At 31.3% G+C, this 72089-nt stretch overlaps 5 protein-coding genes across 5 annotated transcripts in view; 4 read left to right on the top strand and 1 right to left on the bottom strand.

The window, feature by feature from the left end:
* Positions 1-1371, top strand: part of LOC127253989 (gibberellin 3-beta-dioxygenase 1) — a 1802-nt gene extending 431 nt beyond the window's left edge. Inside the window, exons 1-2 of the mRNA XM_051278823.1 lie at positions 1-175; positions 505-1371. The exon at positions 1-175 is cut by the window's left edge and continues 431 nt beyond it. Of these exons, the coding sequence (XP_051134780.1) occupies positions 1-175; positions 505-1135 (806 nt within the window). The 3' untranslated portion in view covers positions 1136-1371. The remainder of the gene's footprint in view (positions 176-504) is intronic.
* Positions 1372-31303: 29932 nt separating this feature from the next.
* On the top strand, positions 31304-33814 carry LOC127254708 (probable 2-oxoglutarate-dependent dioxygenase AOP1). The gene is made up of 3 exons (XM_051279958.1): positions 31304-31823; positions 32485-32809; positions 33447-33814. Exons 1-3 carry the CDS (start codon positions 31450-31452, stop codon positions 33696-33698), a joined length of 951 nt encoding a protein of 316 aa, XP_051135915.1. The 5' UTR covers positions 31304-31449; the 3' UTR covers positions 33699-33814.
* An 8866-nt stretch (positions 33815-42680) lies between these two features.
* LOC127254736 (probable 2-oxoglutarate-dependent dioxygenase AOP1) lies at positions 42681-44609 on the top strand. The gene is made up of 3 exons (XM_051279992.1): positions 42681-43251; positions 43446-43770; positions 44179-44609. The coding sequence occupies exons 1-3, from the start codon at positions 42878-42880 to the stop codon at positions 44422-44424; spliced, it is 945 nt and encodes a 314-aa protein (XP_051135949.1). The 5' UTR covers positions 42681-42877; the 3' UTR covers positions 44425-44609.
* A 3626-nt stretch (positions 44610-48235) lies between these two features.
* LOC127254407 (uncharacterized mitochondrial protein AtMg00810-like) lies at positions 48236-48886 on the top strand. Its single transcript, XM_051279499.1, has one exon. It carries the CDS (start codon positions 48236-48238, stop codon positions 48884-48886), a length of 651 nt encoding a protein of 216 aa, XP_051135456.1.
* A 2280-nt stretch (positions 48887-51166) lies between these two features.
* Positions 51167-60817, bottom strand: LOC127254895 (pleiotropic drug resistance protein 1-like). The gene is made up of 21 exons (XM_051280233.1): positions 60492-60817; positions 59735-59855; positions 58703-58791; positions 58502-58586; positions 58039-58198; positions 57887-57963; positions 56971-57024; positions 56474-56866; positions 55644-56239; positions 55389-55549; positions 55194-55297; positions 54930-55086; positions 54659-54837; positions 54243-54575; positions 53853-54143; positions 53682-53765; positions 53408-53541; positions 53096-53323; positions 52817-52988; positions 52035-52289; positions 51167-51525 (listed from the first exon to the last, which is right to left on the bottom strand). Exons 1-21 carry the CDS (start codon positions 60800-60802, stop codon positions 51268-51270), a joined length of 4242 nt encoding a protein of 1413 aa, XP_051136190.1. The 5' UTR covers positions 60803-60817; the 3' UTR covers positions 51167-51267.
* Positions 60818-72089: the final 11272 nt, after the last annotated feature.

Below are 72089 nucleotides of genomic sequence, written 5' to 3'. Positions count from 1 at the left end.
TCCCATTGCACCAAAAACTCCGCGCCGCTCGCCCCCCTAACGGCGTCGCCGGATATGGGGTCGCCCGTATCTCCTCCTTCTTCCCTAAACTCATGTGGTCCGAAGGGTTCACCATCGATGACTCCCTTGTCGACTATGCCCGCCTCCTTTGGCCCGACGACTACCAACATTTCTGGTACTTCAACTTTTAGCTGAACTGATCATTTTAACAGAGGACGTTAATTAATCACCGATTGTAATACGATCGCGATTATTGCTTGATAATTTAAAATTTTAAGTTGTATATTTTAGATATTTAATTTAGATTTAGTCTTATACATAGATTAGATTACTTAAATTTGAATGTTTGAGTCTGTTTTGTATTGCCTTGATTATAAATCAAATCTAATATAAATCTATTAAATTTATAATTAAATATCTAAAATATCTCAATATAAGTGAAATAATAATTTAACAATAGTAAAAACTTGCATTATCTTACCATTTTTTTTTTCTTTTTTTTAGTGATACTATCGAGGCTTACAAGAAAGAAATGAAGGAGCTGGCGGGAAAGCTGATGTGGCTAATGTTGGGATCGCTGGGAATAACTTCCGACGACATAAAATGGGGCGGCGCCGGCGCCGGCGCCGCCGTGCAGATGAATTCGTATCCGGCGTGTCCGGAGCCGGAGAGAGCGATGGGGCTGGCGGCGCACACGGACTCGACGATCCTGACGATTCTCCACCAGAGCAACACCAGCGGGCTGCAGGTCCTTCGGGAGGGGTCGGGGCGGTGGACGACGGTGGCACCGGCGGCGGGGGCGCTAGTGGTGCACGTGGGGGACCTGATGCACATCCTGTCGAACGGGGTGTTCCCGAGCGTGGTCCACCGGGCGGTGGTGAACCGGGCCCGCCACCGCCTGTCGGTGGCGTACCTGTACGGACCGCCGGCGCACGTTAAGATAAGCCCGGCGGCGAAGGTGGTGGACGAGCGGCGGCCGGCGCTGTACAGGGCGATAAGCTGGAGCGAGTATCTGGGGACGAAGGCCAAGCATTTCGACAAAGCGCTGACGGCGCTGCGCCTCTGTGAGTGTGAATGTGACGATGGATTTGTCGATACCAACCATCCTCATAATACCGTCAAACTTCAGGGATGAAATAATAATAATAATAATAATAATAATAATAATAATAATGATAATGATAATAATAATAGTTTAATGTAATAATAATATATGTACTGGCGACTTTGTTTTTTCTTTTGTCCGAATAAAAAGGGCGGAGTTTGAGAGAGATAATGATCTGAAGACTAATCGGCCGTGGTGTTGTCGTCGTATTAGACGCTGTTTAATTACATACGGGTGTTTGTTTCTTTGTTTTAATCCGGTTTGATATATATCAAATAATAATTTCTAGAATTATAAAAAAGTTAAAAAACGTTTATCTAACTTCAGTCTTAATTTTTTTTTTCTTTAAATAAAGTAATTATTTTATATAGAAAGTAGGTTTATTTATTTATTTAATTTACAATGGTATAGTAATTTTTAATTTTTCTTAAAAAAAAAATCTACAACATGACCTTATCTTTTAGTACTTCTCTGTTCTGTTACAATAGTTATATTTTCTATTTTTGAATAATGTTCACTTATACGGATTATATTTCATTTTTAATAACTATCTACCTCACTGTTTATTATAAATACTTTTTAAAATATATTTATTTACACAAATATCATTCAGTTATAAATAAAGCCAAAAGATAAATTTGTCTTTAAAAATCGATCAACTATCCTTATAATACAATATTTTTTAATCTTCGTGCCAAAAATAATTTTTCATTTTTGTAACGAATGGTTTTAGGATTTGACATTTTTTAAATATTTTATTTTATTTTTTATTTATTAGAGAAAAAAATACTCTTTGAATTTATTTTTAACCAGAATATAAAAATAATTTATGGTCTACAAAAGTAAGTACATATACAGGTATGTTTATCTTTTTTAAAACAAACTATTTATTCCATTATTATCAAATTATACATTTCATCGAATATTTCATCAAATATTTCAACCTTCTTGACAGAGAATAAACTGCCACAAATTCACTATTTTCTTTTTCCAGAAGAACTCTAGCAAGCCACAAAATACAACAAAGCACATACATCTTTTCTATTACCATGCTAAAAGTTCAGTATTCCGACCGGAGTTTCTCTTAGCCAAACCATCAGCCAGACAATTGCACGATATGAGAGATTTTTGTCCAATTCGAGTGACTGATGAAGCTACGAATGTCTTGCACCTTGCGATCAAGATGCCGAGGAAAGCCTTCATTGTTGGAGAGCGAAGTGACCACCTTAGTAGGATTGCCCTCGATAATTGATTTCGGAATGGGAAAGCCCACAACTAACCTAATAACCATCTACGTTAATTTTCCACATCCCGGTTGCCGGAGGGATCCACTCCACGTCTCGTTGTAACAATTCACCCATAGTTTTTGGTTGTATAGAAATCTTTGACAGGTTATCATCAATTAGTGGAACACTTGCAGTTTCTTGAGGATATCTAGCATGAATTCATTTCCGGATATTCCATCTTACTCTATAGATTAACTTGTTCTAGAGATTGATTTTCCTTGGAAGATAAGTTCATTATGAGAAGACCACAGACACCAAATACCTGTAAGCATCAATAAATCTAATTAAACTTTCTCATTGTTGTTGAGAAAGGGATCTCAAGCCAATATTATCTAGTTCTGGCCATATCTCTGGTTGCTCCTCAAAATACTTAGCTGTCAATTTGATCTTATCTGAACCTTTCTATTTTTTTCGTGATTAATCAAAATTTATTATTCATCAAACTTTTATACCTAAACGTATAAAATCAAATATCTAATTTGCATATATTATATTATGCTAAAAATAAAATATTACATCAACTCATATTTATATAACATCGTACAACTATTCAATTGAATATTTTTTTTTTTTTAATTTAAATTTCAAACAAAATTCAAACCCCCAAAAAAAAAATACTTATTTTGAATGTTTTGAATTTTATTTATTTATTTATTTTCTCAGTTTTACAGTATCATTATTTTTTTCTTTAAAAAATCATTTTAAACAAAAATAAAGGGAAAATGGATAGAAAACTATAAACAATTATACACGCCACCTAAAAAAATTTGTAAAAATATACTTTTTATTTGCCTCATTGAAAGTATTTTTTCTTTTTTTTTTTTTTTTTATCATTTTCTTCTATTCCATTCAAAAATATTTATTTTGGTAAATTAATTATATATTAATACCAACATATTTTTAATATTTACTTAAATTACAAATATACTATTATTCATCCAATTAATCCATACATAAAATTAAAAAATAAAAATATCAAAAATTTTTACACACTTTTACTAATCAATAAAATACTATTATTTATTAATTTACTATATATATATATAAATAAGAGCATTTTGGAGTGAGCCTAAGGTAGTATTTAGCAAGAATATTAGAATTGAAAAGTAGCACGATTAAAATTTCATCATATTTTAATATAAAATTAAAGTAGGTGAAAGATAGAATATGCTATTATAAGAAATTTATTAAAGAGTTAATACAAAAAGGTTGAATAAATAAAAAGAAAATGTCAAATTGGTTATTATTATTTTGGATAAATTATATAATATAATAAATAAAATGTGTGAAACTCTTTATATTAAAATATGAACAAAATATTCTTTTTGTCTAAAGTTGATGTTTATTTATAAATACAAATTTAATTAACAAATTTTATACTTATATAAAATTTCTGAAATAATTTTTTTTTAAAAAAATTCATAAATAGATAATTGTTCAATCCTTCATTTTATAGTGTTTTTTTTTGTTTTTTTTGTTTTTTTTTTTTTTTTTGTTTTTAATGTAAACATAGATAACAAATTGTTTTTAAAAAGTTATAGAATAAATGATTGATTAATTATTAAGTTATTTATTTCATTCAAAAAATATTTAATATAATTTTATATGGATAAAACTTGCATAATTATATTGTATTTTTTTTTAAAAAAAAAGTCAATTTTGGGGAAAAATAATATTTTGTACATATTTTAATTTAACATAAAATTTTTACAGAATAAATAAAATACAAAGTATTTTATATATGTTTATTAAAACACAAAAAAATATTATATAATTTACTCTATTATGTTTTTAAAATATAGATAATCAAAATATGAAAACTTGACATAATTATCGCGAAAGAAAAGATTATTTATTTTATTTAATATATAATACCTAAACTCTCAAAATTTATACATATTTTTATGAAAAGTATTAATTTAACATGATTGTTTGGCTTTTGGGCGACGATGGCGACAATGATATGGACATCGAGTTAGTCGTTGAGACTAGTTAGGGAGTGCTTGTTTCGGATTTGAATTTTAAGTTGTCGAATTTTAAATTCAAATAATTATTTGGTGTGATATAAATATATTTATATATATTGATATAGTTTGAATATAAATTTATTTTTAATTTAATATAAAAAATAAAAAAAAATGTAACCAAATAGGGGCTTGACCCACGGGACGAAGCTGGGATGCCTTCTTACTTAAATTGACCTATAGGGGCTTGGCTTCAAGGCCTTTCATTTTAATTAATGAAAAGTACTTTTGGTTGTATTCTAATTCATGTTTGATTGGATAAGTTTGGATTAATAAGTGTATTTTGAATAAATAGATTTAAATTACTTCGAATTCGAAATATATTATTATTAAAATTTATGATTTGGTTGCATAAAGTATTTGGAATCATATAGTTAGGGGTGGAGTCCGGTGAGTCCCCAAAATTTTGGATAATATTTTATGCTACTCGAATTTGACCTGAACTTTTCTAGTATTCTAAATATCGGGTATCTGAATATTTCGGGTACCCAGTATTTTTTTAATTCGAGTACCCTAATTTTTTTACTTTTATTTTATTTTTGTTTTTAGAAGATAATTAGTTTTTTTTTTACAAATTTTAATATAAACACATTTTCATTCATGTAAAATTACTAGTGCTAAATTTTTAACCATGAATAACTCAAAATTTATTTATAAATAAAAGAACATATAGTGATGTGGATCTACAATTATAACTTTATAATCTCTAATGTTCAATCGATTGAGTTAAGTCCAATCTTACACTTTTAGCTTTCTGGTATTAGAATTTTAAAATATAAGAGAAAGTTTTATGTTTTGATCATTTTAAACTAAAAAGTGGTAAATTTTTAATCTAATAATATTATTAATACCATATTCAATTCTTATGTATATATATTATAAAAATATAAGAATATATATTGTAGTATTAAAAATTTAAAATCAAACATCAAATATCTATCCTACAAATTATCATTATTATTAGCAATTTAGATTAAAATACATTTCTTATTATTAAATATAAAATTCAAAAATAAAAAATAAAATTCGGTTACCCGAACGGATTTCGGATATGAATTTGCGTACTCAATACCCAACCTAACTTTTTGATTAAGTATCCAAAACCTTGAAATTTTACATATTTTTGTAAAAAATACCAATCCGATTAACTAGAACCCGAACGGCTCAGGTCGGATAGAACTACTCGACCCGAACGCCCACCCTTAGATATAGTAATAAAAACTACTGATGTGTTCACCCAATAATATTTTCAGTACTTCTTTATTAATATTACCAAAAATACAATGTATAAATAGAATATTTTTTTTTTTTACCGATAAAAAGTTTAAAAAAAAATAAAAAAAATATTATATTTTATATTATTGATTTTTTTTTTTCATATTTAATATAAAAAACACATTTAAATAAAAACACTAAACAAATAAAATAATGAGATATTAAATAAAATGGATTTGAAATTCGCGACTAATTTTGTAAATTTGAAATTTATCCTACTGTCAAATAAAATAATAAATTTGACAAGTTATTAAAAATTCCTTTAATTCAAATTCCTCCAATAAAATGGAGTTACTCAGAGTTTTAGGAATGCGCACTGGTTACCTTGCTGAGTCTGCAAAAGAATTTTAGAAAATATTAGAAGAAATTTATATGAAAAAGTGTTTCCCAAATAAATTATTTTTACTTGAAAATTTTTGCATATTTTAGCTTGATTTAAATCAAACAGTAAGTAAATGAGAATTATAATTTTTACTAATTTTGCTTAAGATACTAAACAAACAAAGACAAAAATATTGATGAATATACTCCTATTGTATTATTAAAAGACAAGAATATTGTTGCTTAAGATACTAAACAAACAAAAACAAGCATATTAACAAGTATGATAGAAATGTCAAAAGAACGAGGACAAATGAAAAACTAAATCTAAGTCTAAGACTTAGAATATGAAGTAATATAATTGGGGATCGAAATCATTTTATTAATCATTCTCCACATTCTAAAAAGAACTTTAGAAATCAATAATACGATAAAACGAATATGACTATACAGAATGAGGTTATGAGTAATGTATTTACGATGAAAGATAATTGTGCTACTATTATGTCTACAAATGACTAGCTATTTGATATTGATCTTGAATTTTTTATTTATTTATTTTTGAATTATAATTGTATATTGCATTTTTTTTGTTGGTATTTATTATGTATGTTAGTCTAAAATTTGAATTTTGGCTATGTGTTAACTTTAAAAAATAAATCTATAGAATTTACAACTTTGTGTTGTATATTGTGTTTGCATATGTTTACATTGTGTTTATATATGTTTTAATGAAATAATTATGTGGTAAATTATCTTTATAAAAAGGATGATACTAACATGTTTCTTACTCTTATTTATGTCATTTAATGTAATAATGATGATTGACTAGAAATATAGGGGATATTGATGAGATTGTATTTCAGTCCGACGTGATTAAGATCTGACTTAACCCGAACTTGAATCAATTTTGTCTAACCCAATCCAATTCAATCTTAAACTCATCCATTTCGTGATTTATATCTAATTTTCTAAGCTTCTCACTTCCAATCTGAAACCAACATGATAAAGGTGACCATTTTTTTTTTCTCTTTGGTCTTGTTCAAATTGATTCCTTTCGGGTATTTCGTTCTTCACTTGATACGATATGTTTGTTCTTGATCTAGTAGTTTTTATCTGATTTCTTGATTTCCTATATAAGTGTGTGTTGGACAATGGGTTTGAAGTAAGATTTAGGGGGATGAGAAGAGAAAAATGGTTTTATTTATGTGCTTCGTAAGAGATTACTTAGTGCTTATCTAGTTTGACCATGTTCTATCTCGGTCTTCATCGTATTAGTTTCGATCAACTATGTGTTTGCTTGAATTCATCCCAACTCGGTCCCAACAATTTTTTCCTTTGTGGGTGTTGCCTCTTAGGAAGATTTGAAGGTGGCGCGGAGTGAATTGTGATTTGAACCGACTAATTTTTCTATATATTTTGTTTATTATAGTATCGTTCCTTATTTTATTTTCAAACTATTATTCTTATTCTATTTATTAATTTATTCACTAACTTGTTAATAAATTTTTTTTGTGAGAAATATTTGATTGCATAAACAACTCCTAACAATCATAATTTCCAGCACTATTAACACTATAAATCAGTAGAATGTTGTATGAACATTAGAGGGGTTTATATTTATATTTTCTCAAAATCCTCTTATGTGTTTAATAGGTGATTTTTTGAGATTTTAATTTTAATTTTTTATTTAAATATTAATTTATATATTATACTCCATTCGTACCTTAACAAGGTATCCATTTATCTTTTCCGTCATTGTACTTAATATTAAAAACATTCTTACGGTTGTATAGTATTTTATACATAAAATACTAATAAAGGTATTTTTATTTTTTATTTTTTAATTTGTATTACGTATGAATATAATAGTAATATTTAAAATTGAACACTCAAAAGTAAATGAATACATAATTACGGAACATAGGGAGTATATAGTGCTGAAATAGAATATATTTTATAAGAAATGGTTAGATATGAATAATAAAAATGTAGAATTTTTTGTTAAATAAATTGGAAATTATATAATATGATGAAAGAGAAGTGTTATTTATTTTTTTATTTGAATGGCGTGATGAGATAAAAATGTAGTTAATTATTTTAGATTTTGAAGATATTACGGGGTATGTAATATATACCAAATATATATATATATATTGAAATTTATAGAACGGAAGGAGTACTATTTATTTTTTATTATGCAATTTTATACTTTTAAATTTAAATATACTCTTCCGTTCGACTCTAAGGGTTTCATTTACCTTTTTGCGTTATTGTACTTAATATTCAAATATCTTTATATTTGTATAATATTTTGCACAAATGTCATTTTAAGAGTATTATAAGACACTAGAAATATTTATCTTCTTTTTTCTTAATTTATATTATATTTTTATATAATAATTAATATTAAAAAATTAACATGCAAAAAATAAATAATTTCTTTAAAGGCCGACAAAGGTAATATTTATTTTAGTTTACAATTGTATCAAACTTACTATTTAACAAAACAAACAGAAATAATAATAGTAAAAAATAGACACACACTATACATATTGATTTTTTATTTCATTTTAAAAAACGTGGGAACCGCAACGCTACCCTCCGGATATGCTCCGGATAAACCTTCGTCTGAACTTAATAGCCTACAAATTCAATCTGATTAGACAAATTATATTACAAGACCCGTATATGCCGGACAACACACCATATAAATATTAGATAAATGAATTGAGGATAGATGATAAAGAAAAAAAAAAAAAAAAAAAAAAAAAAAAAGAAAAAAAAAAGGGGTGAATAATCATTATTATTTGTAGATAAAGAAGGGGATAAATAGATAAATAAATAAAAGTGAGAATAAAATCACAAAAAGAGCTTTGGAGGATGGAAGCAAATTACTATAAAGACATGGAGGAATTAGGGATTTGAATATGCAAAGGACAAGTTAAAGAAACTGACAGACATGTTTTCATTCTTTGATATAAAGGTTGTCTTCTTTTTCTTCATTATTATTATTATTATTATTTTTTTTTACTATTTGATTTTTACACTGGTAAATAAAATTATATATATTTTTAAAAAATATTATACTAAATTATTATTTAAATTAAATTTCAAAATTTCAAATCGATTTCTCTTTTTTTTTTAAATAATATCAAATTAATTTTTTTTTTTTTTTTTATATTATAGTAAAAATTAAGTTTTACATTTAAAATATAGTATCAATATTTATATATTAAAATTTAAATTCTTCATTTATTTAAAACTCAAATACATAATCAAAACTCTAAAGAAACACTTCTTCTCCTTGTAATAATAATAATAATAATAATAATAATAATAATAATAATAAAGGTGCGGATAACGCTTGTAAAATCATTGGCTGAACGAGTCAAAAAAAGTAGAAAAAATAAAAAAATCATAGTTGAATATATTAAAAGATAAAGAGACACTAGGGTGTTGATATTATTAAATATTAGCACTGTATTGATTAAAATTTTTTATTTTCTTATATTAGTTTTTAAAGTATAACTTTTTCATTTTTTTTTAATATATATATATTCTTATTTTTATTTTCATATAAATAGTGTTTAACTATAGATAAATAAATTGCAATCTTGAAAATTAAATTGTTTCTTTTATAATGTTTAAATTATTCTGAGCTTCAAATTCTGTTGAATTTAAAGTTTTGCTTCATTCAGTGTTTAAATCTTCCTTTTTTAATATTTAAATTGTATTTTCTCCATGTTAATTAAATTGTTATGAACTTCAAAATGTATTGAATTCATATTTTGTTTTTCTTGGTATTTAAATTTTAGTTTTTGTGTTTACAATTCATTTTCTTGCAGCTTAATATTTGATAATTTGACCATAAAATTAAAAATTGATCGAATGAATTATAGCCAATCAACATAGTACTGGTTAACTCTAATTAATCAGCAACTATGACTAACATGATCCCTAAAAGATACTCTTCTTACAAACTTATAACAAGTAAAACAAAACTTATAACAAGTAAAACAATTCGTTCACCAATATTAAAATATAAATATGTAAAATATATATATTTTTTTGATGACGTGGGAATCAGTAGACGCTACTCGAAAGCGCGCATCGGTAAACCTCCAACCGAACCTAATACCGAAGTATCAAGAGTTTGAATCCATAACTTCACGATCACAGATTCAACCCCTACATTACCGGCTCATCCATTACGGAACAATATATATATTATTATATATAGAGAGAGATCAGGTCTCCCATCAAAGTTGAGCAATAACTAAGGAAAGATGTGGTATCAATTTATATTTTGTCAATAGTACTGTCACTTTATATATATATATATAAACGTTTGTTGGTCCAAGAAAATTATCTCTATTCGAAATATATAATTTTTATTTTTTTAAACAAATTTAATATTCAATATAGAATAATTTTCTTTTTTATTTATATTACTAATATGATTCTCTATATTCTAGATAAAACAAATTTCAAATCAAAACAATAAACAAAAAACTCATATATTATATACAATTACAATATAAGTTATAAATTTTTGTTTAAGTATTATGATTCTATTATTTATTTATTTACTTTTATAAATGTTATTTATTGGGGTTTTTGGCGTAGAAATAGGGTAGAAAAGTAACATCGCATATTTTTCTTAATCTTTGAGTCCAAGGAAATCAAATTCAAGAATTGTTTTTTATTTTTTATTTTTTCCTATATATAGTGAAATAAAAATAAATACTCCGGTCTATTTCAAAGGGGTTTTTTAGAATTTTGTAATCAGTAGAAGTGTATACGAGATTTTAATATTTCTGGTCTTACAAAGTAACTATATATATAATGTTATATCGGTAATTTGAAGTAAAAATTAAAGATATTTTAGTATTAGTGTATTATAATTTTTTCTAAAATAGAAAAAAAATGATACTTTGAAATGGGATGGATGAAAATATAAAAATGATACTTTGAAATGGGATGAAATGAGTAAATTTTTTTAAAAAAATGCGTTATTTGTGTTTATTTGTCAATTTCTATTTTTTTATTTTTGTAATATCTACATTTCATGATTTTTTTAAGAAAAATACTTTCTTTCGTCCCACCTTTTTTGTTCATTATTTCTATTTTTGTCTATCCCTTTCATTTTCAGTAAATATAATTATACACTTTAATCATATTTTAAATATCATAATTTATAATTTTTTAAATTTTAATTATATTATTTAGTTATCTTAATTTTAATTTTTAATTAATTTATAGTACAACAATGATTTTTTACTAATACGCTTCTTTATTACTTACTAATTATACTTTAATTTATCTAAATTCTCGTATTTACAGTAAACCGAATGTATTACGTGGGACGGAAGGAGTAGATAATTTCAATATTATAAAATATTGCATTCAAATTTAAAAAGTCACTAACTAAATATGATTTTTTTTTTTTTTTGAATTCCCACTTACCTGAAATTCTCTTTTACTTGTTTCATTGTTTCTTCCTAATCGATTCATTTTCTCTTTTTCCACTCATAATATATTGTCTCTTTTAGATCCATTCATTTAGATCAATTTTATTTTTTATTTTTAATTTTTTTGCATTTCAAAATTGAATTATCTGTTTACAATTCAATTCTCTCTACCAAATACACCCTTAAGAAATGATCCTTATGAATTGTTTTGAATTTGTAATGTGCTTAGATATTTTTTAAGATGTTTGGATTATAATGATTATAATGTTAATTGATGATGTAAAATGAATTTTTGATTTAATATATTTGATGAAAAATAAATTAAATGTGTATGTTGTAGTATTAAAACTTATATTTTAATGAAATATAATTAATATGTATTATTTTGTTAAAAACAGAATTTTATATAATAAAAAAATTAAAACTCTTCCATCACATAAAAATAAAACTTCTTCATGCAAAAATATGTTCAATTTGTTTGGGCACAAGTTTTAATGTAGTTTATATCTTTTTATCTTTTTATTAAAGAAAATGGTTAAAAATGATTAAAAAAAAGTATTATTTTATTGCTAAAAAAAATAACAATATATTTTTTTATGATGGCAGATAAAAAATAAATAAATAAATATATTTTTTTATGACGAATATCATTTTTATATATTTTTATTATAAATGCCAAAAAAAGTACATCGACATTTAAGTTTGTATATTTCATTCAATGACTAGAGCTTACTCCTTGTAAATGAAAGAAATTTGTGATATATATTATGATCGACAATGAAAGTATCATTTTATTATTTTTTTTAATATTTGTAAATTCCTTTTTTACCCCTCCCCACATGCACATCTATCATTGTAGCTAGATCAAATGGTGAGATAGCATCCGTTTGAAAATTTAAGTTCGATCTTGGGTAGATGGATGCGTGGGGTGAAAAATATATATGACGGTCGATTTCAACCCAATATTTAAGAGATCATACCACACCACATGACTTTATACTAGAATAATAAAGTTCTGTATCATCGATACGTTTAACAACGCATAAACGACACGTTAAAATCACTCATTTCCAAATGCGTGCGAGACAAAAGCTTATTTACTTTTTTCTTAATTGTCAAATTTCCTAGTGTCTCTAACATCAATGTCCCAAAAGAGTTCCCTTTAATTTTGGAATGTTGTCTTTTTTAAAATCCCTTTTGGCATCGTGAGGTAACTTTATGATCAAAAAATGTTTTGTCGGGTTCTTTTAACTCTAGTAAAGAATTCATGACATTTAGACAAATAATTAGTTGCACATATATCATCGATCAAACCCTAAAATTTAAAAGTGGGGTAAGAAAATTATATATGTAGCCTCCTCCCTTATTTCTTGTGTATTTGTCTCGTCTTCTTTTGGCAAAATAATTCATTTCTTGTGGGTTGTTTGTTATCTCCATTTGCCATATTCTTGGGGTTGAACTTCCCAAAAATGAAAATTTGTAATAACCCTACGTCTAGCTATGTTTGTCCATGGCATTTGATGATTCCACATCAAATTCCAAGTTTTGTTTTGTGTATATATAGGTTCGATTATTGTTTTTTCTTATGCAATTTTGCATAATAGTCATATGTTGTTTTTTAGGTTGCCATTTTTTTTTGTTTGCCTTTTTCTTTTTCTTTTTTTTCATTCTTGAAACTTTATGTGATATATATAAGGGAAAAATAGTGCTCTCTTCCTCCTAGTTTACAAATATTATTTCCATCATTTTCTTCTATTCTATTTAAAAATATTTATTATTTTTACTATATTAAAAGTAATTACACTCATTTTTCCCCCATCCCACATATTGTGCCCACATTGTTGTTTTTGTTTGAACTACGTTTTCTGTCAATTTTTTTGGAAAATAATTACACACTTTAATCTCATTTTAAATTTTTATAATTTACAATTTTTTAATTTTAATTAAACTAATTAGTTATTTTAATCTATAATTATTTATATTATAAAAAAATTATTTACTAATTTCACTTATAATAAATTTTTGTGTCTACAGTAATTGGGACACGATAGCCGAGACAGATGGAATATCTCTTAATTTTTATATAAATTACATACATATAATTACACATATACATAAAGTACAAAGGGTAAAAATATCAAAATTATCTTACAATCTTTCATTGATTAATAAAATCCTATTATTTTTCAAAATACTACAAAACCTTAGAAGCGTATATTCGTTTGGGATGGAGTTAGTAACATATAAAACTAAAATATGGCTATACAAAGATAGAATAATGTGTTTGATAATTACCTATTAGCTATTGGCTTTGAGTTATTTTAATTAATTAATTTGATTAGCTGATTTGATAAGCTAGTTGTATTAATTTGGTGTTTGTCCTAAAATGTTTGATAAAAAACTATTTGATATTAATTTTTTTTTTTTATAAATGAAATAACAATTAAAAATATTTTATTTGATTTTAGTTTGAAATTGTATGTTTAGTTTGAGTTTTGATTTAAATAATATCTTAATATAATACTCCCTCCGTCCCACACACCGTGTCTGCTACACTAGACACGATATTTTAGGAGGGGTGTAATTAGTAGATAATTAAGAATGTATTAGTGAAAATAATTATCCTATAATATAAATAATTATAAATTAAGATTAAGATAACTAATTTGTTTAATTAAAATTAAAAAAAATTAAAAAGTTTAAAATGAGATTAAATTGTATAATCATTTTTCAAAAAAAGAAAGTGACATAGAATATGGGACGGACAGAAACGGCAACGTGGACATGGTATGTGGGACGGAGGGAGTAGTTTATTAGAAAGAATAATGTATTTTTTTTATCGAAAATTATTTACTAAATATTATTGATTTGTATTTGAAATACAAAACAAATACACAAATTGTATTTTTACATCTTTATATATATTATGTGTAATAGTGATTGATTTATTAATTTGCTATTTTATAATTTGAAATAATTATATTATATTATGTTGTGTATATATATATATTAACATAAAATTTATGTGATAAATATATATAGATTAATTGCCTAAATTTTACTCTTTCCGTTTTCAATACAATAGTCTTGTTTACCATTTTTGTCAGTTTTAAAACAATAGTCTTATTTTCATAAATACTCATATCACCATAAAATTATCCCTATATTTTCATTATTATTACACAAATGTCACTATTTTTTAGACTAATACACTCACAAGAGTAAATAAGATTTTTACTTATACTTTTACCGACTATCAATATAAGACTATAATTTTGGGACAGATGGAGTAATAAATTTATACATTTACATATAAAATATTTTTTTATATAAAAAAATTAATAAGTTGATTTATTTTAAATTTATAAAATTTAAATTATAACTTAAGTACAAAAATATATTTAAATAATTATTAAGTAATGCAATAAAAAAGGCAAATAAGAAATAATAAATTACAACTAACAAAAAGTATTTTGAAATGCTGCATCATAGTGTTTTTTTTTTTTTTTAATTTTTTAATTAAACTTTTAGGATCCAATTAATTACTTATTTGAATAAGCTAGTTTATCAAATATTAAAATTAATTGTTTGATTGGTCAAATAAATAAAATTTATTAATCAAGTAAAATTGTTGAATAAACTATTGTCCAATTTTTGCATGTATTATTTATTTCTCATATGCAAAAAACAAATTTAAAAAAGGTAAAATTAAAAGAAAAAGAAAAGTAAAATTCAACATTGTAAACTTCAGCCTTCCACCACTTTACAACTTCATAATACACTTCAATCGTCACTCACTTTACTTTGCTTTCCTCGTTTATCTTCTTAAGTATAATTTTACTTTCAATGCAACTCAATTCAGCAACGGAACTAGCTTCTGGACTTGGGGGAGGGGTTGTCAAAATTATTATTTTTTTTTTATTTTTTTATTATTCGATTTCAATTTTATATTTTGAACCGTTAATTTCCAATATTTTATTTGAATCGGTAGTTTGACTTATTTATATGTGAAAATTATAAGAATCTACCCGTCAGTTTACGTTATCATTAATTCGACATCACTTTATCTTTTTTTTTAGGCTTCTAGATTCTTATTGGCTCGGTCCCTGACTCAATTCCTAATTCATGATCTCATAAATTCGCATGTACTTTTACTTGAATTTTCTTTCAACATTGAATATCATGAGTTCAACTCGATATTTGTCGATAAAATATATATATATATTAATTGATAATACTTTCCGGCTGCAGGACGGAATATATATATATTTTTTGAACGCTATAAAAAACCCTCATATTCTAAAATTCATACCAAAGTAACAAACTATCACTTATATATATATGTATATATATATACAAACACTTATACTTAGCGTCAACATACAATGTTTTCAACATAGTTGGGAGAAAATAAGTGCTGCATTAATAAATTCTCGTACACTTATTCAAAGGGCCAACTCTCGAAACGTAGTTATATCACAGTTATAACGGCGACTTGTCAATGAAATAAATGCAGAGACCAAAATAATAAATGACAAGTTATTTGTTTACCCGGTTCGGATATAAATAATTCTACATCTGGGGAATACCAATCCAAGAGACGTTCATTAATCAGTGCTGATTGAGAACAGAACATCCAAAACTCCTTCAACCCAAACTACAATGCTGATTACTTAGGAAAATCCCTCCACAGGCATATGTTGTCACAAGCGCATACTGACAACTAACACATAGTTGGGCAGCTTAGATTTCGAATGTTCCCCTGATCGGAACTCCAATTTTCCTTCGACCGACGAACTCTCCGGCGAGATAGTAGTGTATATCACTCACTCAATGCATGGAGATATGAAGGGTTGAGGTTGAGAGAATTGATACAATATTTCTCTCAATACACAATCTCTCAAAACTACTTCTACCACATTCTCACCATCTTGAGCTGTGTAAGGCAACCACAACAAGCATGTTGCAGACATACAATAGATTCCCTTGATACAAAAAAGGAATGTGTGTTTCTATACACTTCTGACCATAAGAGGACAAACCCAAAATGTCTATTTTGTCTTGAGAAACCACCATCCTAGGAAAGACAAATAAATACAACTTGATGGGACTGCACAAGTTGTGTTAGATGTTGTTGTTTGTGGGTTCTGACGATAACAACAGCACAAAGAAGTTTTGTCAATATGCCAAAAATAGGTGATGGGGTTTTTCAATTTAACATTCTCCCTCTTTTTAGCATATGTGACCACGCACACTGTGCAGGAGAAGATCTTCCACACTCAACAAAGCAATCCAATAATTCAAAAGTCAAGTTTAGTAGTTGATTACAGACCGACAAGCAAAATAAGGCTACAGGCAGCCTATTCAAATCAGATAGTTGTGATAACAGCAATCTCACAACTACGAATCCAAAAACAACAACAAACATAAATAAAGAACACTACCAACAAAAGTAGCAGACAACCAAAACATTCGGCAACAGATAAACAGCAGCAGCAGCTCCCCCTCTTTCCTGCACCTAACTCCCCATCTTTCCTGCACCTCTTTCCCTTGCGCAGAGCAGATGCCAAAAAAGGTTGGAATGCTAGAAAGGATCAGGGGCGTCGTCCTCATCAGGACCCGACGCAAACTTGGGATGTAAGTGGAGAGCACGGATGATCTTCTTCTTGTGTTCGCCTAAAGTCATGCGGATGGTCAATTGTTCCTGTAGAGCCTCCACAAGTAGACGACGGGCTTCCAGAAGTTGACCTGAAGGGTCGGATGGAATGGGCTCTTTGAAATCATTGTGGAGTTTCTGCAAGTTCGACCGGGGCTTGAAGAAGCCTATTTTAACGAGGTCTTCAGACGGTTCTGGTAAGATGCCATTCTTCTTCAAGAGCAGAGTGATAAGGGCAAGATACGGTAGATTGGTCCCTTCACACTTTTGGCCTCGTGCAAACTCTTGGAGAGAACAACAAAGCCGAAGTTGATGTCAGAACAAAATTTATCAATGGAGAGGAGCAGTTTACCTATTTTGGAACCGATGTTCGTGCCATTGCTTGTGGGAAAGACATTCATGGCACAAAATCGAAAGAGGCATTGAAACTTCATCGTGAGCTCGGTGGCAGCTAAGTCTGTTCGTCCAAAATCATCGGACTTCCGGGCAGAAAGTTGGAGAGCAACTTCTCATTTGATTCATGCAACAAGGCGGATGGTAATTCCTTAGAGTTGTCAGACGGCAGCTTCAACAATTTGTTGATCACCAGCGGACTGAGTTCAAATACTTTTCCACGAACATACGCCCTGTGAAACCAAGGGCTTCCATCATCCATTACTTTTTAAGACAGATTGGCGTAGAACTCCTTGACCAACTTCGGGCAGTATTGCTTGAGGGATACAACTCAATGAAGTAATCATTTCTCCCGTAAGAACTCGGAGAATCCAACTTCAGTGTGCAAAGGGTTAGTGAAATGGGCTTCTGGAACAAACTTTCGGTTTGCCAGAACATCATATTCAAATGATTCGGCATCATCATCAAAGTGAGTCGAGTCCATTGCTTTCTCAACACAAATCGGTGGGGGAGTGACTTTGTGCTTGCGGGACTTGGACTTTTTCGATTTCTGTCGCTTCTTGGAAATGAGACGCTTGATTCTTTTCCCAGAAGAACCAGGAGTGTCAATGGCAGCTTTCCTTTTTTTACTCAGTCTCTTGGCTGGACTGAGCTTCTTCAAACGAGCGAGAGGAACATTATCTGAGTCTCATACTCCTTTTCCTCAGGTTGTGACGCAGGTGTGATGGCAGCTTCCTCACGTTCCATACCTCCGGAGAAAAGACGTTCAACAGTTTTTTCGATAATGGTGTTAAGGCTCTCATCAGAGGTAGACTTATTAGGGTCAGCATCATGACCTTCTTCTTCAACAGCCTGAACATCAACTTGGATGGGAGTTTCCTGTGCGGTAAACTCTTCAGACTGAGGGGCAACAACTTCAATCCTCTGTTCTTCATTTGCAGGGGGCTTCTACAGATCGCTCCACTGTCGCCTTAGCAGCATCACGAGGCTCAGGTTCTGCATCATCTTGTTCTTTTGCAGTGGCTTCTTCCTCATCACGATTAACTGAAGTAGTAGCTTCTGGTTCACCAGAAATGCCAACATCCTGTACACCAACTTGCGTTTCCTCTAAGGTTTGTTGAGCATACTCCACTCCTTCTTCAGATGTTACTGGAACCTCAGGAAGTGGTTTAGCAACTACCACGGGAGCAGAAGATTCACTGGGAAGATGAGGTGAACTGATTCTTCCACGATGGCCTCCACGTCCTCTGCTACGCCCACGTCCACGACCACGAACAATTTCGCTGCCCATCATTCGGTCTCCTCCAAATCGGGTTGTAGCCATTGTTTTCTCATAAACAAATTGCAAGAGTGAAGAGTTGAGAGAAATTGAGAGGGAGTGGTTATTTCCACCACAACACACATCGATTTATGTAACCACAAGAGAAGAGGGATGCGAAAAGACTGTTTACATTTCAAATTCAATTCCCCTCTGAACCATCATTTCCCATAAGGTTGTGATGACAGCCAAAACTGCAAGGCAGAGCCGTCAAATCAACCTTTTTGGGGTTTTAAAAACCCTTAATAATTTCCTTTTTCAGATAATCTCAATTTACCAATAAGTTCTCATTCTTTTTGATATTTTCTAAAAACCATTTTCTCACACAATCTAATCTTCAATTTCCAGCAAAAATATCAAGTAATAAAATAAATTGGAGATTTTTATTTGTACTCATGCAAGGAGCCTCAAGGAGGGCTTGAGCACATACCCAAATTTCTTCGTAGCTTCTCAAATCGATCTGCATCTAGAGCTTTCGTGAGAATATCAGCCTTTTGATCATGTGTTCCAATATGCTTCAATTCATATATTCCATTTTCCACCAAGTCTCGAATAAAATGGTACCGTATGTCGATGTGCTTTGTCCTACCATGTTGAACAGGGTTCTTGGAGATGTTAATGGCACTTGTATTGTCACAAAACAAAGTGAATGAATATTGACCAATTCCATGATCATGCAGCATCTGTCGAATCCACAACAACTGAGCAGAACAACTTCCAGCAGCTATGTATTCGGCCTCTGCAGTGGACAATGCTATAGAATTCTGTTTCTTTGAACTCCAGCTCACAATGTTATCTCCAATATAAATGCATCCACCGGTTGTGCTCTTCCTATCATCACAGCAACCAGCCCAATCAGAATCTGTGAACCCAATAAGATCAAGGCCAGACCTATTCGAATACCATAATCCAAGTTCTGTAGTTCCTTTGACATATCTGAGAATTCTCTTTGCAGCCTTCAAGTGAGATTTCTTAGGTGTGGATTGGAATCTTGCACATACACCAACACTAAAAGAAATGTCTGGACGACTAGCAGTCAAGTAAAAAAGACTCCCAATTATGCTTCTGTACAGTTTTTGATCAACAGTCTTCCCATCATCATCTTTTGACACTTTATCCTGTTGTCCTATGGGTATTCTAACGACCTTTGAATCTCGAAGTCCAAACTTCTCAACCATATTATGGGCATACTTTGTCTGACTCAGAAAAACACCATCAGCTAGTTGTTTAACCTGCAATCCCAGAAAGTAATTAAGCTGACGAATCATGCTCATTTCGAATTCAGCTTCCATGAATTTGACAAATTCATTTTTCAAGGATTCAGCGGTGGAACCGAACATGATGTTATCAACATACACCTGTGCAACCATAAGATCTTTTCCCTTCAGCTTGATAAACATTGTCTTATCAGTTGATCCTCGAACATACTCATTCTCTAGCAAATAATTGGACAATCTTTCGTACCACGCTCTTGGTGCTTGCTTTAATCCGTACAAAGCTTTTCTTAATCTGTATACATGATCTGGATGGAAAGGATCCTCAAATCCCTTTGGTTGTTCCACATAAATCTCTTTTTTAATCCATCCATTCAAGAATGTTGTCTTGACGTCCATCTGGTAGAGAGTAAATCCCAAAGAGCATGCAACAGATACCAAAAATCTTACTGCTTCAATGCGTGCAATAGGAGCGAATGTTTCATCGTAGTCAACACCCTCAATTTATGTGTATCCCTGTGCAACTAACCTTGCCTTATTTCTGGTAACATTTCATTTTTCATCTGACTTGTTCTTGAAGATCCACTTTGTTACAATGACATTCACATCAGTTGCTCTTTCAACCAGATACCAAGCTCGATTTATTGTGAATTGATTCAACTCGTCCAGCATTGCATTGATCCAATATTTATCCTTGAGAGCATCATCTACTGTCTTTGGCTCAACTGTGCAAATAAAACAATTCATACCCGATAGATTCTTGAAATTAATCTGTTTACCTCAAGTTAGTCGACCACCCATTGGATCACCAATAACTGCATCAATTGGATGGTTGTGTGGAAATCTTAAACCATATCTTCTCACTTCTGCATCATATTCAATTTCAGCAGGTTGTTGATTGATTTTGATTACGTCCGTTGAACATTCTAGTTTTGACCAATCAAATATGACTGAACTTTCTGTAGCATTATTGTCACCAGTCTAAGGCAGATCATTCTGAATTTGGGGAATGTTCTGAACATCTGGAAGATTCTGAGTCACCTTAACAAGAGAAGTTTCATCATCATCATCATCATTTGAATGTATAGATTTCTTCTAAAAAATGGTATAATCGAATATCACGCTTATAGATTCCATCACCTTTTTGGTACGATTGTTGAACACTCTGTAAGCTCTCAAGTTCAGAGAGTATCCCGAAAATATGCCTTCATCTGATCGAGTATCAAACTTATGAAGTTGATCTATGTCCTTCATAATATAACACTTACACCCGAAGGTATGAAAGTAAGAAACATTCGGTTTCTTCCCTGTCCAGATTTCGTAAGCTGTCTTCCCTGAATGAGGTATGAGATAAACTCGATTGATCACATAACAAGCCGTATTTATGGCTTCAGCCTACAGATGTTTGGCAACTCCCTTGGCATGCATGATCGATCTAGCCATCTCTTGTAGAGTTTGATTCTTCCTCTCCACTACTCTGTTCTGTTGTGGAGTCTTTAGCGTAGAAAATTCATGTTTGATTCCCAATCCATTGCAAAATCCAGCAAATCTCCGATTTTCAAGTTCATTTCCGTGATCTGTTCTCAGTCTATCAATCTTCAATTTCTTCTCATTCATGAGTCTTGTACCCAATTTTTCAAAGGCATTACTTTTCTCACGCAAGAAATCGACCCATGTATATTTGGAAAAATCATCCACACATACCAAAATGTACTTCTTACCTCCAAGACTACAGACATCAATTTGACCCATGAGATCCATGTGCAGCAACTCCAGACAATTGCTGCTGAAATGTTGTTCCAGTGAGGAATGCACAACCCTTCTTTGTTTTCCTCTTGCACAGTCACCACAAGTAGTACTTGGAATCTTTGAGAATTTGGGTAATCCTCTTATAGCTCCAATTTGATGATCTTCAGCAGGTTCTGCGGATTGACATGACCCAATCTGGTGTGCCACATCATAGATTCATCATCTTTCAATATCAATGCTTCCATTTGAGGATATTCTAGCAAGTAACAATTGTTCTTAGATCGAACACCAGTCATCACACAATTTTGTCTAGCATCATATACTTCACATGAATCCTTAGTGAACTTCACATGCAGGTTATTATCACAGAGTTGGCTTATACTAAGTCCTTCTACAAAATAGACTTTCGACAATTTTTGAATCCCTTCTTTTTCAAGAACACCATAGCCACTGATCTTTCCCTTTTCTCCATCACCAAAGATAACTGCTCCATCGGTCTTCAATAAAATTCTTCAGAAGTCCCTTTTGGTTATTCATGTGCCTCAAGCAACCACTATCAAAGTACCATCGATCAGCTCAGGTGGACTTTTGACTTGACAAGATTATATTGCACTCCAGCTGTTTCTGAGTTTCCTTAGACATCCATACAAATTTGACTTTTATGTTCTATTTCAATCCTTCAGTAGGCCACTGAATGTGTCTTCCGTTGATAACATCCTTTGCCAGCTTCAAACATTTCTCAGCCGAATGACCAGGATACATGCAGTACTTGCAGTCAATAGATTGTGAGAACTTCGACTTATCATTCTGAATTCTTCTTCAGTTTCTGTTCCTGTTTCTGCTTCTGCTCTTCCTTAGATTCTGTTTCCAAACTTGTGTTGATTTCTTCTCTAGGGGTTTGACATCAGTCAGCAGACCAACACACACAAATGTAGTTGGTTTACTTTGAGAAGATTCACAAAAACTCAATCATTTGTGATCACCAAATGGTTTACCAATTGAAAAGACTTCATCTAATTTTTCATTTCCTTTCCAAAGCCTATCATTTTCAGACTTCAACTTCTCTGACTCAACATATTTATCCTCAGTAATCTTCATCAACTTCTCAAGTTCATCTTCAAGTTTCTCATTTTGATCTTCCAAACGATAAATGGTATCCAGAAGTTCTTTATTTTTCACAACAACTTTCTTTTGTTCGACTGCCATCTCCTCATAAGCGTGAATCAGCTCATCAGCATCAAGTTCCCTTGACTCATTGGTAGTTTTAGAACTGAATTCTTCATTTTCATCACTGGATCCATCACCGTTTGCCATAAATGCAACAACTACATGATTTTTCAGTCTGTTTATCACCACCAGCAGATTCACCATCTTCATTATCACTCTAGGTAGCTTGATATGTTCTTTTATCTCTTTTCTTTACCGTTGGGCACTCGGATTTAAAATGTCCAACACCACCACATCCATAACAGGTAGGTTCTTAAACCGTCTCAGGTTTTGCAGACACCACAAACTTCTTCTTAAATCCACCATCGAATCTTTCTTTTGGCTTGCTGTAAGTGGTTGGTTTCTGCTTAGGATATTTTTGTTAAGAACTGGATGTACTGACTCCCTAATAGCCATTTTTATTCTAAAACTTCCCATATTTCAGCTTAGTAGCTCATTTATCACTGATCATTCGAGATAGTTTATGACTCAGTAGAGCCATTTCTTCATCAGACTCTATCAGCTCCATGTCTTCAGCACTCAGTGCCATACTTTTGGGTGCTTTATCTTCGAGATAGTTCATTTCATAGCTCATCAATGTACCATACAGTTCATCCAATGTCATACTTCTCAGCTTTGATGGTTCATCGAGCATAATCACTTTGGGTCTGAAATTTTTTGTAAGACTTTTGAGCATCTTCCTTACCAGCCTTTTATCTTCAAAGTGCATTTCAAGAGCTTCAGCTTGATTTACAACATCCACGAATCGATTATAGTAAACAACAATTGTTTCATCTTTATTCATCTCCATTCCTTCGAACAAAGTTTCAACATGATCCAGCTATGATTCTCAAACTTGCACAAAACCTTCGAATGCATTTTCCAGAATGTCCCAAGCTTCCTTGGCAACTTTGCAGTTGGATATCAGCTTCGCCTGTGTTTCATCTACAACATTGAAGATCGAAAAAAGAGCTTTTGAGTTGGCGATTGCAGCAGCCTTTTCATTTAAAGTCCATTCTCTTTTTGGTTTCTTTACAAGAGAGATAATATTATCTTTATCTTGGATGGTCTTCATGGGATGAGACCATGCAGACTCAACAGCTTCAGAAACATCTTCACCTTGTAACATTAGGAAAGCTTCCATCTTGTTCTTCCAACTTCGATAACTTGTTCTATCAAACAATGGAGGTCTCGACGTAGATCGACCTTCCTTGCTCATCTTTGCAACTGTGAAAGAATCTACTCAACGATTTAGAGAACACTGCTATGATACCAAACGTTGGGAGAGAATAAGTGTTGCACTAATAAATTCTCATACATTTATTCAAAGGGCCAACTCCCGAAGCATAGTTATATCACAGTTATAACGGCGACTTGTCAATGAAATAAATGCAGAGACCAAAACAATAAATGACAAGTTATTTGTTTACCCGGTTCGGATATAAACAATCCTATATCCGGGCGATACCAATCCAGGAGATGTTCATTAATTAGTGCTGATTAAGAACAAAACACCCAAAACTCCTTCAACCCAAACTACAATGCTGATTACCTAGGAAAATTCATCCACGGACATATGTTGTCACAAGCCCATACTGACAACTAACACATAGCTGGGCAGCTCAGATTCCGAATGTTCCTCTGATCGGAACTCCAATTCCCCGTCGACCGACGAACTCTTCGGCGAGATATTAGTGTATATCACCCACTCAGTGCATGGAGATAGGAAGGGTTGAGGTTGAGAGGATTGAACAATATTTCTCTCACTACACACTCTCTCAAAACCACTTCTACCACCTTCCCATCATCTCGAGCTGTGTAAAGCAACCACAACAAGCATGTTGCAGACATATAATAAATTCCCTTGATACAAAAAAGGAATGGTGTGTTTCTATACACTTCTGACCATAAGAGGATAAACCTAAAATGTCCATTTTTTCTTGAGAAACCACCATCCTAGAAAAGACAAATAAATACAACTTGATGGGACTGCACAAGTTGAGTCAGATATTGTTTTTTATGGACTCTGACGATAACGGCAGAAAAGAGAAATTTTGTTAATATGGCAAAAATAGATTATGAAATTTTTCAACTTAACAAACATTCAATACCAAATTGCATTGTCTCTTAAAGAAAGACGAATATTTAGCATTTGTTCCATAAGACAATGAATTTGAAGAAGAAAAAAAGAAAAAAAAAAAAAAAAAAAAAAAAAAAAAGCACAAAAGAATAACAATGATTATAAATGGTGCAACATATGGACATTTTTACTTATTTATTTATTTTTAAAAATGAAAGGCCCACTTGCAATTTAGCATTTGTTCCTTCACTATATATGACAAAAATAAAAGTATGAAATGATAATAATAATAATAATAATAATAATATTTTATATATGCAACACAATATCAATAAAAAATAACAAAAACTCCCACTGACATTTGCAATTTGACACTATTTTGAGTAGAGTCATACATACAAACCATAATTTATTGGGTGAAGCTCTGTGATTTTGTCCCAACCACAACAGTGGTACAACAATACTCCCACTTATGAGACAATTGGAAATATGGATTTGACAAAGATAATCATCCATTTTGTGCCCTATCCTTTTCTTACCAAGAAAATAATGTAACATGCTAGAAAAAACAAAACTAAAAAATAAAAAATAAATGAGTTTTCCATTCATATATATATATATAAATGACGACAATTATGGTGTTAATTAGCTATAAAAGTCGAAACAACAAAAATTCCGATTGATATCAGCATACAATGGACGTTAATATAATACAGATGCATTTATACAAAATAAATAATAATAATCTACACAATACATATCTTGATTCTAGTTTTGGACTGAGAAATAATTACTCGTATACTAATTATCTCCAATTGACACATGCTGATTAATCCCGATTAGCATCATTATCATCCCATTTAGAGAGATACACACATAGAAGTGAAATGATAATCAACACAATTTGAATTAAAAATAGTATCAATTTGATCTTGCAAAGAGAAATCGACTATCAATAGATGAAGTCTAATAAACTTACTCAAATTTCAAAATAAGTTTTGAATTGCAGTGAATAGTTCTAAAATAAATCAAATTAAAAAAAAAAAAAAAACACTGAAATAGAAGTTTATTTTATTTATTCAACCTATATATGTCCTGTATGATTTTTTCTTGTGAAAATAACTTCTCTGATGCTCAAAATGAGAATTTTATTCAACCAAAGCATCCCCAAATTGCACATAATTATTCAACACTATAATCCAATTTAACTTTAATTTCTACACTAGAAAGAGGACAAAATACACCCCACTTTTTGACAAAAAAAATAAAAAAGAGAATAATTTGAAAAAGAAATGGCATTTATCAACATTTGCTTTTTATTTTGTTTGTCAACTCCCACTGTTAAAGTTTGCCTGATATAAAAAGGTAAAATGAATGTATTATATATATATATATATATCATTTGCATTTGTAATGCAATAGGAAAATAAAAGTTAAAAAAAAATAAAATGTAGAAGGATATCTTCATTATTAATTCTGAAAAATAAATATTCAACCCAACCAAATGGCTACTCTCTGTAGTTAAAAGTAAAAATAAAATTGATTATAATTTTTGGTATGGTGAATTTTATTTGAGAAACCCTAAGCTCATCACACATACAAAAAATAAAAATTTCACTCTCTTTCTCTATGTATATATTGATCTAATACTATATATCTATATCTATATATATATATTTATTTATTTATTTATCTATATTTGTCATGAAATATAATAAGTGTGTTTCTTTGAGGAATTTGATTGGGTTTAAAAGTTTGAGTTTTGATTTAAATAATAATTAATGTGATATTTTGTAAAATAAATAGGTATATTATTTTATTAATTTTTTTTTGCAACGTCAAGTTTAAATGGTAAAGAAATTACATAATCAAAATATGGCAAGAAAAAATTATTGGAAAAAATGTCATGACTGTCAAAATTATTGAGTTTGCTATTATAATAACGTATGATGTGATGTTTTGTGTGAGGAAAAAAATATATATTTTTTTAAAATAATACAAAATTCAAATATTAGAAAATTGACATTTTTGGAAAAAGAAACATATTCATAATCTTCTTGGCATGTATATATATATATATATATTATATTGAGCCGACAAGAGGAAACAACAAAAAAGGCAAATAAAGAATTGGATACTCCAATCAGCAACCTGCAGTATGGAAATGATATCTATATATATATATATATATAAAATATTATTATTTATACAAATTATTGAGATTATTAGTTCTTGACAAGATATGAACCGATTAGGGTTTGGAAGGTAACAAAATATGCATAGAGTAATACTCTCTTCGTCCTACATAATTTGTCCCTATTTTTTATTTTCGTCCGTTCCATATAACTTATTCTTTTTATTTTTGGAAATATAATTATGCAATTTAATCGCATTTTAAATTTTAAATTTTATGATTTTCTTAATTTTAATTAAACTATTTACTTATCTTAATCTTAATTTATAATTATTTTACTAAATAATTATTATTTTTACTAATACACTTCTTAATTACTTATTAATTATACTTTATCTAAATTCTCGTATCTCCGGTAATTCACCCATATTAGATAGGACGGAGGGAGTATATTGCATTTGAGATTGTTGGTCACATGTTGGTCATGTATGGATGAAAGCTGATATTTTTGTGGATTATAAAATTTTGGTTAATTTGTTTGGTTTTGATTATATATTTGCAATTTATATAAAAATTAATGATACTTTGATATTAATGTAAAATTATTTTTACTATAATAAAACAAATATTTTTAATTTAAATGGACGAGAATCATATAAATTGTACCTTCAAATGGAACATTACATTATTAAATAATAATAATATAATCAATTAATGTATTATATTGTTTTCATGATCTGAGCATGAGATTATTATACACAATATGTGATTGGTGTTTAATTTATAGGCTTCATTTGTATTATATTAATATTTTTATTTTTTTTTTTGTTGATTTATACTATGAAACTAGTAGATCAACACAAGAAGTTCTTTTCTTAAGCTATGAATAAAAATTACAAGTTTTTTTTTTTTTTGAAAATAAAAAATAAAAGAAACAAATATTTTTTCAGTCCGATAAATTTATATAAATTTGATTTGTACGAAAATTTAAAAATAATAATATTTGAATATTAAAATAAAATAGGTAAAAAGGAAAGTTGGATATTACAAAAAAATTATTAAAATATTAACAAAAAAAAGTGAAATAAATAAAAAATATAATGACAAATTGATTATTCTTTATTAAAATAAGGATAATAGAATTGCAAGTAGATAAAATTGTTTACTATAAATTTTATATTACTTTAGAAAATACAAAACCAAAAATAAAAAATAAAAAAATAGCATAATTTTGGAAGATGTTCGAGTTTGTTCTTTTAGTATTTTAAATTAAAATTAAAATTATTTATTATACAAAGTTTCACAAAACATAGTATCAAATAATATGTAAACGAAAACTTAAATTAATAAATCATTTCAAATTATTCAAACCACAACAATTGTTAATCCTGAGGAACTATAATACTCCCTCCGTCCCATGTAATATGAGTGTATTACTGTGGACACAGAAATTTAGGTAAAGTATAATTAGTAAGTAATTAAGAAGTGTATTAGTAAAAATAATTATTATTTAATAAAAATAATTATAGATTAAGATTAATATAAATAAATAGTTTAATTAAAATTAAGAAAATTATAAAATTTAAAATTTAAAATGTGATTAAAATGCATAATTATATTTCTAAAAATAGAAAGGACAAGTTACGTGAGACGAATGAAAATAGAAAATAGGGACAAATTATGTGGGACCGAGGAAGTAATTAATATATGATGTGAATGGATAAGAATATATGGATTTCAACGTATTGGGCCTTACATTGATTTTACCCATTGTTGAAGCCCAGTGTACACTGTATTCTATGAAGCCCAATGTACTCGTAAATTTAAGTTGAGAATTGTGCTTTGAGATTCAATTTTACTACTTCCTCCGTCACAGAACTATAGTTTGAGTTGTGCTTTACACGAGATTTAAATATTAATATTATATTGATAGTGGGTAAAAAGTACGGATAAAAAATTCTTTTGCCATTGTGAGTGTACTAGTGTAAAAAGTAGTGGCAATTATGTAATAATAATGAAAAAGTCAGGGTAGTTTTTATAGAGATATAATTATTTATAAAAATGAGACTATTGTTTTGAGACAGACAAAAATAGTAAACAAGACTATTGTGTTGACACGGAAAGAGTATTAAATAATGACATGTTATGATAGTAATATATATATTTGATAAGAAAATAAATTATTTTACTAAAAATATCTTTAAAATTATATTTTAATATACTTTCTACCGTACTAAAAGAATAAATTTATAATTTTTGAATATTGAATTCAAGATTTTATATTATATTGACATTGAATATAAAATATTAATTAAAAAGACTTTTTGTCTTTTTTAATATATTTTAATTTAAATATAAAAAATAGTTATATTTGTTTAATAATGATAAAATACTAATGACAATATTATGGTAATAAAATTATTATTTTTAAAAGAGATAAAATGTTAAAATAGTAATATTATTTTTGGGACATATAGAATAATATTTACTAATATTACTTTACATAGAATAAACTTTTATAAAGTAATACACAATATTTTAATTATTAATTTATTTCATAAAAATATTAAATTAAATATAAATTAAAAATTAATTTTACATTCCAAATATTAAATCAATTTCTATTTTTCTTATATTGAATAACTATTCAAATTTAAATTCTTTTTATTCAAATCAAAACTCCAAAGTTACCATTTCAAATAGATTCTACTAAAAAAATTTGAGAAAATACTTGAAAAAAATATGTTCCGAGTTCTCATATTTGTGACACATGTTGCAATATGAAAAAAAAATAATTTTGTTTAACTTAAAAAAAAAATAAATAAATAAGAAAAAATTCACATCACATTCCACATACTTAGAGGCACAATTATTGTTTTTCCTTATCAATTTTCTTTAACTTTTTTTTAGAAAGGACTCTTCGATTTTATGGCCAACATGTAGTTGCTGGAAAGGGTTGTTTGTCGTCGTCGTCATAAACTGCCGGAGAAAGCCGCTGTCGAGATTTTGATGCCTTTCTTCCTATGTTTTTCATTCTACGATTGGCTTTTGAGGCATGTAAAACTTATAAAAATTTTCTCGGACCTAATTGTAGATTAACTTTTTTTGAATAAATATTTTTAAAATTGATTCGAAAAATCTGGAAAAAAAGATATATAATCATAAAAATTTCGAAACTATTTGGATTGTACACTCACCCGCTTTCGCTTTGGGCTTTCTTTATGAGATTTTTTAAAATGACTTCGAAATTTCTAAACTTTATTGAATGATAACGAATTTTTCTCTTCAAAGTTAATTCCAAAATTTTCGAAATTGTCTCAGAATTAATTAAATATCCAAACCAATTCTTCGAAGAAAACCATCAATTATCTTGTAATGAATAATAAATACCATTCCACCCAAATGATATAACAAAATTTCAAAATATTTTAACAATTTTCAATAAAAATGATAAAATTCCAAAAGTTCTAAAACACTAAAGAACACTACCATTGCATCCACTTGTTTTTTTTTTGTCTTCTTATGCCATTTTATATGTATGCGGAAATTAAAAAAGGGCATAGATACTATGCTGAAATGCATAATTCAGCACAGTTAGGATTAATCCCATCTTTTATGCTATTTGTCTTGCCATGAAATGCTAATTATTTGCTATAATCTTTGTAATAACTTGTTAATTATTTTATATTAATTTTTTAACTTGGTTAAATCAAATTTAAAACTCCGTCCCAATACAATAGTCCTGTTTATCATTTTTGTCCGTCCTAAAACAATAGTATCATTTCTATAAATAATCATATCACTATAAAACTATCTTTACTTTTTTTTATTATTACACAATTGCCACTATTTTTTACACTAATACACTCAAAAAGGTAAAAAAATCTTTTACCCGTACTTTTTATCCACTAAATCTCGTGCCAAACACAACCTAGACTATAGTTTTGGGACGGGGCGAATATTTGATTTCATCTGCATTCTAAATTTCTAACTACCAAAAAGAAGAAAGATAAAAGAGAAAACTAAAAACGAAAAGATGTTGTACCTAACACACGATTTTGTCAATTAACTTCAATGATTATAACTCAATAATATAGAAAAGATTCATTGTTGGAGCAAGATAATTTAAAAGCACACAGCCATTGGCGTTTTTTTATACACGCCATACAAATTTCCCTCAATTATTTCTAAAACAAACACACACATACACACTCATGGCTTCGCCGGCGCCGCATAAACTTCCGGTGATCGAATTCACGGCCAACAACTCAAAACGAGGGGCGACATCATGGTACAAGGCATGTAATGAAGTGGTTTCTGCTTTGGAAATGTATGGATGTTTTGTAGCAGTTTACGACAAGATCTCCGAAGAAACACACAATGGAGTGTTCGAGCAATTGGAGTCACTGTTCGATTGCCCTCTCGAGACCAAAGTTCAGAACAAAGCCACCAAGCCTTTGTTCGGTTATGTTGGACAAATTCCAATGATTCCTTTGCACGAAAGCATGGGTATCTACAACTCTAATACCCTCGAAGGAATTCATGAATTCGCTAAAATTATGTGGCCGGGTGGTAATGACGAGTTCAGGTAGATATGTTGTCCGATAATTCAATATATACTCTATAGTTTTAAAAAGGTAAACTGTTTTTTTAGTTTCATAATTGAACTATTTTATCATTTTAGTCCCGTAACTGGAGTATGTCACAAATTAGTCCCGTAAGTGAAAAAATTTCGCAGTTTTAGTTCTCTAACGCCGGAGATGTCTTCATGGTACCGGCACCTGCGTGGCTCGCCGGAGGCCACGTGGCCGCTAGATCAGCGACACCTAGCGTGAATTTTTTAAATTTAGATGTTTTGTATATTTGAATTTGGTCCAATTACAAAATATAACAATTTAAATTAAACTAAAAAAAAAGAAAAAAAAAAAACTAAAGTGTCCGCCAAGTGTCGCTGACTTGGCGGATACGTTGCCTCTGGCGAACTACGTGGGTGCCATGTAGGCATTTCTGGTGTCGGAGAAATAAAACTGCGAAATTTTTTCATTTACGATACTAGTTTGCGACAGACTCCAGTTATATGACTAAAATGATAAATGAGTCCAGTTACGAATTTAAATAAAGGATTTAGAAAAGTTAGATACTTTTATGATCTTGCAACAATATGTACAACTGTGACAATTATTCTACGACAATAAGGGTCTTTCTAATATTCTTTGTACATATTGATCCTTATTTTTGTTTTGTTTCAGTGAAAAAATTCTTACATACACAAAATTATCCGTGGAGTTGGAAAGAATTGTTTTTGAAATGGTCCTCGAGAAGTATGGAGTGGGGAAGTACTATGAATCTATCGTTGGCTCGGCGAACTATCTATGTAGGGTGATGAAATATCGGGAGGCTAAGATTGGTGAAAATAAAGTCGCATTTCTATCTCACACGGACAAGAGTTTCATGTCGACAATCCATCAAAATCAAGTGGATGGATTAGAGATCCAAGCCAAAGATGGCGAGTGGTTCGCCGTTGACAACCTTTCTACTTCTTCGGTTGTTGTCATGGCGGGTGATGCCTTTATGGTGAGCTATTTTTTTCTTTTTTTTTTATGTATTTTTTATCGGGTTTATACCAATTTTATTTTACAGATTTTATACTACTTTGCCCAAAACGAACATGGTTTATTAAGATTTTTGTAATTGAAAATAATACTCTATTATGTATTGTGTAGCTTATCATTTAGAGCTATTCTACCTAAATAGTTTATTTCCATTTACAACTTTATGAACTTTTAGTTTAATTATCAATTTTCCTTTATTCATATTTTTATTTACCAATATATCATCGCATTTCACTACTTATCCTGCTAAACTCAAATTCATTTTAGATTTTTTCACCTTACATAAAGTCATACTTTAGGTGGGATAGAAAAATATGTGCTTTAATTCTGTTTTCTTTTACTTTTGTTTTTTATAAGAAAAAAATATAATATCATTGTATTCAATAAACATATGCTCATTATATATATATATCACATTCAACGACTAGTTCACCTAAAAATAAACAAAAAAAATCCAAACTTTCATAATACAAAAGGAACACACCCTTTAGATGTGATGCTTATAGGATTATATATATATATATTGTATATATATTACATTTGCTACAATTCTAAAATTCGAAGATATAACTAAATATATTGTTTAATTTTTTTATTAGGCTTGGAGCAACGACCGAGTAAAGTCACCACGACATAGAGTGACCATGAATGGAAAAACATCAAGATATTCCATCGGATTGTTTTCATTTCTCGAGAATGTAATGGTGCAAACACCCGAGGAATTCATAGATGATGACTGTCCTCAGCTGTATAAGCCATTCGATCACCTCAACTTTGTCGAATTCTATAGCAAAAAAGAGAACCTGGCTCTGAAAGATGGGAATGCTATTAGAAACTACTGTGGCCTTTGAGTAGTGTTTATTAATAAATTGTAAGAACTTTACAAGTTCTTTCGATATGTATTGCGCATGTGTGTAATAAATAATTTTAACGATCAATTTGGTTGTAATATGATATTACCAACCTTAAGTCATACTTGTAGTAATTTACAATTTTCTTTTTTGTTTTTTGTTTTTTGTTTTTTTATAAAAAGCAAAAAAAAGTATACATAAATTTTTAACAAAAAGAACAATATAAAATAGAGCATAAAACAAATGAATTATAATTTAAAATAGAGTTTTCGGGTTTTGTTTCGGTTTGGTTTTAAATTAGGGGGTTCAATTTAAATATTATTTTAAAGTAATATTTTATGAAAAAAAAAATTATTTTTATAAAAACTGTGGAAACGATTTTGATTTAAAATATTAATCAAACGCACCCTCTATTCCTTTACAATAATTCAAATTTTAAATTAATTTTCCAAAATATATTAGGATGGGATAGGGACCGCTATTCAAAATGAGTCCGGGACAAGAGATGCATTGTTTAATATAAGTTTTACTATATAAATTTTTTAATATTTTAAAATATGGTAAATTATTTTTTTAGACCTGTAACTCCCTTATCATTTTAGTTCTACAAGTGAAAATTTTTTGTTTCGTTGTTTTAGTCTTTCGGCGCCGGAGACGTCGCGTGGCTCGCCGGAGGCGACGTGTCCGCCAGGTCAACGACACCTGGCGGACACGGGATTTTATCATTTTTTTTCATTTTTTAAAATTTTTTTAATTTCTTTTTTTAATTTTATTTGCCCTTTTTTTTTATTTGGTCCAATTGAAAAAAATTTTAAAAAATAGAATAAAATTTACGTGTCCGCCAGGTCGCCTCCGGCGAGCCACCGGGCGTCTTCGGCGCAGGAGGACTAAAATAACGAAAAATTTTCACTTATGAAACTAGTTTGCGACAGGCTCTACTTACAAGATTAAAATGACAAGGAGATTCAATTACGAACTAAAAATACGGTTTACTCTTTAAAATATTGCACATTGGTTAATGATATAATATTTAAGGTAATAGAAATTAGTAAGTTAAAAGTAATATATTTATTATTATTATTATTATTATTATTATTGATTTATGTAAATGATGTTGTCGGTATTTTTAAAATAAAAACTAATATATAATTAAAAAATTTTGAGTTTACCCTTTTTACTTTTTCTTATTAAAACTATTTTTTTTTTCAATATGTGCTTAAATGTTTTAAATATTATATTTTAATAAAAAATATATAAAATAAAATATTAATTTTTAAAGAATAAAATTGTATTTTTAATACAAATAAATAAAAATATTTATTTATTTAAAATTTACATAAATTAATTTTATAAAAAAATAATAAATTTTAAATATAGATAAAAATATTTACTTATTAAGGAGAGATGTAAATCAAAAGATTTTGAATGTGTCCTATATAAATTTAATTAGATTAAATTATATTTATTAAGTATATTTATGATTGATAAATTTATTATAAATACAAACATGTTAATAAAAAGAGTATGTGTAATATATTTTTAAGATAAATTTGTCTTATACCGACCTCTAGTCTAGATAGGAAGCAATTTTATATGTTAGCAAGTGGAATATTTTTTTATTTTAAAATTACTGTAATTATTGGTAAGATATCGAACAAATAATTGAAATTGCGATTCAATTTTTAATATTTTAAAATATTATTTTCACTTTTTTTTTTCATGTAAATTTGTTCTTATGACGACCTCTACAGGAAGCAATTTTGGAATATTGTAGCAAGTGGGGAAATTTTAAAATTAAGAGTAATTATTGTTAAGATATTGAACAAAAAGTTACTATTTAATATTTAATTTTTAAAATATTACATTTACAACTTATATTTTTCATTATATATTTGTATTTTGCCGAACTCTAGTCTAGTCTAGATAAGCAATCATTAACCGTGTCGCATCATTGTAAAATAAAGTATCAATTCTTACGTCACAAAATATGCAAAATGCAGTAATGCTGGTGAATAGGGTCGTTTCCACATGAAAACAATAATGATTTAAACACTCGGTTGATTTTAATTCCTTCATAGAATATTCTTCCTATAAGTTGCTACTTCAATTGAAAGATTACACAATTATTGGTTTCAATTTTCAATATAGCTATGAAATCTAAAATTAATATGTGGACACAAATATCAATTTAAGATTTCTAATTTCGCAAGACAGAGAACTTAAAAATACTCAATACTAATAAACATTAAATTAAAATAAAAACCAAGTATCACAATTCATATTTCAAACGTCATCATGCTTTCAATTTTTGGAAATCGACAAAGAAGAACAATATTGACAATGAAAGAAGAATGCTCGGGAGTCGCCTGTACTACTTTCTTGCATCTCTTCTCTCTTTTTCTTTTCTCCCTTCAAGAAGTGGTGTCGTGAGTAGAACGTGATGATACGTTTCTTTCCTCTCTTCAATTGTCTATTACTCTCTTTTTAATTTGTCAACCTTAGATCCCCTTCGCAACTTTATACCCAACAATCTTTAAATTGCTAATTTACCTTGAAATACTTTTTTGTAATTTTATTATTTTCTTTTTCCCACATTGGACTGTCCTTGAGGCTTTACTGCATTATGTTCTTTTTATCCCAAATATGCCTTAAAATTTGTCAACCCCATGGAAACTAATAGAGAAACAATAAATACATCATTAAAAGCACATATATACACAATTTCGCCTCCAAAAGTCGCCCAAAACACAACAAAGTATTATCATATATAGCACATATCAATCCCTCAACACCTTTCCCATGCTTGTCCTCAAGCATATATCCAAACCAAGAATTGAAATATTCACTAATGCAAAAGTCACTTAACCATGTCATCAACTACGTCAGATTTAAAACATGCAAAAACCAACTAACCTCACCAAGTAGAGAATATATATATAAAGTAAGCTCTAACCCCTAAGTGTTTAGGCTATATCCACTCAAATAACATGAAGTAAACGACAAATCCTATAGGCTTGCAAGAAAATCAAATTTATTCCACAATTCATCAAAAAAGTAATGTTCATAATCAAAGGTTATAATAAAAAGTTGTAATGGGGCTACGGTTGGCGGTAGAAAAAATGCATATTAAAGGCTCACGGAACCGAGACAAAGTAATCATTAGTCCTAAGGATTATACAATCTTTCAAAATAAATGCAAGTTAATCAACACATGTGTAGTCCTGTATAAGATAAATATTAGATTATCGGAATAACCGTCTCACCTAAAAGCTTAAGCTACTAGGAATACAAATAATTTATTTATTTATTTACAAACGATGGTCAACCAATACGTCCCCTCACGGGCAAGGGGGATAAACGCCATCAAACTAAATTTGCCCATGGACGACGACAAATGGGGGACGGTGGGACTCAACCTCGAGCCTAAAGTTTTGATACCCTCTTTTTTAGTCGACTAGCTACTACAAGAATATACTATAATTTCCTCTTCATCTTCTTCTTCATTGTTCCAAAAACTTTCAAGAAGTGTTTGTTGAAGAATTCAAAAAAGGGTTTGTAGTGTCCTCCGCCCACTTATGATTTTGCAAGGTCTAAGGAAGATGCCTTTGTCCGCATTATGTAGATATCTTCGCCGTCATTGCTCTATTTCATGTCCTTTTGCGCCGTATTTTCTGGCCGGCGAGGAAGGGGATAGGAATTTCCACACGGTTCTTCATGTTTTTTGCGTGAACAAAATCGTCAAAATTGTTATCAAGTCTGAGGAATTGTGCGACGAAGAAATTAGATCCCATATACTTGAGGCTCGGTGTCGCCTCCAATACTTCATATATGGCACCATCGACATCATTGTCTCTCTGCTACGCCAGACACGAGATGCTTTGTTGAAGCTGGGTCGCTAAATCAATTGGCGTTGCTACGATGCAACAACGATTTCTTGTCCTTGTAGTCAGAGGAAGAGCCAATATTAAATAGGTAAGGCATTTTAGCTCCTCCGACCTCGGGCTAACCACAATGACAATGGCAATCAAAAAATCTGTCCTCCAAAACAGAATTCCGCAAATGAAGATCATTTAGGAGTCGTGTCCCCATGTCTAAAAAAGCTACGGAAGAATCCTTTAAATCTCGGCAATAAACTATAGCGTCTCACAATATTTTTTTATATTTTTCTATTCAATTGATATCGTTATTGTGACACCTCGGCCCGCAAGTCACGCCAAGCCGAGCGTGTCAGGATTGTAGATTGGCCCCACAAGTCAACACGAGTCCTTTCAGCGTGTTTTTGTCCTCACTCATACTCAAATTACTTTAGAGCAAACACACTTAACTCTAGAATTCTTTCAGTAGGACTTCCGAAAAGGAATGTGCACATTATTGACATGAGTAGTCTATTCAATCCATTTAACTTATAATCTACTTCGAATGGCCTAATATCAACTCATTCACACACGGGAGTTGGCCAAACAACGACTTAACTAAGGGGGAATCACACCCTCCTCCAGTTTAGAATGCAATGTCAACGTTGCACCCCAAGGATCCTCAACTGCAAGACTCGTCAACAGTCTGGTCAATGACTGCAGGCTGTCCCAGGTCAGCTCTGATACCAACAATGACATCCCGGCTCGTAAGCCAAGAAAAGCCGAGTGTGCCAGGATTGTAGACTGTCCCTACAAGTCAACACGAGTCCTTTCAGGACGCTTATGTTCTCACTCATGTGCACCTTGAGAGACTTCCCAAGGGGGTCACCCATCCTCAAATTACTTATTTCAGTAGGGCTTCCGAAAAAGAATATGTACATTGTTGACATGAGTAGTCTATTCAATCTATTTAACTTATAATCTACTTCGGATGGCCTAATACCAGCCCACCCATACACGGGAGTTGGCCAAGCAACGGCGCAACTCCGGGGTATCACATCTTCCCCCACTTTGGAATGCAACGCCCACGTTGCTCCCCAATAATCGTTAACTGCAGGGTCCGTCAACAGTCCGGTCAACAATTGCAGGCTGTCGCAGGTCGGCTCTGATACAATTGTGACACCCTGGCCCACAAGCCACGCAAAATAAAACGTGTTGGGATTGTAGAGTGGCTCCACGAGTCAATACGAGTCATTTCAAAGTGTTTCGCACGCTTAACTCTAAAGTTCTTTTAGTAGGACTTCCGAAAAAGGATGTGCACATTGTTGACATGAGTCGTCTATTCAATCCATTTAACTTATAAATTACTTTTTATGGCTTAATACCAGCCCATCTACACACGAAAGTTGGCCAAGAAATGGCCCAACTCCGAGGGTATCATAGTTATATTTTGATTAATTTTTTCATTTTATTTTAATAAAAACGATGGTCATTTACATCATATAAAATGGTATCATAGCGTTAGGTCTCGAGTTTGAGTCTCACTGTCCTCCATTTGTCTCGTCCATGGGCAAGTTTAGTTTGGTGGCATTTATCCCTCTTTCCCTTAAGAGGGCGTGTTGGTTTACTCCAATTTTTTATATAAATAAATAAATGATGTGTATCCGTAAGATCTTAAGTTTTTAGATGAGACGGTCATTCCGATCATCTAACAATAGATATATACCTTCTCTACAATTATCAATTTTTTCTTCAAAGTTGATATGTGTATGACGTCATGTAACTTTCATTCACATCCATTATAAATTATTGCAAGAGTAGAACAAAGTCTAAGAGTCTAAAACTCGTGACTCTAAGGGAGTGGTCACACTCACAATGAGAGCATCCCTTATGTTTTCAATAGTTGCATTCGATGAAATACTGTCCCTCTTATTCTTCTTCTGTGCTCTGTGTTGATTTTGATAATGTCTGAACTTCTCACAATTTCATCATACGACAAGATTAAATCTTTCTTAGGTCAGTTTCGATTACTCAACTTAAAATCTACCTTATTAATATTTTTGAAATTGTACTTAGCTTGATTTTCTATATTAATGGTAGATCATTCCATATAGATCTTTCCGTCTTTTGTCACTTACAATTTTTCTCATTAAAAAATTTGATCTATAATAGCATTAAATTTAAACTTCTCTTACCTAATAAAATACTAATTGTTACGATAATATATTCCCAATTTTCAAGAAAACTCAATGGCATAATTAGAGCTTTCACCTCGTCATCAAATTTATTATTAATAGAGGCGAACCATGATGTGATAATATTGAATTCATTGAAGTGTTTAGCTACTGTGGTACCCCCAGAGTTGGGCCGGTGCTAGGCCAACTCCTGTGTATGCTTGAGTCGATGTTAGAAATCCAACAGTGAGTAGAAATTAAATGGATTGAATAGACTACTTAGAGCTGACAAAAATAGGCACGGCCCAAAAATCCGGTCTGAAACCCGCACAAAAAATTATGCTTAAGCCTAAAAAATAGGCCCGAAAACTTTCAGGTTGTGCTTTGCCAACCCGATTTTTAAAATTAATATTTAATATTTAAAAATGTTGTATATATATATATCTATAACCTAATAAAATGAAGACAAAAATCAAAGCATAGCTTGATAGTAAAATTCTTAGTTAACTTTATAGTTGATTAGCGGTTAGGTAATCCTTGATCTGCATTTTCCAAAACTTTTAGTTGAGGATTTGATTATTTAATTGGATTCAAATTAATCTATGTCTTAAGGGCTTTTAAGTTAGGAATTTTACTGTACTAAAATAAAAAAATAATAGACAAAAACAATAACAGTAACAAATAAGGATAAATATAGAATTGAAACTCCAAAACTATATTTGACACAGAACAACAAAGTTTTATCCCTATAACTGGGCTCTACCATGTACATACACTGCGATACATCCTCATTAGCAATATTTTTTCGTATATTTTATAAAAAAAATAATATATTTGTACTAATCGAATAGAATAGTATTGAATTTAATTTGGGACAGAAATAAAACAAACTCTGATATTTGTCAGCCCATAGTTCTTCAGATCTATTTTTGTAAGAAAATTTCTTGTAGATTCTACTACACGTCTCTTTTATTTGCTTTGTTTATGTTATTTGGTGGTTTTTCTTTTTTTTTTTTTTTTTTTGAATTATGGTTTTAAATTTGATATTTTATAAAGACTCACAAAATTACATAATAAATAAATTGAAAAAAAATAATAAGTATGGACCGAACTCGGGCTATAATGCCCATTTTTAATAATTCAAATCCTTGCATAAATAATTGAGTACAGTTGTCTGAATTAATTATCTTTATTCCAATAAAAACAATTTTTCTTTATTAAAAAAAAAAAAACAAGACAAAATATGATGACGAAGGATTGTTCAAAAAGATATATGAGTCTGTTTGCTTGTGAGAAAATTCTATGTTATCACAAGGCATTAGTACCCTGAATTATATATAAAATTTTAGAGTGATTCATATTTTTATATTTTTTTAAATAAAAGAATCATGATCAGTTAACAGATAATCGACATGGACAAAAGTTTGTGTCAGCCAAATTTTAATAACTAAAATAATTTTCGAACAATCAAACCCTAAAACGACGAAATTTTTTTGTGACGTATTAATTTTGGCGATTTGTTCTTAGCACAACAAGATGATAGCTACCATAATAATGCAAAATTCATCCAGTCAATATCTTCTCTTACCTCTCAAAAATATAAAATGATTGCCTTTATCATGCTAAATTTTAAATTTTAGCACAGTACTAATAGCACAACATCGTGCACTAATAGACATCACATTATATTGTTACAAAAAAATACATTATTTATATTACCATAATATAAATAAAATTACAATGAATTAATGACATATGATATAATCTCGTACTTAACGTAAAATACACCTACAAGTATAACAAAAAAAGGAATTTTATTTCACATAATATGTGATGCTTGTCTTTTTTATATTTTCTAAATGACTATTTTATGTGTGCTAATAGAAGAAATCAGCATAGCAATCCTTCCGGGATTTTCATGACAAAGTTTATTAAAAAAAATATATCTAATTGATTTCGACAACATAGCAAAATGTTAAAAACATGATTGTCAGGATTGCATATTAATCAGTATACCGATTAAATTTAAGACCACTAAAAGTTAATCTAATGGTTGAGCTTTATTTACCTACAACTCTAATTTATTAGTAGATGTGTTATCTACATTTTGAAAATTGTTTTGTGAAAATTGAGTGTCTTTGTTTAGTGTTTCATTTGATTTATATATATATATATATATATAAAATAATGCATATAATATAAAAATTAATATTTTATGTTGAATATTTTTTTTTTGAAAAAATAAATTATATATATTGAAAATTGTGTTAAAAAAAAGTTTGGACAAATAAATTCAATTCCTTCAATACATCAAAATTAGGTCTTTAGATGTTATGTTCTCTGGACACTAATTTCCAATTGCCGTTTTAAAAAATAAATAAATAATAGACAATACAAATACTTTTTATAAAAGTCAAGTAAAAAAATTAATATTAATTAAAAAAATCAAAAAATCAAATATTTAATTTAAAATAATATATTTTATTTTTTTGATATAATTTTTCGTACTATACCATGCACTAAAAATAAATTCATCTAAAAGCGTGAACGGCTTTCCTTTTTTCTTTTTTATTATTGTCTACAAAATTTATCAATAGTCTATTATTCACAAGTTATTTTATTACTTTTATTTTAATAGATTATAATGATTTTGTTATATTCTTTTATTAATTTTTTAGTAAATTTTTTATAATACTTTATTTTTATTTTAGCTATATCATTATTATATTAAAATAATACTATTATTTTTTTAGATTTTGAGGCTAGATAATAATTTGTTTTTTTGTTTAGTATTTTGATTTAAAAATTTTTTTTATATGAGATATAAGGAATTTTGAATATAGATTTTTGTGAAATGATTAAATATACTACTATATATTTAAAATTGTGTCCCAAAAAATTCTTAAACAAACAATTTTTTGCCAGGGTGAAGGGGTTGTATTCTAGATTTGTTATTCTATATTTGAAATTGTTATCCATCAATACTGATTTTTTAAATCTAACATCACATACCAATCTAATAACACACAGCCATTATCAGTTATACACTTCATTATTTAACCTCAATTATTTCGAAAACACACACACTAGAGCCATTATCAGTTATACACTTCATAATTTAACCTCAGTTATTTCGAAAACACACACACTCATGGGTTCGCAAGCACCGCATGAACTTCCTGTGATCGAATTCACTGACAGCAACTCCAAACCGGGGACGACAGAATGGGACAAAGCATGTAATGAAGTGGTTTCTGCCCTGGAATTGTATGGATGTTTTGTAGCAGTTTACGATAAGATCTCCCAAGAAACACACAATGGAGTGTTCGAGGCATTGGAGGAACTTTTCGATCGTCCCCTTCAGACCAAAGTTCAGAACAAATCTTCCAAGCCTTTGTATGGTTATGTCGGACAAATTCCATTAATTCCTCTTTACGAAAGCATGGGTATCGACAGCGCAAATACCCTCGAAGGGATTCGCCATTTTTCTAATGTAATGTGGCCCGGTGGTAATAATGAGTTCAGGTAAATTTCTTCTTGCTTTCGATTTTTTTTTTTTTAAAAAAAAAATTATTATCAATCTCATCGTTGTTCCTAATAAACATGCTTACTTTCTAGATATAAATCCAACAACTATTTCACCTAAAAAATAATAAATCTAATATATATATATATATAACATTCTACTTATTTATTTAATTTTTTTTTCTTTTTTTTAGCGAAAAAATTCTTGCATATACAAAGATAGCCGTGGAGTTGGAAAGAATTGCTATACAAATGGTGTGCGAGAAGTATGGAGTGAAGGAGTACTACGGATCCATTGTTAGCTCGGCTAACTACCTTTGTAGGGTTATGAAGTATCGGGAACCTAAGATGGATGAAAATAAAATGGGATTTGTTGCTCATACGGACAAGAGCTTCATGTCGACAATCCATCAAAATCAAGTGGATGGATTGGAGATCCAAGCCAAAGATGGCGAGTGGTTTGGTGTTCACAATCTTTCTACTTCTTCGGTTGTGGTCATGGCGGGTGATGCTGTTATGGTGAGCTTGTTTCCCTACACGGGTTCTTATTTATATAAAAATTTGTCTTTTATATATATATATAGAGAGAAAGGTAAATTTTGTTGAACTTCTGCAATTATTTTTGAATTATTCAATATATTGTATAGATTATATTAAATAATAATATTGTATAATTTATTTTTCATTTGAAATATTGCATAAAGACGTTTTCATTTTTAATTTTTAGTTTGAAAACCCCTATTCAATACTTATTTAAAATTTTTATAAAAAAAATTCAAATTAAAAATCTCGAGTAAACAAATAAAAAACGCACATTAATTTTCTAGTAGTTTAAATTTTTAGATTTAGCATTTGTATAGTGATTTTTGTTTTCTTGTTCCTTTATTATACCTCTGTAATTATATAGAATATGTTCGGTGTTCTTAGGCTTGGAGCAATGACCGAATAAAGTCACCACGGCATAAAGTAACTATGAATGGAAACAAATCAAGATTTTCTATCGCACAATTCTCATTTCTCGAGAATGGAATAGTGAAAGTACCCGAAGAATTGGTAGACGAAAAGCATCCTTTACGTTATAAGCCGTTTGATCATCTCAAGTTTCTCGATTTCTACAGCAAAGAAGAGAATCGGAGACTTGAGAGTGCTATTAGAACTTATTGTGGTGTTTGATTTTTTGTTTACTTTTGTACAACGTTGTCGAAATAAATGTATGTGTTTTGTGTCGAGTGTTTTGTCGATATTATTGTTATTAATTTGGAATTTAGAAACTTAAGAACTTCACAAGTTCATTCACCCCTTCAAGTGTATGGATTGGTATTAGTGTTTTGGTTGTAATATGGTATTCTCAACCTTAAGTCATGTTAATAAAAAAAAAAAAAAAAAACTCTTTTCAAATATTTATAATTTGTAGTCCATAATTTTTATTTTTTTTAAAAAAAAAAATATTCGACAAACCAAAGGAATATATTTCAAGAACAGACAACTTTAACTTCATTCAGAGAAAAATGGAACGTTAAGAAATGAAGAACATATGGCAAATGGATTCTACGGAATCTGTATGCCATCAAACAAGTTCCTGACTATAGATCTCAATATTAAAATTTTTTTTTTGCACTATTAAATTATAGTTTTTTTTTTTTTTTTTTTTTTTTATGTTTACATATATCAAATAAATTATATATATAAAAATTATACATATATAACGCTCCTTAATTTTTATTTACCGTGGACTCTGGACGGACGCTCTTTCCGCCTGGCTGAATATAAGACTCACGTGCTGAATGAATAGAAAGAGAATCATCCACGTGCTGTAGTGCAAAATTTGAGGATAGTGAATGAGTGAAAATTTATTTGGTGGTCAAACTTAAAGGTACTACGTATACTGGTGCATCTCACTAGTTGCGGACGAGGATCCGATCATAAGGGGTCGAGTTTTTAAATTTTTAAACTAATACAGTTTACTTATATATATAATATATATATACACATATATTTTCGATTAATTATATTCTTCGGATTGCTATATTTTAAAAATCAGGTTATGGTGTTCATTCAACACATTGTAATGATAATGCAGTACACAATTGTTGTTGAAACATAATACATAATATTATTTGGCACCATTACACCTCACTTTAAAAAATATTGATAAATAACAAACGATAGCAATAACAACTAAATATAAAACATATTTATTTATATTGTTTGATTTAAATATTTACTTGATTTTTTTTTATATTATTTTGTGAGATTAGGTACGAGTCCACTGCTATATATTATATCTTGTAAACTCTTATTTTTTATATAATACAATTTCATAATTTTTCCTTAAATGCTAACATGGTATCAGAGCTCGATTTTCCAAAACAAAAACCCTAGCGGCCGCCACCGTTGTTCGTTGTTCATCGCTGCTCTCCAGTCAACAGTGCCCACACCATCGGAACCACCATCGTCCGGCGACCTCGCCACCGAAATATCTCCGCCAAAGGCGGCGCGTGGGGCCCCCACATGCGCCTTCAACGCAAATTGCGGCGAAAAACACTTCCACCGCAGCAGTCTTTCGGCCGCATGTGGCGGCGCGTCCGCCTCCTCCGGTTGTCGTTTTTCGGCCGCCGCCTTCTGTTTTGGTTCCCTATGTTATGGTGCGGTTGGTTTTGGTTGATTTTGTGTTGCGACTGTAACTGGTTGGATTATTCGATTTGATTTCTTGATTCAAATCTTAATTTCGTGATTTATACCGGTGCGTGATTGGTTTTTTTATCGGAGTTGATTTTATTTTCGTGTTGTTACTGGCATGGCTTCCTTAGTCCAGAATTTCGTGACTCTATTACATCAAGTTCTTGCTTCCAATTCCCCCTTTGGTATGGACAATTTGTGGTATTTTGAAACTGGTTGCTATCATCATATGACACCTACACTTGACCCCTTGACCGATGTGCATCATTTGTCTTCTTCATTATGGCCTATACACACTGCTAATGGGAGTCGCATTGATATCACTCATTCAGGATCTGTATCTTTACCATTTATATTATTTCCTGGTACTTACTGCATTCCTCAATTGACTTTAAATCTTGTATCAGTTGGTCTAGTTGAGTAAGGACTTACTGTTACTTTTTCTTCTTCTGGTGTGCAGGTTCAGGATCCACGTACAGGCTAAATTCTTGAGACATGTCTAAAAATTGGTTAACTATTTGAGGTACAATCTTTGAAAATTTGTCCTAGTAATTTCTCTGGTACAATCATATCCCTCTTACTACATTTCATTTCCTTAGTCTTCAATGACACATTCGTCTTGGTAATGCGTCTTCTTCTAAAATTCAGTCTCTCGTTAGCAAGGGTCATTTGGGTTGTACTCGTTTTAAGTCATTTGATTTTCTTTCACTGTCATTTTGGAAAATAACTAACCTTATCTTTTTCGGAAAATATGTCGGATGCAAGTAAACCGTTTTCCTTGGTTCAATATGGTAGTTGAGGTCCTTCCACTGTAACCTCGATAAATGGGTGTCGTTATTATGTCATTTTCATAGATGATTACTCCCGTTTTACATGGATATATTTTTTGAAACCCCGTTCAGAATTACCTCAAATATACATTGAATTTACTCAAATGATTCGAACTCAATTTTCCTGTCCCATACAGACCCTTTGTAATGATAATTGTCTTGAGTATAGAGATTCTACCTTATTAAGTTTTCTCTCTGCTCAAGGTACATTGATTCAACATTTGTCCATACACCTCTCAATAGAATCATTGCGCTGAGCGCAAACATCGTCACATTATAGATATTGTTCGTGTGTGCCTCTTGTCCTGATAGGTTTTGGGGAGAAGCTGTCCCCACTGTTGTCTATACCATAAATCGTATTCTATCATTTGGCCTCCATAATAGCACCCCTTTCGAGCGTCTATATGGTCAGCCACCCGATTACAATACCATTCGTCCCTTCGGTTATGTCGGTTTTGTCATTATCCCTCTGCATGAACGTTCCAAATTGGAACCTCGTGCGTGTATATGTTGTCTTCTTGGTTATGAGGTAGAGCATAAAGGTTATAGGCTTTGGGATCCGGTTTCTAAACGGTTGCGTATATCTCATCATGTTACCTTTTGGGAGAGTGTCATGTTTTTCATCACCGCCTCCGGATCCTATTCCAGTTGAGGCTTCTGATCCACCTTCAGTTGAGGCTTCTGATCCACCTCCGACTTTGTCTCAAGATGTTGATCCATCTGTGGTCCCTGAACCTGTCATACCTCGTCGATCACATCGAGTAAGTCACTCTCCTTCTCACTTGCGTGATTATCATTGTTACGTTATCATATTATCTCATCATAACCCTAGGTCATTGCATGAGGCGAGTGTTGATCCATTATAGTAGCCAGCTATGACTAAGGAATTGAAGGCTCTGATAAAGAATCATACTTAGGATTGAGTATATTTGCCTTCCGGGAAGACACCTATTGGTGAATGTAGATTTTCAGAATCAAGACTAATTTTGATAGTTCCATTGAGCATTACAAGGCTCGTCTGGAGGTCAAATGTTATTCCCAAGAGTATGAAGTTGACTATGAGGAGGCTTTTACTCCCGTTGCTCGTCTAACTACTGTTCGTTGTGTTCTTGCCATTGTTGCTGTTTGTCAGTGGTCCATTCTTCAGTTAGATGTCAAGAATATTTTCTTACACGGCATACTCTCTGAAGAAGTTTATATGACTCCTTCTCAAGGTTTCTCGTCTTTTTGAAAAAAATTTCGCTTACGTTACGCTTTATATGGGTTGAAGCAAGCCCCTCGGGCTTTGTATGCCATATTTAGTGCTTCACTATTGGAGTTTGGTTTTTCCACATGCTTACAACTCTGGCCTATTTCTTTGTCGTTCTTCATCTGGGATAGTTATACTCTTGCTTTATGTTGATGATATGATTATCATGGGAGATAATGCGTCTGATATTTTTTATCTACAGGCATATGTTAGCCAATAGTTTGATATGAAGAGCTTGGGTCTCCTTCGTTACTTCTTGGGGCTTGAAGTCTCTACTTCTCCCTATAGTTTCTTTATGTCTCGAGCTAAGTATGCCTTCGATTTTCTTGCTCGAGCTGGTCTCACAGACTGTCAGGTAGCCTCTACACCACTTGCCTACGATGTTCGACTTATTCCTTATGATGACTCTCTTCTTAATGACCCTACCCTCTATTGTCAACTTGTTGGGAGCTTGATCTATTTGTATGTCACTCGACCATATATCGCTTATGCAGTCCATATTGTGAGTCAGTTCATGGCCGATCCGAGGACCTCTCACCACTCTGTCGTCTTACATATTCTTTGTTATGTGAAAGGTACTCTTCTGCATGGCTTACACTTCTCCTCTCACTCTTGTTTAACTCTTAGCGGTTACTCTGATACTGATTGGGTTGGTGATCCTACCGATCGTCATTCAACCACTCGTTTCTGCTTCTTCCTTGGTGATTCTTTCATCTCTTGGCTCAGCAAGAAGCACACTTTCGTTTCTCGCTCGAGTGCCGAGTCAGAGTATCGTGCTCTTGCTGACTCTACTTCTGAACTTTTATGGCTGCGTCGACTACTCACTGATCTTGGTGCCCCTCAGCCATCTTTTACAGCTCTTCACTACAATAGTTAGAGTGATATGAAGATGGTCCATAATAATACCTTCCACGAGCGCACTAATCATATTGAGCTTGACTGTCATTTCATTCGACATTATGTTGTCAATGAGAGAGTTTATCTCGTTCCAGTATCCTCTGCAGATCAGACAACAAATATCTTCACCGCCAACTCTTTTCTTCCGGGTCATTTCTGACTACTCTTGGATAAACTCAAGTTGGTCTCCACTGCCACATTTTGAGTTTGAGGGGATGTTAGATTTAGATAATTTTTTTATATTATTATGTTAGATTTAGATATTACTTGATATTATTTTGTGAGTTTCGGCCCGAGTTCACTGCTATATATAAATCTTGTAAACTTTTATTTTTAGCATAATACAATTTCATAATTTTCCCTCAAATTTTAACATATCTTTATTTGAAATTGAAAAATAGTATTATATCTCTTTAGAATAAAATTCTACTTTTAACATATCTTTATTTTAACCTATCTTTATTTGGCTTTGATTTAGGTTTGAGTTTTTTATTTAAATAATATTTTAATATGATATTTTTTAAATAATATATATATTTTTTTTAAAAATGCTATAAACTAAATCATGATAATTTCGATTTGAACCAAAACCAAACAAACCATATACTCTAATATTTCTTCTATTCACTTTAATTATATTTTCTATACTATATATATATACTTTCTCTTTCACTCACAAAATAACAATTTTATTTATTTAGTAACCATGGATCCTAGTTCTATCTATAGATATTCATATATTTAACGTCAAATTATTACTTATACAAAAAATAAAGACAAAATAATATTTCGTTACTTTTAACCATCAATTATAATTACAATATTATTATATTTTCGGTGGAGTTGGCCTCTTATGTACTTTTTGGCAATCATTGCCCAACCACTACTAGAAAAATGACATTTATTCATGGTTGAAATTGCTACGGAATATATCGCAGAAGTAGTTCCGCAGCGAATTTTTAGTGCTAATTATGCTGTCACAGAAGATTGCGACCAATTACTATAGAAAGTATTTTAGTTGTTGTGGATGACGGCTGTAATGAAAATATTAGCAGTAACAAAATAATTATTAATTGTTGCAGTTTTTTGCAACAATATAAATATTTATTGTCAAAAAATTAAAATAATTATTTGATATAATTTTTTTAATAAAAAATAATTTATGTAAAATAAAAAATAAATATTTAATATAATATATATATATATACTTTTTTAATGAAAAAAATAATAGTGAGAACATGTGTTCAAAAACACAACTAAACAAACGTACAATGTTTTATGCTAACAATACTGGCATAAGCATGACGGACGGAAGGAGTATCACTAAACTGATCCTATATATAACCTATAATTACAAAGATATAACGAGGTTCGGGCTGTGGGTTAATCCAGTGTACATTTTCGATTGCGTTTACGGGTTCCAACTTCATAAAAGAAATATATGTATATATATAATTATGTTATTGTGATAGCCACGGGGAGTTAGTATATGAGAACTCGCCGCATTACAGATTTACGACCCCTTTTTTTTTTTTTTTTTAATAACGTGGGAACCCGCAGCTGCTACCAAAAGTGTGCACTGAGTAAACCTCCGGTCGAACCTAGTACCCTGCAAACTAAGCTCGACAGGCAAGTCACACTAGGCGAACAATGTGTGGCTGATGACTGAGGGGTCGTGGGTTTAAACCCTTTGATTTTATGAATTTTGACTTGAGAGTGAATTTAATTAATTAATGGATTTGAATTACTTCTGATTAATAATAAGTTGTAATTAAAACCTATCCTATAACTATCTAAAGTATTTGAAATATTAAAAAGAATTGATTTCAAATCTACAATCAACTTTTGAAGATTTAAAATTCTGTCAAACGAAACTATTAGAATCTATTCATTAGAAATACTTAAATCCCTCCAACTAATTTCAACATTTTTTTTTTGTTTTTTCATTTTTGCAAGTTTCTCACCAAAAGAGGTAGGCATGAATGATAATTATACACTTAACTTTAAACTATAAAATAAAATAGACTCAAGTTTTGACGTGCGAATTGTTGAGATATTTTATGTATTCAGTTTAAGATTTAGATTAGATTATTTAGATTTAATTATATACACGCACCTTATTTTGATAATTAATACAAAATGAAAAATTGAATAAATAAATCTAAATCTACTGAATCTAAAATTAAATATCTAAAATATTTCAACGCAAATGTATACAAATAGTAATGTTAAATAACCATATCAAATATAATCTCTTGACAAAGAAATTTTGTTTTCGATATACACACGACAATACTATTACTAAGAGAACACGACAAATTTCAAACCTGATTTTATTTAGAGTTACATATTTCTACCTCGTCATCGTCTTTGAAAATTGAAAACCTTTATGGCGAAGCCGAACATGAAAACAAAAAGCAAGGGAAACCCGACAATGACAATGGCAACGGGGCCAAGAAAATCGTGTTTGAACCCGAAAAACTCTTTTAAATACTCCTTAACCGTCACCCCGGGGAGTACGTACTCCTCGACATCTCCAAATTGGGACGTAGTTAGACCGTACAACGTCCACGCCACCGGACAAGCCCAATAATACCATCTCCACCATATCGGCATGCTCTAGTATTCACAACAAAATAGAAATTATTCAAAGTTATATTATCCCATTCATTTAGAGTTAATAGGATTTAAAATTTACTCCCTTTGCCGAGATAATTATGACACTTTGTTTAGATATGAAGACTAAAAATAATAGTATATTAACATAAAAGTAGTTCCTGTAAAAAGTAAAGCGACGAGTATTATAGAATATTTATTATAAAGTTGATAAAATAAAAAATTACGGAATAAATAAAAAAATAGTGTTACAATTATTACTATTTGTTAAAATATGAGTATTAAAATTATAGATCATAAAACTTTTTTTTATATATAGTAAATGAATTATGCATAAATTTAACTGATAATAAAGACATGGTAAGCATAATTTTAACGGACGGAAGAAGTAATAGTATTCGATAATTACTTTAAAAAGGCAAAAAAGAAAGAAAGAAACATGTTTATGTTTGAGCTTGGCTTTGATACTTAAATTTATATAAGAAAATGAATAAGTTAGAACTTAAACTTACCGGGTGCGGAATTATGAAACCGGAAAAGAGATTCCAAAGACTGAGCAAGGCGGCGCTCATGATGGTAGCAATGTGGTAATTGGGAGTCATGGCGACGGCCATCATGCCGTAGAAGGTGAAGTAGAGCAATGTGAAAAACATAATGAAAACGTACCAAAAGAACTTTGCCGCGGTCCATTGAAAATCGATCATTGCATACACAATGACGCCGTAGACCACACCTTGCACAAATATATAAGGAATTTCGATAAGAACCTGGAAAAAATAAGATCGTCGAAGTTATTTTGGACCCAAAGAGTAAATGTAATAAAACCTCGCTATAACATTGTAAATTTAGTCTTGTCCTCGTAGTTTATTATCACTTTTGTCTCGTATATTTCATTTGTTATTTTTTGATCTAATACTTTGTAAAATCATCAGTTTTCTTGTCCTTACCCCTCACAAACTACCTTGCAAGAATATAATTTTTTTGCTACGACTAGGACAAAAGTAATAATTGACTATAAGTACTCGACTACATTTGCGATTTCCTAATATCGTAAGATTTTATTATTGCTTTTGGCTCATATACTTCATCTATTGTGTTTTGATCAAATGCTTTGTAAACAATGAATTTTCTCGTCCTAACCCTTCGTAAACTACATTGCAAGAAGATCGAGCGTTTGCTATGATCACGACAAAAGTGATAATTGACTATAAACACTTGTCTACATTTGCGATTTCCTAATATCAAAAGATATAACGAACGTATTAGTAAAAAAAAAAAAATCGAAAATGGTAACCTGTGCGATAGCGTAGGGCATGGAGGAATACATTCCGGCTGCTTTTTCTCGGTAGAAAACCATTCTCTCAATAGACACAACCGGCATCACCGAGACGCAGTTTTGGATGCCTAGAAAGAGGACTGAGGCGTACATAGAACCGATCGAATTTAATATATCTTGTAAGCCATCCCTATTCCAATTATTTCATTAGTACTAAAAAAATCGCAACATTAAATAGTGGAACCGAACACGTTAAAACGATCATTTTCAAAAATCTTATTCGATTTCTATTCCTACCTCTTTGATCCAAGATCCCAAAACATGCTTCCAAATATCAGCCCAATAAAAGTCGTGAATAGAAATCTAACAGCCGTGTAAGGGGGATTTCGCCAATACGACCAATATTGTTTCCACAAACAAGCCAAGCATTGGATGCGGAAAGGCTGGACGTATCGACTAGGAAAATATAGATCTTTTGTGCCCGGGCTCGGCGTGCTTAGCTCGCTGATCAAACTTTTGTTTCTCCTGGTAAGATCAGACATCAATGCAGCTTAAGGTAGCTCTGTTTTGCACTTAGAATTGTTGTAATGAAATGAAAATGTTGCAAACCTGTATAAAGGAGAGTTTCTATACACCTCGGCGAAGTCGACCCCTAAGGACACTTCGTTCGCGGATGAAGTCACTTCGAGCATCCATGTCGCCGGATTATGACCATCTTTGATTTTGGTCACTCCTTCGATGCCCTTGTTGAAAACAAGTGAATGAGTTAGATGAACTAAACTGTTAAGATATATTTCGAATATATTATATTTATGGTAATTGTCTTATCTAAGAGATTTGTAAGATTTTTAACTTATTTAGATGATTTGACGCGAAAACTCACCTCGAAGTATTTGATGAGTTCACAAGAATGGCGCCCCAAGGGGCCAACGTATATCTCTTCTCCGCCGCGTTTAAGCAAAAGCAGCTGACGGAAAAAATTTTAGTTCGACGAAAGTAAAGCGCGAAAGAAAATTCGAATCCTTGTTTAGGATCGGGTTTCAAGAATTTTTACCTCATCGAACGCTTCAAATATGTCGATGCTCGGCTGATGTATAGTGCAGACGACTGTTCTTCCCGTATCCACCGTGTTCCTAACCGTTCGCATCACTATTGCAGCCGCTCTCGCGTCAAGCCCCGAGGTTGGCTCGTCCATGAAAATTATCGATGGGTTGGCAACGAGCTCGACCGCAATTGTAAGCCTCTTCCGTTGCTCGGTCGAGAGGCCACTCACCCCCGGCAAGCCAACTAATGCGCTTCGCAATGGCGTGAGCTCGACGAGCTCCATGACCTCCTCGACAAACATCTTCACATATTCGAACAATTCGAAACATCTTAAAAATAAATTTTACTGCATAATTCACCTTCGTGTAAAATGATAAGTTTCGGATATCGATAAACCGACCTCTCGGGTTTTTTGATCGACTTCGGGAGCCAACCGTAGCCAAGCCGAATAGAGAAGCGATTCGTGCACGGTGACGTGCGGGGAATGGATGTCGTTTTGCTCGCAATATCCGGATATTCGAGCAAAAGTTTCTTGCTTCTTGGGGTATCCCGATATCGTAATATTCCCATCGATGTATCCTGATGTTTTTCGACCGGCTAGCACATCCATCAGCGTCGTCTTGCCAGCTCCGCTAACGCCCATCAACGCCGTCAAAACCCCCGGCCTAAAAGCCCCGCTTACGCCCTTTAGAAGCACCAATTTTTCCTCGACAAACCCTTTGTCTTTCATCTCCTACAAATCGCGTAATAACAACGAAAACATCGATACAAAAAATGTGCCTCGTGCCTAAAAATTTTATCGAATGAATTGTATACCTGCGGCATGTCGACCGAGTACATGATTTCGTCGAAGGTGATGGAATAAGGCTCGAACGGGAGAACCATTCCCTTTTTCTTCTTCATGGTCAGACCGACTCGACTTGCCATTTCTACTCCGTCCCTATTTTCATTATCGTCGCTCTCTATTGGCTTTACAGCGTGAGACTGTCCAAAAGCTACGCGCGACAAGCTAGATTACTATAACACATATCGAATGATCGAATGATGTAGTTAAGTTAGTAGTAAAAGAGATCGGAAAAACACTTACGATCAAGAACCGTGAGAGCAATCACGAAACCTATGTTCCATACGACGATGAACCCGATCAACGCTCCTACGCCTATCCAATACATTTTTGGATCGGTTAAGAACCCCCGCGACTTCAAGACCGTGATCCCTAATGTCTCATTCGTGTACGCGTACACCTTCAAAGAGAAATATTTTTTTCGAATAGACATACTTAGGAGTGCTTAGATTAGGATTCGACGCGATCTATGTTTAGATGCGATGAGATCTTCGAAGAACAGCTTACATGGTTCCAACTGTTGGATCGAAACTCGTTGACAAGAACGGCTGTTTGAGCATACATCAACGGCGATGTCCAATAACCCCAAATCCACCATTTCTTCATTTGCTCTGCACGAAAGAAGATTCGAACATTGAAATGATTCGATGGTATATGTCCTAACAAGCTAAATGGGTTACGTTCCTCTGTTTTCGTTCTAACCTCGCGACAAGATGACACCGCCCATCACGAAAAGTATGAACAATGCGAATGCACCAAACGTGTTCGCGATGATCATGTTCCGCCCTATCGATCCGATTAGCCGAAACAATCCATTCGCCATTTGATGCAGCAGTAGAAGCACGAGGAACTGCTTGAACAATCTGCATACAATTTTTTTAAAAAAAATCGAAGTTTTGCGAGCTTAGATAATCGGTTACTCTGTTTTTAACGCGACGAACTTCTCAATTTTCTTACCTCGATGGCGCTGGATCGTATCCGATCGTATAGTAAGTGATGAACACCCAAGCCGCGGACTCAATAACCGAAATCGGGATCTTGAGAAGCCACATTGGAACAGCGTAGACCCACGGCGGGAAAAACAACGAGTCGCGCTGCTTGTAAAACACCGGAAGCTTGTAGATCGTCATGGAAACCTCCGGCATTCCATTGAACATAATGATCGTCGTGGCGAAGAACAGAGCGCCGAGGTAAATATACCCGTCCTCTAAGCCTCGATGGTGCATATTCGTCCTCAGGAACAGCGTCATCGTTATGATTCCTATCATCGTAACTTGTCCGACCTTGAACAAGTACACGAACGAGTTTCGCTTCATTAACAAGAGCTCTCGTCGAGCGCACGTTTTTAGTAGCTTCATCACCGAAGTCCCGTACTTTCTCGTCGTCAATGCCGCCGGGTGGCTTTGGGTCTTGTTGTAAGGGGTTGCGACGCTTTCATTAAGCAGTTGCCCGACGTAGAACGACCGGAACGCCTCAACGAAATTGTCGACCGTCACAAACCTATACGGCTCGTCGCGCGCCCAATATTGCGGCTGGTCCTTCTTCGACGTAACCTGCAAGAAAACATAATCGCGACGAGCAGTAACGAAACTAGCATCTAAATTTTAAGGGGCAAAATATTATAATTTATTTAATATTTAACTAATAAATTTAATATTTTTAATACTAAAAGAATTATAAAAAATTGGACGGTTGGGCGGGCTAGGGTCAATTGACCGCAAGCCCAGTGTAGTTCCGTCCTTGGCAATGAATACGAGGATTATCAAATATTTATATTTAAAACGTACTTCTTGCAAGAAGTCGGCCACAGCTTTCCTCTCGGGGCATCGAAAGCCTAATGACTCGAAAAATTCGAGCACGTTGTCTCGAGGGCCTTGGTAGACAATCTTGCCATCGGACAAGAGGATGATGTCGTCGAAAAGCTCGTATGTCTCGGGCGCCGGCTGGAGGAGCGATATTAGGGCAGTCCCGTTGAGGATGTGGATGGCTTGTCTTAACGAGTTCACGATTTCATATGTCGTCGAGCTGTCAAGACCGGTTGATATCTCGTCCATGAACAGAGCATTCGTCGGCCCGACCAGCATTTCGCCTGTGGTGAGACGCTTTCTTTGTCCTCCCGATATTCCTCTTCTCACCTCGTCTCCGACTAGAGTGTCCGCGCATATATCCAGCCCGAGTATCTGCACGCCGAGAAGCAAATTATCGCATTTTTTTTTTTTTGCTTTTTTCTTACTAGACAGGAATCTGTTTCAAACTATTGTCGCCGGAGTTGTATTCACAGTACCTTCAGCACATACTCTGTTACTATCTTCGCTTCCTGCCCTTCGGTTGCAACAGCCTTAATGTCGCGACATGTATAGCGCGAAATGTATTAGACTCATCTTGTAAGAATACTAAGCTTAAATACTCTATAATTGTTTGTATTATGTTAACATATATGAGCGACAAAATCAGTTGTAAAATTTTACGTAGTTAAAATGTAACTTTATTTTTACTGATTCAATGTTTTTTTTTTTTTTTTTTTTTTTCGATGCAGCGGATAAAGAACAAAAAAAAAGTTTAGATAACTATTAAATATTTAGAGAAAATTTCAACAAAATTATATAACATCATTTAATATAATTTTTACTAAAAGAAAAATAAAATTGAAACTAAAAGTGCACTAACTATAAAAAAAAATAAAAATTATTGCTTTTTACCTTAGAAAATAATTTTTTTAAGGGAAAATTAATAAAAATTATACTTACTTCCCTCAGCAGGTAATCTATCAACTTCAATTTGGAGAAATTCTTTTTAATATTAAAAATATTTTTTATATATATATTTTTTTGCAAATGTTATATTATAAGATCAATTCCAACCCACTCCAAATACCCCAATATGCAGTTATGTACCGTGCTATTCTACGTGAAGTTTTTATGGTACTATGTGGTGTTGTTTATATTTTTGTTATTTTTTGGAAGTATTGTATAATTTTTTATTTTTTTAAAAAATAATATATAATTTTATATTTTAAAAATTTATATATAATTATATTGTTTTGAAAAAAAATTATATAATTTTATTTTTTTAAAAAAATAAATATAAATTATATATATATATGAATTATAATGTAAATAAATTAAAGTTGGGTTGGACGAAGATAGTATAATTTCATTATTTTATTATCTACTTATATATGTTTAGTAGAAATAACTTACCTTCATGAAGATGTCAATGTCGGGATCGGGCTTAATATTGGCATCCTTTTCTCTTCTCGACAACTCCGACAACATCTCTGCACCCCCATAAGTTAACTATTTTCTAACAAGAGTACTGCAAAACTATCTACATACGTGTAAGAAAAGAATACCATAGCGATGTCCAATCCCCTGGCATCGTGCCGAGAATTCCAGCGTTTCTCTAACAGTCATTTCACCGATATGAAGATCGTGTTGGCTAATGTAGGCAGCCGTTGTTTGGGGCACGAACTCGTTCATTTCGTGCCCGTTGTAAGTCACTCTTCCAGAAACCTGCAGCTTATGCACATTGAAGATAACATTAAAATTGTGTTCTTTTGTAGGTTTTAACGCAAATTTTTATTGTTCAGATTTTATTTTTTTTCTAAAAATATTAAATCAAATAATTACTTTTTTTTTAATATTATTATAAATCAATTTTACTTTCAAAACATCACATCAATATCTATTTATATTTCATCAAACAATTATTCAGATTCAACTTTTTATTATTCAACAATCCAAACTCACAAACAAACACACTATAATTGTTTTCCGCGATTGAATCGAAAGGGATAATGTTTCGACAAATTTGACCTTGAGATCGGAAGCTAACTTTCCGGCCAAAGCCAACAGCAGCGTCGTCTTCCCCGAACCGGGAGGACCTAACAGCAATGTCATTCTTGAAAATGGACATGGAAAATACAAATATGGTTAGGTTCAGACAGGAAATGTTTGTTTTGTTGTAAAGTTATTGCATATATACAATTCATATATATATGTATCGATCGATCGAACCTGCATGGTTTGATGATTCCACTAACATCTTGCAGGACAGAAATATGTTTCTTCTTGCTTGGGAGGATGTGGAGACAGTTCAATAATCCCTTGGTGTGAAAAATGAAGAAAGAAACTTGTTTATTGAAGGCTTCTCTTGTAATAACAATAGATTGAAATTATGGATATTTAGGAAAAACTTTTTAATTTTTTGTTTCTATTTATAAATAGTAATTTTTTAAAAATATATATCATATTAAATTTATTTTGCATTTCCTAAAAGAATTCTATTATTCAATTTTTCATTATTTCTAAAATTTCTTACAACTTTTATATTTTATATTTAAAGGAACTAAGTTTCTTTTCTATTGTTTTTTTAGGCTTTACTCTCCTTAAGAATTTTTTGTTTTTTAATTTGTTTACTGTACAATTTTCAAGAATTTCCAATAAAAAATATATATATTTTGTGTCTCACAAAATATTATATTTTAATATGATATAAATAAATATAATACGTTTATAATTTTATGTGAAATATATTAAATAAAAAATAAATTATCATAGTAATAATATTTTCCGAAACACATCCTATTTAGAATTTTTTCACTTTATTCTTTGTTGACATAAAATTGACTTTGGATTCTAGAAATTGGACATTTCCGAGTTCTTTTACCATTTTAAATCTTAACATTATGTATGCTACATAGTTTTCATAAAAATATATTATTTTTTCTAAAAAAATATTATATTAAAATACTGTTTAAATAAAAATTTAAATCAATATTTCATTTAAAATCAATTTCAAACTACAATCAAACAAATAATCAAAGACTTCGGGTGCTATGTCCATATATCTCATTTTAACATGTTTAATTTAATTATGTTTTTAGTATATTTATATTTTTTTTATTAATTTTTTTCTTTTTTTTCTTTAATTTTTGTTGGTTGACTCTTGTTAGTAAATAAATAAATTATGTGTATCCCTAATAGTTTAACTTTTTAGGTAAGACAGTCATTTACATCATCTGACATGTTTAAGAAATGACTTTATACCTCGACAATGTTCATCGTGAAGTTTACAAACGTAGGCAACGACCGGCTCCCGATGTAGGTTTCCGCTTCCACGGTTAGATGCTCGAACCTCACTTCTATAGTCGGTATGTCAATCCCAACTCTAACCAAAACCAAAGATAAATTAAAGCATGATCGAGCTTGTTTGGTTTTCTTATAAATCAGCTAATTTTAGTATATTGATGTTGCTTTTTAGGCAAGCAAAACCAAACAGACAAAAAAAGATCTCGTTTGATTTTCTTACAAATCAACTAATTTTAGAATATTGACGCTGTTTTTTGACACTAATTTGACACTATTTCTTTCATCAAAATAATTTTTACACAATAATGACGACACCGGCCGTAAAATTCTGAAAGGGCAAAGTGTTGGTTCATTTTTACCGATTCAACGTTGTTTTTATCAATTTCAGGATGCTCTGGATAAAGAAGAAGAGGAAAAAAAAATTAGAGAAAAATTCAAAAGAAGTGCAAATCAACAAAATTATAAAAGTTTTACTATTATTTTTTAAAACTAAAAGGTAAAAAAACTGATGGGCAAATAAATACAAAATACATAATTTTGATATTTTTTACACAAAAAAAAAAAAAAATATCTTCATATTTTAGAGGATGGGCAGCTCTCTCCTAGTAGTTTCGCCCCGGTACAACGATCTTAGATATTATTTGAAAAAAAAAAAAAGAGAGACAAAAAAAGTTATTGTTCCTAATTAATTATCTCTTCGTTTCAATAAGATCACCTGTCGATACGGCGCCGGAGCTTCAACAAGAACTTCTCGTTATCTTGATTCGAGACATTGATGAGCCTTTCGAGCAACTCTTTTCTTTCTTGATGTCCGAGGTTTCTTACATCCACTTCGCTGGCGACGCCGGTGGATCCTTTGAGAAGGCCTCTTGTAAGACGGTTGTAGGTCGGAAGCTTCTCAAGCGCAGCCCACTTGAGCGCTTCTTCGTCGTCCTCTTCGCGGATCGAATATGAAAAAACTCCCAAGCTGCCATTCCTCCAAAGGGATGTGCTGTTTGTTCTGTAATAAGGATCACTTTGATCCATCTTGTCTGTAAATGAAGATCTAAAGTTGTTTGTATAAACTTCAAATGAATATATATTAGGCCATGTTAATTTTTTTTTTTTTTTTTTTTTTTCATGATGTGTAATTCAAGAACCTTCTTTTCATTTGAAATACTTTGGAGATTGATAGGGACTATTACTATAGGACCCCAAATAGGGTGGTAGGAATTTAATATAGTTCCACAGTGTACCGTATATTTATTGAGTGAAATAAAGGTTTGTTGTTTTGTAGACTCTAGTCTAATTTAAAAATACTATCGTTTATTTTATTTTATTTTATTTTTCTAACATACAATGTCACCATTAATACGAGAATTTTTTTTAAAAAATATTATTAGTAAATAATTAAAAATTTATTAAAAAATAATTATAATATAATAATAATAATAACTATAATTAAAATAATTAATTGGTATAATTAGAAAATTTAAAGTATGATGAGAGGATGTAATTCATTTCTAAAATGGAAAAGTAATATAAGATGTTGGACGCATAAAAACAAATACTTGAACATGATACGTGAAACAAAGATAGTACTATTTAGTTTCATAATTTTCAATAAGAAATACTCATTTTCGTCATTTAATAATCTATTCATTTTTTTTATTTTGGTCCGTCACATATCAAAGTATTCATTTTCATTTTTAGTAACGGTATTATCTACTTACAAATATCTTTCTAATTTACAATATATTACACAAATATCATTACATTTATATCATACAACACTAATAATGTTAGTTTAGTTTTTTTTTTACTTTTATTTCTACTACATTCTAATATAATACTAATATTTTTAAAACTTCGTGCAAAAAAATAAACAGATAGATAGATATGGAACGGATGAAATATTATTTCTTTTTTTATAATATTAAATTAAAATACAATTTAAATGAAAATTTAAATGAAAATTCAAACTCAAATTTAAACTAAACAAACTTTTAGTACTCCTATTAAAATTTATTATCCTTTAAATATGGGGACCGCCGAACTAAATCTAATACTTGAAAATTACGTCAATAGTATAAACTACATTTTACAATTTAAAAATGATTAATTAATAGTGTATATTTTTATATTTATTGCTATTTTTTTTTATTATGTAATAGTATATAATAAAATAGTAGTATTATATTAAAAGAGTATGCATTTTGTCATTTTATTCACTCTATGAAATTTTGAGCTCTTTATTTTAAATCGACCGTTTTGATATCCATCAAATTAGTTCAATTTTTTTTCCTAAATCACCAATTTCGTTAAAAATTTAACCAAGTGTATGTTTTTGCCTTTAATTGACAATCTTTTAACAGATACAAATAAGAAGAGGAAAAAACTTAAGTATACTAATTGAATACTAAAATTACCGATTATATCAATTAAAATTTAAATGAAATTGGTAATTAAGAAGTAAAATTAAACTGGTTTGATAAACCAGTGATCAAAAAAACTATCAATTTAAAAATAGATGGTTCAAAATTGACATATAGAGGAATAAAACAGATCAAAAACATATTTTACCCTAATTTATATGTATTATATATGAAATTATTAATTAAAAAATATATATATATATATATGTCGAAACCAAGCGAAGTAATTAATTTTATCCTGGATTCTTAATTTTATAATGTACTTACAAGCCTCTTGTAATTATGGCTATATCTATATGTTGACTTCCATGTACAATAAAGCATGAACTTCTCGTTTATATATATATGGGTGCGTTTCTTTGGATGAGTTAGAACAAAATTTAGTTTGAATTTGGTATAAAAATAATATTTGATGAGATATTTTGTGAGAAAAAAGATATATTTTTTTTGAAAAAATGCATAATTCAAATAATAAAATTTGGGAAAACTTTGTTAAATAAACAAATTCCCTAGGTTCCATTTGAAATGAGTTGGGTTTTATAGTAAATTAAAAAATAATAATATTTTAACGGTGAGTAAAAACATGTAAATTTTTTTTTTTGATATTTTCACCTTATATAAAATAATTGTATATGTAATATTATATGGCAATTTAAATAAAAATTAAAAATATTTTACTGAGAAGAGAAAGTGATAATTATGAGTTGGATGAATGAAAATTGTAAAGATGATACCCTAAATTAAGACGGAAATAGCATATGGTTTACATATATTTTGGCATAAATGTACTAGTTAATTACTTAGGTAAAGTAAGTGCTGAATTTGATGGTTCTATGAACAATAAGCATCGAAATGATAAATTGAAAAGTAAAAAAATATCAAATAAATAAAGAACAGAGTCATTCTTTCTCTTAACATTCTAATAACAACTTAATTAATACTAACAATTATATGAAACGGTACATATTTATTATAAAAATTTTCATTCTCAATACTTAGCAATATATATATATATATAGATAGATAGATAGAAAAGATAGTGATTTAATATATAGATATAGGAAATATTAAATCGAAGACAAATTAAGAAATGGGACCATAATGACAAATTTTATTGAGATATAAAGCCGCTTGATCGATGTCGACCATCTTAAACAATATATGTTAGCTTCAAAACCTTAACAACCTCAACGTTCTCATGTATGTTTAATGTTTACCATGAAATCAAGCAAGTTAAAAAAAAAAAAAAATCGACCGTTGTGAGTGTTTGTCCATTGTATAAATCTAAAAAATCCATCAGTTCGATCAAACTTGTCCAAATGATCCAAACCGCCATTTCAGTTTGCCAAAAAGGTCGAACATAAATAACAGATTTTGTTTATGTTTTCCAAATTTGGTTCTTGATTCTGTGTATTTATATATTTATTTTCTTAGTGAATATTTTGTATTTTAATAGAAATACAAAATACTTTATATATATATATATAAATTACTTTGCATTGATATGTTAGTTAATGTAATAATATTAATATAAATATATCAATATATATATTTGAGAGTATAATTTATGTATTGAGATAGATAGGGCTGCTGCAGAGTTGGCTATATTTATTACTTAGAGCCTGCAAAATTTCATAAATGCAATGCAAGCCATTTAATTACATTTACATTACACACACCTTTAAAAATCAACCCCACACTCCTATATGCCTAATTCTGCTCTTAATTACACGAAAATAATGTGTAAGAATAAATAAAAATCGAAAGTGAAGCGGGTATGGTGCTGTTGAAAATGGTTTGGATGAGATTATGGGGAATTTTGACTATATATATCATCCTCTGGTTCGGATCCATATCTAATACTCTTTTCAAAAGTAAAATGGATATTATATTACTTATGTGACATGTAAGATCGAAAAGAATCGAAGGTTTAAACCCATGACCTTGCGGTTATGAATCTACCTCACATTACTAAATTATTCTTTACGGACCTATATTTATATATCTCTGTGTTCAGTTCAATTGTAGTACATTTTGCATGGCCCATTGTAAAGGTTGTGTTGGTTTGTAAGTTTTAAATTTATGTTTTACTATTCATTATTGTTATTTTTCTTAAAAAGTCAATCCAATATTTATTTTAATTTTTTATATTTCACTAAAATATAATTTTATTTTTAAAATATCACATTATAATTTATTTATATTATATCAAATATTTATTTTAATTTAAATTTTTACTATTCGGGTACTCAAAGCTAACTATCAAATGTGCAACCAAGCAAATAGCTTGAGAGTTAGGTTCTAGGTTCAAGCCCGGGTAGGTGCATGTGTGTTTGGCGTTGAAGGAAATTTCCATCACGTACGTAAATATAATATGACAACAATATGTCTATAATTTGTTTCAAAGAGCTACACGTTCGTTCGATCGATATTCTTACAACACTAAATATGAGAAGCAAACATTCAAAGAGACCAAGCTACATTGAACACAAATACTATCGCCTTTGGAAATCGAATGCCTTGATCAAGAATGCAAACATCGAAACAAAGGAAGCCTAGTCCAACTACAACGGCATCCACAATGCCGACTTAATCATGTTTGACCCAAAGTAGGCATTGAGGAAGCATTGACCGTTTTACTTAAAAATTTATGTTTGAAACAATATGAATAATATATATATATATATATATATTTATATACATGAGTTAACCAATACGCATCCTCATGTGCAAGGGAGATATACATCACCTACGAAATTTGCACGTGGACGACGACAAATGGGGATGATGGGACTCGAACACGAGCCTTTCCAGCTCTGACACCATATTAGATAATGTAAACGACAGTCTCAACTTTAAGCTTAAATTTTTAGGTGACACATCATTTACAATATCTAACATACAACTCATATGTTATGTCTCCAAATTGCAATGCAACTAAACCGTAGAATGTCCAGGATTCACCCAAATGGAACAATCTCCACCACATTGGCGTTCATCGCAACAAAAACTGTATCATGCATTATCTTGTCGAAGAACATTCATAGGATTGACTGCCATTGTAAACTCACCAGCCAAGGAACTAGGAAGCCGGAAAAGAGGTTCCAAAAGGCGTAAAAATGAGTAGGATGTTATGTGAAGATTCAGTGTCACGGAAACACTATCATGCCGTAGAAGATGAAGTAAATTAGACTGAAGAACAAGAAGAATATATACCAAAAGTATTTTTTCTAACGGTGGGCAAAATATCCAAAATTCAGAAACCTAGATCTGAATCAAATTGAAATTTAAAATTTGGTTCGGATTTTTTAATCGGTTCAGATTAAATATTTGATAAATTTCAGATTTTAAAATTTATTCGGATCAGTATACTAAAAATTTGAACCAGTCCGAAATATATGGTAATATATTTTATTATAATATATATTTAATAAAAATAAAATTCAAAATTATTAATTATATTTAATATACTTAATTTTTATATATTATATATTTAATATTATATAACATTTATAAAAACATAAAATAATTTTTTAAAAGTAATAAAAAATCAAATTTACAGATTATTTAGGATTTTTCAATTTGGTTCCGATTTTTAAAATTTGAATTTTGATTATTTTGGTTTGATTTGGATTGATATTTTTAGAAGAATTTAGATTTGACAAAATCCGAACTGAAAATCCAAATGCTCACACCTAAATTTATCCACCGTCAATGTGAATCCGCTAACTTGATCAAATTTGTAAGAAACTTCATTCACTGCCTAAAAAATTCAAAGAAAACAAAATTTGACAATCAAATTTTCTCTTCTAACGAATATATATATTGTTGAAACTTGATTTGGATTTAGTGGTCTACCCGACCCGGAACCAAAGCGAAAAAGTTGTTTCAATTGACAGGGTTTCTTTTGGGTCCATCTTGATTAATAACAAATGGGCTTAGCGTTTAGAGTGTTTTGGGTGCTTATAAATAGAAAGCTATGGTTCCTAGCCGTATGACAATTATTGTAACTCTCTGAATCAGTATAATAAAATATCTCCGGTTCCTGCCCTTTGAGGTAGATTGACACACCGTCACCGAAAAATGTAAAACCTCTGTCTTCTTTATTTGCTTTCTTTCTTATTTTCTCATAACATTTGGTATCAGAGCTATATTTGATTGATTGAAGATATCCTCGTATAAGTTTGATCTGAAGAAGTTTAATGGGTCGAATGACTACACACTCTGTAAGGTCAAGATGAGGGCACTTCTGGTTCAACAGGAATGTGCAGCTGCATTGGAGGGAGAAAACAAGTTTTCTAAGACACGAAGAAGAAGGTGAAGAAGGAGATTTTGGAAAGGGCTCATTCTGCGATCTTGTTGTCAATTACTGATGAGGTGTTACGGGAGGTTATAGATCTGAAAACAGCTTCTGGGCTATGGGATAAACTGTGTGAGAAGTACTAGAACAACTCTCTCAGGAACAAGCTATATCATAACCAACGACTTTACACCCTCCGGATGTGCGAAAGTACTGAGGTAAAGGATCATTTTGATACATTTAACCGTATTATTCTTCATTTTCAAGGGGTTGAGGTTAAAATAGATTATGAAGATCAAGCTCTAATTTTACTGTGTTCACTACCTGGTTCATATGAGAATTTTGTAGATACTATATTATATGGTAGAACTACAATTTATGTTAATAATGTGAAAGATGCATTTATGTCCAAAGAAAAATTCTCTAGCAAAGTGACGAGGTCGTCAAAAGCGACAATGAACTTGCACTACCACTAGGTCTGATTACTCTAAACCGTGCCAAAAAGTTTCAAACTAATATTATGACATTAGTTCTACACTTTGAAGAGAAGAACATGCATAAAGTTGAAGCATGGAGGCCAATGGAACAAGCGTTGTCAACATTTGAATACATCCACCGACCATAATTTATAACACCTATAGGAGTTTCTACTCACATCATTACCCATGTGCGATAAGAGGTGTTTTATTTTATTTAATAAAGTGAGTCCCTTCAATCTAATTAATTAGACATCTCCTATTTACTTAATTAGTGGGATATAAATAATATATATTTTTGTCCCATATTGGTTGTAGAGTCTTTTGCCAAGCTAGTCTCCCCTATAAATAAGGCACTTGGCTTCACTTGTTAGACACCTTGAAACGTATATCAATTAAAGTTTTTCTCTTTATTCCATTATATTAAAATTAGTTTGTGAGCGAGGGTTATCCTTGCATACGCGTATCATTCTCAAATCGGGTCTTTGGGTTGATTCCTGGGGTTCGTGGCTTCCGAAACCGACCGGAGTTTCTAGCCAAATCGTTCGAGTCTCCATTGGTTTAGAGGTGTTGGGTCCAGGCAATGCTTGGGTTCACATCCGATCGATTGACGAATCGGACACCGGTAATATCTTCTTTTTTTTACTTAGTTTTTTTTATTTGAATTTAGTTTTAAGTTTCGGTTAGTATAGTTTAGTTACTTGGGTTGCGTCACAAAGTTAGGTGTTATCTTTGCAAGAAGAAGGGACACATTAAAAGGGATTATCCACAAAAGAAAGGAAATACAAAAGTTGAGTTTAGTAACAGTGGCAGTGTTGTTGTGGTATAAGACAGTTCTAATGATCGGGACGTTGATGAAGTTCTGACAATGTGTAGTGCTAGTACTGCTGATATCTGGACTATGGATACCGGTGGTTGTCACCATATGACATTCTCTCGTGATTTACTCACTTATTTCAAGGAGTAGAATAGAATTGTGAAGTTAGGTGATAATAGGGCTCTAGCCATAAAGGGGAAACGGATAGGGCAGATAAAATTGCATGACGGTACTGTCAGGAAATTTGACTGCTGGTATGTTCCTGAAATCAGAAAGAATTTGATTTCTCTTGGCAAACATTAGCCAGGAATGGTTTAAAATATCATGGTGAAGATGAGTGGGTAAAAGTCCTTAAAGGTGCTCTGGTGATGATGAAGGAAAAACTGCAACATGGAATTTATTTTCTACATGGCAGTTCATTGATCGAAACGACGGCGGTATCCCAGTCCTTGGATAAACATCATAACAGGACAAATTTGTGGCACCGTCGATTGGGTCACATGAGTGAGCAGGGGTTTTCTGTGCTAAGTAAGCAGGGTTTACTTGGTGGGGATGTGATAAGTAAAATTCAATTATGTGAGGCTTGTGTAAAAGGGAAGCAACGCAGGGTGAGGTTTAGTACCGTTTATCACAATTCAAAAGAAATTATGGAGTATGTTCATTCAGATTTATAGGTCCCTCTCTGGTGAAATCACAGGGTAGTTGTTCGTACTTTGTCACTCTCATAGATGATTATTCAAAAAAAGCCTGGCTGTACTTTCTGAAGACTAAAGATGAGGTGTTTGGGAAATTCAAGGAGTGGAAGACCATGGTTGAAAACGGATGGATAAACAGGTCAAGACTTTACAAACTGATAATGGGTTGAAGTTCTGCAATGCTCGATTTGATGATTTTTGCAAGAAAGAAGGTATAGTGAGGCACCGCACTGTACGACACATACCATAACAAAATGGTGTTGCGGAGCCAATGAACCAAATCCTTATGACGCGTGCTAGGTGTATGTGCATATTTTTTGGCTTATCTAAGCAATTATAGGCTGAAGCAATTAACACTGCTAGCTATCTAGTTAATATATCTCTATCAACTGCAATTAACTTAAAAAATCCTTAAGAAATATGGTCCGGTAAACCCTATGATTACTCTAATATAAGAATATTTGGATGACCTGCATATACTCATGTGAATTATGGTAAGCTGGAGCCGAGGACGGTAAAATGCATATTCCTAGAGTATGCAACATGAGTCAAAGGTTATCGACTATGGTGTATAGAAGGTAAAAATCCTGGTAAATTCCTTATTAACAGAGATGTAATCTTTGATGAATCTGTTATGCTTGATCAAAATAGAGGTTGTGAAAGTATTGTATGTACAAAAGATTGTGGCGCTAACCAGATGGTGAAGTTTGAGACTCCTAACAAAGTTGTGTTAGAGGAAGAGTGGCAGGATAATACTATTGATCAATCCGATCAACCAAATCAGTCAAAACCTCAACGGAAACCGGTTGAGGAGGAAGCTGATGACACTAATACTGGGGTTGAAGATTTCATAGCAGCTAGAAAGGGAAAGAGAAATATTCAGAACCAGCTAAGTTTGCAGGATGTGTCAATACATGTGACATGGATTTTGTGGCTTATGCATTGGCAGTTAGTACGGTGAACAGGTTTATGGCTAAACCGAGTAAAGTTCACTGAGGAGCTGTAAAGTAGATCTTGCGATATTTGAAAAGAGTGTCTGATATTTGTCTGGTATATGATAATAAAGGCCACGGTGATGGTCTGGTTGGCTATGCAGACTCTGATTACGAGGGTCACTTGGTGAAATGAAGATCACTGACTTGTTTTATCTTCACTTTCTTTGGATAGACAGTCAATTGGAAATCTACTTTACAACATACGGTTGTACTGTCGACGACTGAGGCGGAATACATGTCAATGACTGAAGGTATTAAAGAGGGTATCTGGTTACATGGTCTGGTGCAGAGTTTGGGTCTGAAGGTGGAGAAACCGGTGTTATTCTGTGATAGTCAGAGTGCTTTGAGTTTGACTAAAAATCTGGTGTATTATGAGAGAACCAAGCATATTGATGTAAGGTTGAATTTTATCTGTAATGTTTTAGAGGAAGACAGGTTTTCTATTTAGAAAATAGCTACATAACACAATCCAGCTGATATGTTGACAAAGACACTGCCGATGGGAAATTTCGATCACTGTTTGAACTTGGTGAATATTCGCATGAGGTAAAGTCCCCTCATGGCAGCTAGCATGAAGAAGACAACTAAGAGAAATACTGAGGAACCTTTGGCGGTTAGAGAAACTCCAAGTCAAGGTGGAAATTGTTGAAACGTGATGGATTTAGCGGTCTACCCGACTTGGAACCAAAGCGAAAAGGCTGTTTCAATTGGCAGGGTTCCTTTTAGGCCCATCTTAATTGATAACAAATGGGCTTAAAGTTTAAGATGTTTTGGGGTGCTTATAAATAGACAATGATTGTAACTCTCTGAATCAGTATAATAAAATTTCTCTGATTCCTGCCCGTGGACGTAGGTTGACACACCATCATCGAACTACGTAAAACCTCTGTGTTCTTTATTTGTTTTCTTTCTCATTTTCTCATAATATATATATCAAATCATGGGAGGGGATCCACGGCCCCAAACCCTTCCTGTCTTTCCCTGCCCCATCACGCACCCATGTATATCTATACATGGGTGTGTGATGGGGTAGGGAACGGTCCGATGCTGAGGATCCCCTCCCCAAATCATGACAATAGGTCACTTGTCCAATTGCATACAATAGAATGGAGTATAACTAGGCTACTCGATTGCGGAAAAACACCATTAGTTCAAAAATGACCATTGGTTGCACTGGTGAAACAATTTGTATGCCAAGAAAGAACATGAAAGCATACATATACCCATCTCATTCATTTTTATTTTTTTTTATTGTTGAATATTTCTACAAATGTACATGTTATAAAGGAAAAATCATCAAATATATAATAAACGATTGACGGGGACATGAAAGTGTGTGAAACCTTAAAAGTCTTTTAAAAACTTGCTTCTTCATTTCAACCACAAAATTGAATGAATGCTATATCCATTTTGAAATTTCAAAAATTGTGTAAGTAATAGCGTTGGATAATAATAGTCGGAATCGACGTAAAAGGCCAACGCCTCTGAGAATTATGATACTATAATAAAGAAACCAAAAGGGGTTTTCAATGTTTGCAAATTGTGCGGTTGTTTAATAGTTATAATATATGTTTGTGTTTAAAAGTTAACTCACATAGCTGGCCAAGCCTTGTATGAAATATCAATACTTCTTATCCTTTAAGATTACTACCATAATTTAGGATTTATCAGTAAGTAGCAGTTGTTCTTCTATCAAGTATTGGTCATAACATGCTATGAAGTATAGTTGTAGACTATGCATGCATCTTTTGTGAATTTAAATTGAATATTATAATAGAAAACCGACTTCTACTGATAAGATTGATACTCAAGTTTTTAACAAAATAAATTTTTGATAGTTTAGGGATACCATCGGCTTCCAATATATCTTAACCTGTAATATGCCCTTTAGCTCTATCTCCAAGAACTACTTCTCTACATTTATTTGCAATATAATCCTTTAAAATATGTCTTTTATTGGTCATATGACGGGATTAACTACTGTCAAAATACCACCGGATTAGACATATTGATATTTCGTTGGAAAGAATGACATTACACATCATCTGAAGCAGATTCTATTATGAATTTGATACATTGTTTGAGCTCATTTAAAGGTCAATGAATGGTTTTTTCAATCATAAGAACATTTTTCTACTTGAAATATTTTTTAGGTGAATGACCATAATAACCTTTGTACTAGTTGCGGTAGATAGACTATGTGAAACAACTATTTGTTCTTCACAAGAGGGCGGTTTGGCTCAACTACAACTTCCTCACTAGCTTCAATCAACCCCTCAACGTTTGGTTTTGTTTTATTTACATGGTTATCTTCATCAAACACTTTATCTTTCATCTTGTTGGATTCAACATTTCTCACTACAAAAAATGATTATATCCTCGTCATCACTGAGGTTTTGATGAAGTGTAGCAGCACAACCATCATCATCATCACTCCAGGTCACTTGGTAAGTATGTTTCTTTCTTTTGTTTCATTATTGGACACTCATATTTTACGTGACTAACACCACCACATCCATAGAAAGTTCATTGGAACCATCAAGTTTTGATGTTATATTAAACTTATTTTTCTGGTCTCTTTCAAATAAACCTTTAAGCTTACTGTAGGTTTGATTT

This window comes from Andrographis paniculata, unplaced genomic scaffold (genome assembly GCF_009805555.1).
Source record: "Andrographis paniculata isolate CXL003 unplaced genomic scaffold, ASM980555v1 Contig52END, whole genome shotgun sequence".
Lineage (NCBI taxonomy): Eukaryota > Viridiplantae > Streptophyta > Magnoliopsida > Lamiales > Acanthaceae > Andrographis > Andrographis paniculata.
The sequence above is the reverse complement of the archived record's forward strand: the minus strand, read 5'-3'. Positions and strand labels throughout refer to the sequence as shown.

Bases quoted from the DNA above. Each gene is read 5' to 3' on its own strand.
- LOC127254736 (XM_051279992.1), top strand. From the start codon at position 42,878: ATGGGTTCGCAAGCACCGCATGAACTTCCTGTGATCGAATTCACTGAC. The intron at 43,252-43,445 runs GTAAATTTCTTC...TCTTTTTTTTAG, and splicing joins GGTGGTAATAATGAGTTCAG to CGAAAAAATTCTTGCATATA. The intron at 43,771-44,178 runs GTGAGCTTGTTT...CGGTGTTCTTAG, and splicing joins TGGCGGGTGATGCTGTTATG to GCTTGGAGCAATGACCGAAT.
- LOC127254895 (XM_051280233.1), bottom strand. From the start codon at position 60,802: ATGGATCAAAGTGATCCTTATTACAGAACAAACAGCACATCCCTTTGG. The intron at 57,025-57,886 runs GTAAGTTATTTC...CGCGACATTAAG, and splicing joins ACATTGACATCTTCATGAAG to GCTGTTGCAACCGAAGGGCA. The intron at 56,867-56,970 runs GTACTGTGAATA...CTCGGCGTGCAG, and splicing joins TAACAGAGTATGTGCTGAAG to ATACTCGGGCTGGATATATG.
- LOC127254407 (XM_051279499.1), top strand. From the start codon at position 48,236: ATGAAGAGCTTGGGTCTCCTTCGTTACTTCTTGGGGCTTGAAGTCTCT.
- LOC127254708 (XM_051279958.1), top strand. From the start codon at position 31,450: ATGGCTTCGCCGGCGCCGCATAAACTTCCGGTGATCGAATTCACGGCC. The intron at 31,824-32,484 runs GTAGATATGTTG...GTTTTGTTTCAG, and splicing joins GGTGGTAATGACGAGTTCAG to TGAAAAAATTCTTACATACA. The intron at 32,810-33,446 runs GTGAGCTATTTT...TTTTTTTATTAG, and splicing joins TGGCGGGTGATGCCTTTATG to GCTTGGAGCAACGACCGAGT.